The following is a 72,089-nucleotide window of genomic DNA, read 5'->3' on the forward strand; positions in this document are numbered from 1 at the left end:
TGGAATGCACCCCGCTGTTCAAGGCTAAAGGTGACAAAAGCACTAATGTAGGTTGTTAAAAAAGGAAATGACAGGTCACCTTTTTTGTCCATTAGGTTGTAAAACAAGCATTTTGTATTAGACATTTTACACCCCACATCCAGGTGGTGTGATGTCACAGGTATGCAGGGTAGTTTCAATCAAAAGCATTGAATTGATGCATGCTTTGTATATAACAGCCTTTCGTATTGCAATACAGATGTTATGTTTCATCTCTTTCGACTCCACTTCGAGTGAGAGAATTACTAACAAAGAACTGCTAACAAAGCACTTATATACTAATAAAGGACTGGCTTATCCAAAGCCAGTTGAGTAGCACTTGAAATGTTTGGCTCTATGAAACCTGATGTACTTATATGATTCTGTTTTCTTCAAGGTTGTGTCTTCCTGGTCGAATGTACTTATTGTAAGTCGCTTTGGATAAAAGCGTCAGCTAAATGCAATGTAATGTAATGTTTCAGCGTAATCAGAGTGAACACTGCTCTGTGTCAGGGTCATTTATTTTAAAACGTGAAGTCTGCATCAAAGGTATATTTCTACATTTTTTGTTCGTTTGTCATAGAATTATTATATTGTTAAAAAAATGATCTGTACAAAATGTTACCAGTCCAACAAGGCTGACAACAGCTCTTTCATGGTCATGAGAATCAAACGTGAGGGGGGGGGGGTATACATAATAGCTCTGCATGGGAAGAGTTGGGAGTAAATAACATTATCTGGCTGTGACGCAGGCGGGCACAAGGAGAGAGCGCCCCCCCCAACACCTTATCTCACCTCCTGTGAGCAGCTGTTACTGTGTTGTGGAGACAAAAGGCCAGGAACACCTTGCTGCCTGAGAAGATACTTCTCAAAGAGCTGGGCAAGTGTGAACCAGTTTACACCCAGAGCTCCACAGTCAAGTCAGGTCACAGGCTTGGACTGGCAGCAAAAGTAATCCTGCAACTCTTTCTCTAAAACCAGGGTTGGGAGGGATACTTTAAACATCCATTACAATTACTAGTTACCTGTAAAGAAAATCTAATCAGAAACCTTATGTGAGTATCACAATATGACATAAACGTACAGATGCTCCGTTTTAGTTGAATACACACAGTTAAGCTCACACACACTATTTTATGAACATATAGGTTCACCTGCTGAATTAAAAACAGAACAAATGAAGCAAAGAAAGTGAAAACCATAAAGCAGATTCAGGCAGTAGGCGTATAGATTCACACTTAAAGTATTAGCCTACAGAACAGTACAGCTCTAAGAGAAGAGATAACATCTGGGGGGCATACTACGAAGCAGGATTTTCGTTTAGCAAGATAACTTCTGGGATTTCCGGTAGGCCTACTACGAAGCTGGTTCACTTTTTAGCGGGCTAGATAACTTATTCTGAACGGCTAGCCTGCGCCGGAGCAGGCTAGGTTGCAGGCTAAGAGCTCAACTCAGTGAAAGCACTGCCTGCTGACCAATCAGAGCTCAGTGTGCGGAGTTTAAAGCGATCAAGTCATATTACAGGAGAAAGGAAATACAGAAAAGCTGCCGTCGCAGGAAAGACGGCCGGCAAAAATCACCGACTGTGTGAACGTGAACATTAATAGAATATCAGCTCCATCTTCAGAGCAATCTGACTATTATAACATTAGCGTTAAGAAAGCTTACTTAAATATCTGCCACAACATAAGTAACCGGATCAGAGTAACATTAAGTACAGTCCGCGGCATATCACATCATAATGTATCATATATATCCTTATCTGAGTCAGCTTAGCCGTATCTGGCCGTGCAACACTCAGTGTCACATACTGTATGCAGAAGTATTATTTTAAGCAACACATTAAGTTGACGAAACACTCGAGACAAATGTAATTAAAGTCAGATCGTGTTTTAGACGGGGCAGTGATATCATAAACCTGTTAATGTACGCATTCAAACACTTGTTCTTTTGCCAGCTGTATTCACCTTGCAGGTGAATGTGTGGCTTTTATCCTGGATAAAGTGTTTGAGTCATGGATGTTTAAAGTTTAACTTCTTCATATGTCTAATATTATAGTTCACTTTTCATTCAGGAAGTATGACGCGCTGCGCTGTCAGTGCGCTTCTCCATGTTTGTGATTGGTCGAATGCTCCAGATACCACCCCTTTCATGTGAACGCGCACCTAACTAGATAGGGCACGGCTGGCTTGAGCGATCCACTTGATAACCAGCGTCGTAGGACCGCTTAGTGAGAGCGCGTATGTTTTGGATTAGGCCACCCGGCTAACTCAAACATATCCAGGTTAGGTTGAACCAGCTTTGTAGTACAGGCCTCTGGTCCTTTTGCAACAAACACTATTATGATCTTTTTAGATTTGACTAACATTGTTATCCTGCTATTAATTCCCACTTTTTTGAAATAACACATTATTAACATCCCTTAAAGTACCATATTCTATTTGGTCATAATAGTGTCTCCCGCAAGAAATTCAGAAGTCTTTTTTGCAAACATTTTTGATTTTCTGGAAAAAGGGGTGGTAAAATGCATGCTTCTTGTTAACCTGACATCTCTCTCCATTCCCTAGTAGCAGAGACCATTCTCCTAGCTGTATTTTGTTTTGATGAATCCATACAGCTGTCCGTGGTGCTGACGCAGTGAACAGATTTATCTTGCAACTTTTTCTCCAAGGCCCCGGCCTTCTGTCAGTTTCAACATGGAGCTATAATATTATCTTTTCTTCGAAAGTTGCAAGTGAACATCCCGATCCCTGTAGAAAAGAGGCTGCCATAAAAGGTGCACCTGGGGGGTATACTACGAAGCAGGATTTTCGCTTAGCCGGCTAACTTCAGGGAAAACTCTGGGTTTCCGGTCCTACGAAGCTGGTTCTCTTTTTAGCAGGCTAGATCTCCATGGTAACTTATGCTTAGCGGCTAACCTGGTCGGGACCAGGTTAGGTTGCAGGCTAAGAGCTCAACTCAGTGAAAGCACTGCCTGCTGACCAATCAGAGCTCAGTGTGCGGAGTTTAAAGCGATCAAGTCATATTACAGGAGAAAGGAAATACAGAAAAGCTGCCGTTGCAGGAAAGACGGCCGGCAAAAATCACCGACTGCGTGAACGTGAACATTAATAGAATATCAGCTCCATCTTCAGAGCAATCTGACTATTATAACATTAGCGTTAAGAAAGCTTACTTAAATATCTGCCACAACATAAGTAACCGGATCAGAGTAACATTAAGTACAGTCCGCGGCATATCACTTCATAATGTATCATATATATCCTTATCTGAGTCAGCTTAGCCGTATCTGGCCGTGCAACACTCAGTGTCACATACTGTATGCAGAAGTATTATTTTAAGCAACACATTAAGTTGACGAAACACTCGAGACAAATGTAATTAAAGTCAGATCGTGTTTTAGACGGGGCAGTGATATCATAAACCTGTTAATGTACGCATTCAAACACTTTTTCTTTTGCCAGCTGTATTCACCTTGCAGGTGCAGCTATGTGGCTTTGATCCTGGATAAAGTGTTTAAGTCATGGATGTTTAAAGTTTAACTTCTTCATATTTGACTAGTATTAAAGTTCACTTTTCATTCAGGAAGTATGACGCTGCGCTGTCAGTGCGCATCTCCATGTTTGTGATTGGTCGAATGCTCCAGATACCACCCCTTTCATGTGAACGCGCACCTAACTAGATAGGACACGGCTGGCTTGAGCGATCCACTTGATAACCAGCGTCGTAGTACCGTTTAACGAGAGCGCGTATGTTTTGGATTAGGCCAACCGGCTAACTCAAACATATCCAGGTTAGGTTGAACCAGCTTCGTAGTACAGGACTCTGCTCAGAGAGACTAGCATTCATACACACAATCACACACACACCAATGGCATTCCACTGGGAGCAATTTAGTGTTAAGCATCTTGCCTAAGGGAACATTGTCATGTTCACTGCAGGACGGGGATCGAACCACAAACCATCTGATTGGACGACGACCTTCTCATCTTCTCACCACTGAGCCACAGCCTCCCCACTAAGGGGTTTTGTTCAATGCATTCTTTCAAAAGGTCACGTATAACTGTCGGTGCTGTTACTTTACCATTGTTATAAATAGGAAGTGTGTGTTAAACATGTTAATCCATACCGTTATGGTGCTGGTGCACGTAGCGGCCAAAAAGGTTTGCTTCCCTTCTTTCAAAGCATCAAATCTGGGACAAACACATTGAAACGGGCCCTATTCTGCTTTTTGGGCCTTTCCTGTAGTGTGTTCTATAGGTTTTAGTGCATGTAAATGGTCTGCAAAGGCTTTATTGTTGCTTATAAATTCATGGACTTTAACATTGCTTAACACAGGGGTCTGCAACCTTTTTGCCCAAAAGAGCCATTTTGCCCCCTTTTCCAACAATTTGTTTTGTCTGGAGCCGCAAAACATATTTGATAGCTTATAAAGTTGTATTTATTGTTATATCATACACAAAAACTACAGTTTTTTTGCATTTATTATTTATAAAACTGTATACCTCTAATAATAAACAAAGAACTCTTCTAAGGAGAATAAAAGACACAGGCCTACTTTAAAATAAATCAACACAGCACTTGGGGAGTCCTCTGCACATTTGAAGAAAATGAAAATAATTCAAATGGGCCCACTTTGAAATAAATAAAACATATAGCTGCACCCTAAAAAGAGTTAACTGATTGAATTATGACTGAAGATCGTCAGCTGTCTTCCTCTCCCGTGTTGTTCCTCCAACACGTAAAGGCTGCAGCACCTTTGACAACTTCTCTCCACATATCAAACATCCCGGTAAACCAGCATCGTTTGCTTGAAAGCAGATAACTCTGTCCACGCAGAATTAAACCCTGTGTTCCTCCCATACTTTTATTTTCTTTGATGTATCCATAGTTCGCTCATCGAGCCGGGGGTCAGGTTATTCACCTGCTGAAAAGGCGCTGGCGCGGGACCGCAGCAGGATGTGATGCATATTTTAGTTGACCTAATTTAAACCGTTTTTTACATTTTCTTGTGTCACAGTATCACCTCAAAATACAAGAACATTTTCAACCGTGCAACAAAATGTAAATAGTCCTACAAATACTTTTATTTAATTTCCTTCTTATTTATGTCTAAGGGAGCCAGAGTAGAGGGCTTAAAGAGCCGTGGGTTGCCGACCCCTGGGTTAACATTAGTGCTGTAGCGACGCGTCGACGACGTCGACTTCAAAATATCGTCGACGACATATTTCCGCGTCGACGCGTCGCTACACACACGTGGGTCACCCAAAGCAACAAGCAGTTCGCAATTGCACTTCAAACACAATGGAGACTGAAACGGCTACCACCTCCTCCTCACAGGATTGCGCACGAAGCCCCCAAACGAAAACATCTCGCCCTAGGTCTTCAAAAGCATGGGAATATTTTAAAGTTAGTCCGAAACGCAAAGATATTTATATATTTATATCTCACTGAGACTGCTGCATAGCCTAGCAGAAGCAGCAGCTAGCTGTGGTGGCTACCATTAGCAGCTAGCATTTGCTCTCCGATTTTTACATAAAATGGAATTATGGATTATAAATTCAATCATTTTTTTATACATAGACGTTAAAAAGCTATGGATTAACCGATTCAGCCGCGTTTTTTCTCATTTTATTGCCATTGAACACGTTTTTTGATCAGATTACGGAGGTGAGACGATCTCCCGAGAAGCTCTGTGAAGGTACGTGTTGTGATGACTGTATTTGCTTCCCCTGTCGTGAGTCCGGATCACTCAGTGATGATACTATATACCTACATAATCTGTGGAGTCTCAGCTTTAATCGGATATATTGTATGTGCAGCTACGATAAGTAATAAGGGTACTTTTATCTTGAGTTCTGTGCCAATGTCCGTTAGCATTTTTCGCTCAGGGGTCATTAAGATGCTTCTTATGAGACTTGTGTTTTGTTTTGGTAAACATGGTTTGTATCGTCAGTTAGCTGAGATTATTTCCGTTAATCTGGTATAACACATTAATAGGTTCTTAAATATTAAGATCCCCTGAGACACAGTATCGTGAAAAAATGTGTGTTTACATTACGTTTTTTTTACATTACGTTTTTTATGAATTGAACAACAGAAAAATAATCGTTAGATTAGTCGACTAATCGATCAAATAATCGCCCGATTAATCGTTTTCAAAATAATCGTTTCCCCCCAGCACTAGTTAACATAAAGGCATGCACTGAGTATTTTACAAACTTCGCATCTATAGACACTAATGATGGGTTAACGTTTACTATGAAAGCATTTATTATAAATGTCACCTGCTGTGCACTCTGCGGATGCACGCACAATCTGTGGACTCTGACAGAAGAACTTGCTGAATCATCTGTCTCCACACATTCTCTACAATATCCGTTCCTCAATCCCAGCCCTGCAGGCTGTAGCTGCTTGGCAGTGCTGTAACATTCCAGCTAGGAACACAAGTTCATCAGTGAATTGTAATCAGAAATTTGGATACAAACGCACTTACCATACAATCTCTGACACAGCATTGGATTTCTGTTTCTGCAATACTTTTTTTTAGTCATCTTGCATAACTTAATCTTGATGAAGACTTTAAAGTCAAAGGGCTTCAAAGAGACTGCTCTGCAGTATGCGTTACATTGGCAAAAAAAATTGAAAGGCATAGAGATTAGTAACAAAGAAAGAAAGTAAAAACGTTCCCATGAGTTGGACAATTTGTTGGATTAATTGTTCAAGGATTAAAAAACTAATGTCGCAACAGGATTTAGAAAAACTTGTCCATGCTTTTATTTTCAGTAGACTCGACTACTGAAATAGTGTATTCACAGGGCTCACTAAAAAATCTATCAGAAAGCTGCAGCTGATTCAGAACGCTGGTGCTCCAGTCCTCACTGACACTAGAAAAGTGGATCACATCACTCCGGTTCTGAGATCATTACACTGACTTCCAGTCTGCCAAAGAATTGATTTTAAAATACTACTGCTAGTTTCTAAATCACTAAATGGCTTAGGACCGAGGTATATAGACGACCTCCTCCATCACTATGAAGCATCCAGGAGTCTCAGGTCTTCTGGGTCGGGTCTGCTCTCTGTTCCGAGAATAACAACTAAACATGGAAAAGCAGCTTTTAGTTATTATGCCCCAACAATTTGGAACAAACTGCCTAAATCGTGCACGTCCGCTGAAACACTTCCTATTTTTAAATCCCGACTAAAAACGCATCTATTTGCCGCTGCTTTTAATTGAGCTGCTCATACTCACACTACAGTATGCCTTTTAGTCATGTATTCTGTACTGTAAAGGAATATTTTAGTCTTGTTAAAGTATATAGAGTTTAGTGACTTGTCCTCGGGAATCTGTTTCTGGTTAAAGTGTATTCCTGCCTGTAATGTGATCCATAGCTTCTCAGGAAGACACAGGTCAAGAGGTCATCTGATATCTTGTGGGGGGAGAAGCTTGGCTCATGTGGGTTTGCAATGCAACGAGTCTTTGTCTCGACATCTGGCATGCATTAAACGAAAACCCGCGTGTTTTAGGGCCCTCCTCTTCTTCAATGTATAGATGTGTTCCTGGCTCCTTGGTCTTCAGAGTTGGCTGGTATCTTACATGAGAACTGTAGTATACTGTGATCTCTCCGGCCGTACGAATTCTCAATAAATATCAGTGTATTGACAGGCGAATCCAGTTTCCCTCATTTCATGATTGGCTCAACATTGCTGCAAAGAAGTTTTTACTTCACATGTACCTGCTGTGTTTATTTATTTATTTTATTTCACTATCTTTGCATTTTATGCCTGTTTTTAAATGCCATTTAATAATGTATTTATGCTGTATTTGTTCTTAAATGTATTTTGTTTTTATTTTGTAAAGCACCTTGAATCGCCACGTGCTGAAAAGTGCTATATAAATAAAATTGCCTTGCCTTGTTGTAATTTTTTAAACGCAACATTTTGGGAAGAACTCGTCGAATTGTCCAAAAATCAGCTCCTATCGTCTTTTCCTATCCACTATTCCTTGACCTCTGTGTGAAACGTCACGGGGTTACGGGATAGTGGATAGGAGAATTCAAAAGGACTTAGGAGAAGAGACTGCAGTGCTTTGAGAATCCGACCGCACTTATACTATCGGACGTGTTTATGATGCGCCAGCGGACGTCATGAATATGCGTCTGCTAATGTGGGGAAACTACAGTTTTCTATACAGCGGACTACATGGATAATAACAACTGAGGACTGCTGCAGTCCCCACATGTTTAAAACACTCCACCATCGTTCCTGTCCCCAAAAAGACAAAAATCACCAGCCTCAACGACTACCACCCAGTAGCACTCACTTCCATCATAATGGAGTGCTTTGAGTGGTTAGCCAAAACCTTCATCACCTCCTCTCTCCCTGACTCTCTGGACCCCCTGCAGTTTGCCTACAGAGCAAACAGGTCCACAGACGACGCCATAGCCCACACCATCCACACTGCCCTCTCACACCAGGGGCCTGTACTACGAAGCTGGTTCAACCTAACCTGGATATGTTTGAGTTAGCCGGTTTGCCTAATCCAAAACATACGCGCTCTCGCTAAACGGTACTACGACGCGGGTTATCAAGTGGATCGCTCAAGCCAGCCGTGTCCTATCTAGTTAGGTGCGAGTTCACATGAAAGGGGTGGTATTTTGAGCATTCGACCAATCACAAACATGGAGAAGCATACTGACAGCACACCGTCATACTTCCTGAATGAAAAGTCAACTATAATATTAGACATATGAAGAAGTTAAACTTTAAACATCCATGACTTAAACACTTTATCCAGGATCAAAGCCACATAGCTGCACCTGCAAGGTGAATACAGCTGGCAAAAGAAAAAGTGTTTGAATGCGTACATTACCAGGTTTATGATATCACTGCCCCGTCTAAAACACGATCTGACTTTAATTACATTTGTCTCGAGTGTTTCGTCAACTTAATGTGTTGCTTAAAATAATACTTCTGCATACAGTATGTGACACTGTGAGTGTTGCACGGCCAGATACGGCTCAGCTGACTCAGATAAGAAAATATATGATACATTATGAAGTGATATGCCGCGGACTGTACTTAATGTTACTCTGATCCGGTTACTTATGTTGTGGCAGATATTTAAGTAAGCTTTCTTAACGCTAATGTTATAATAGTCAGATTGCTCTGAAGATGGAGGTGATATTCTATTAATGTTCACGTTCACAGTCGGTGATTTTTGCCGGCCGTCTTTCCTGCAACGGCAGCTTTTCTGTATTTCCTTTCTCCTGTAATATGACTTGATCGCTTTAAACTCCGCACACTGAGCTCTGATTTGTCAGCAGGCAGTGCTTTCACTGAGTTGAGCTCTTAGCCTGCAACCTAACCTGGTCCCGACCAGGTTAGCCGCTAAGCATAAGTTACCATGGAGATCTAGCCTGCTAAAAAGAGAACCAGCTTCGTAGGACCGGAAAGCCGGAGTTTTCCCTGAATTTAGCCGGCTAAGCGAAAATCCTGCTTCGTAGTATACCCCCCTGGACCAGAGGAACACATATGTGAGAATGCTGTTCATTGATTACAGTTCAGCATTCAATACCATTGGTACCACTGTAATTACCATAATAACACATAAATACCATTGTAATTAAGCGTCTTTGAGTTGTGAAAAGCGCTATATAAATAAAAATGCATTATTATTATTATTGTGCCCTCCAAGCTGGTAATCAAGCTCAGAGACCTCGGGCTCAACAGCGCCCTCTGTGACTGGATCCTGAACTTCCTGACGGGCAGACCCCAGGCAGTGCGGGTGGGAAACATCACATCCTCCACCCTGATCCTCAACACCGGAGCCCCTCAAGGCTGCGTGCTCAGCCCTCTCCTCTACTCCCTGTTCACTGACGACTGCGTGGCCACACACAGCTCCAACACCATCGTGAAGTTTGCTGACGACACGACCGTCATTGGCCAGATCACAGACGGCGACGAGACGGCGTACAGAGAGGTCGAAAACCTGACATCTTGGTGCCAGGATAACAACCTCCATCTCAACATCAGCAAAGCAAAGGAGCTGATTGTGGATTACAGGAAGCAGCAGAGAGAGGGACACGCCCCCATCACCATCAATGGGACTACGGTGGAGAGAGTCAGCAGCTTCAGGTTCCTCGGTGTCCACATCACTGAGGACCTGACATGGACTCTTCACACCACCACCATCACCAAAAAAGCTTGACAGCGGCTCTTCTTCCTCCGCAGGCTGAGGAGGTTCAACATGGATTCCAGGATACTCTGCAACTTCTACAGGTGCACCATAGAGAGCATCCTGACCTTCTACAGGTGCACCATAGAGAGGATCCTGACTGGCTGCATCACGGCCTGGTACGGCAGCTGCACCGCCCTTAATCGTAAGGCTTTACAGAGGGTGGTGAAAACTGCACAGAACATCACCAGGACCTTTACTCCCAGCGACTCAGGAAGAAACCCCTTAGGATTATAAAAGACCCCCATCAACCCAGCCACAAACGGTTCTGCCTGCTGCCGTCTGGCAGGCGCTACCGCAGCATCCGGACTAAAACCACCAGACTCAGGGACAGTTTCATCCCACAGGCAATAAGACTGTTAAACACCTGAACTGTTGAAAGAACATCCACAATATTCATCTGCTTCTACTTCAAAATTATTTATCTATTTACCTAATAAATCATATTTCAATGACTTGCATATAGACTCTTATTGCACTATTTCACTTTTTTAAACTATTTTCTTCTTGTATTTACTATTTACTTGCACTATATTTTTCTGTTTATCTGTGTTTTGTGTTGCACTGTTGGAGAAGCCTGTGACACAAGATTTTCATCGACATACCTACACTGCAGCTATGTTCATTTGACAAATAAAGAACCTTGAACCTTGACTGCTGTAAACTCATCTAGAGACTCTGCACCGTGCTCTGATGCTGTTGCTTTATGCTTTATGAACGTGGACAACAGAGAAACATATTCTTCATGACCAAAGTTGGAATTGAAATAAAAAAGGAAAGTGAAACTTATGCTCGTCACCCTCTCCCTCCGGTCCACATTAATACAAATGATCCCAATACGTATGATTGTATGAAAAGATCTTCAAATAAATACAAATGTATTTATTATAAACTTGCTAGTCCTTAACCTATCAATGTGTATATCACCATTAAACATGTTTTTCAAAGTTTAAGAAACCCCACACAGCTCAGTAAACACTATGAAATGTTGACTTTATTTGATCATTTCAGTAAAAACTAACGTTCATATTTCTCTTTTTGATTATAATACTGATGAACGTTCAAAACAAAGCACTTTGGCAAGTTAGCACATATGTTTTAAAATGCTTAATAAGCACCGTAACTTTCATGATATAATTTCTCGGTCATAATCGGTTGATTCCGTGAACGGCCGAATGTTGTGTCACTGTAAATGTTGCCACTGAGGTACTTCCGGGTCTTTTCACTCCATTAGGAAGGTTCCTAAGCTAAACTGACAATTCGACTGCAGCCCCAGGGTGTTTCTCAATGTCAAGGAAGCATCCTTCAGAGTCACTATTTCAAGGATGCTACGTCATCGAATCCCGCCGAAGGACATTTCCAATGTACAGGATCTTTGGAATTCTACCGAGGACTGAATCCTTCGTTGTGGGAAATTTGGAGGGTGCACATGTGTATCCTCGGAGGTCTTAAAAGCCCCACAATTCTTTGCGCACGGACCAATTTCCAAAATCTTTGGCGGAAAATGGCTGAATCCAGGCAGTACACATTTAAATCAAAGTATGTTTAAGGGCGTAGTTAATGTGCACATGACTTGTGTTTAAAGTTTATAGTCCGTTTGAGTTTTGCCCGTGTGAACGCAAATCGAACCTTCTGAAAATGAAACAATGGAACAAACTGTCGTCTGGTGCGCACCAGAGAAGCGGACTATTAGGTTTGCCCGTCCCCTTGTGTTATTACCCGTCCCCTTGTGTGTTATGAAGGTTTTTCTGCATGTAAACGGTCTGCAGAGTCACAAACCCTCAAAGTACACCCTGTAGCGAGTAAAACTCTAACACAGAAAATACCTGTCTATGCTGCCCCAGAACGCCTCGTTGGACATTTTTCTTTTTCTTCCTGGGTACAGTGACGTGACCATGCCCAGGTCCAAATGGACCAATCCGTGGAGCTCCTCACACACACACAAACACACACACACACACACACACACACACACACACACACACACACACACACACACACACACACTCACTCACTCAGCCGTATCTTTTCTCAGCCGCGATACTCCGCGGAGTTTCGCCGGCACACTCAACCTTATCTTTTCTCAGCCGCAGCTGCATAGATCTCCACTCACAGTTTGCCACACACTCACGTGTGTGTGCTCAGGCTGAGTTCATGCTGAGTTTCGCGTTGTCTCGCTATCTCACTGTCTCGCAGCAATCAGGACACGACACCAGTAATACAGCTCACACTGTCGGCTCCTCGAGTTTCAAAGGGCGGAGCAGCGAGCCCCACAACGTCCCGCCAACACGGCACCCAGACCCCACGCAGCATTCTCATCTGTTTGTCATTACTGGTGTCATTTTCTGGTTGCTAACAAACGCCATTGTAACACATAATCACACATCAGAGCACAGTGGGCTCATAGGGAGGAGGGGGGGCAGGAGCTCCAACAAGCCGTTCAACAGAGTGAATACACATATAGAGATGCTGTATGAGAAACCAATGTGATTTTGGAACATTGAACAATGTAAATCTATTCTAGTATACCTCAACAATGGAATTATGATCAGTAGAAATGGCCATGACATGGGACCTTTAAGATAAGATAAGATATACTTTATTGATCCCAAGTAATACACAGCAGCATGTAAAACATGCAATTTAGTGTTACTTTGTAATTCTACTCCACTACAATTCAGAGGTTAACCTGGTATTTGTACTCCACTACATTTATTTTAGTTACTTTGCAGATTCTGATTAATGGTGTGAAATATAAACAACCCTTAAATCAGACTTTAGTTACACCTGAGCGGCAAACTCTGGGGCAGAGTCGGGACGCCAATAAGGAAGTGCCACAAACTGCAGTTCATCTATTGGCCGATAGGCGATGACTGCAGAAAGGAGGAATTTCCATAGACCCCCATGTTAAAATGCCCAACTTTACAGCAGAAATAAACATGTTTCTACCCCTGGATGCAATAAAAATTATTCGGGATATAGTTAGATTCCACCTTAATGATTATTAATTGTTGAGTGAATTGTTTTATTACGCAACCCTTTTATTTATATTAAGTCTTAAAGTTTTTGCATAAATTAGGGCGTGGTCACTTTGATGGACAGGTACGTGCCTTGCTGTCAGCTAACAGCAACTTGTCCACTCTGCTAGGCTACAACGTTAGCTAGTTGTAGTTACTGTACTTGACACTTTAGCCGTGTTAGTGGTGATTGTGCCTTTTAGGGAATGTTGTTACAAATACCAGACAATTAAAATGTCGTGCTGTGAGGTTGAATGTACTAACAGAACTTCCATGAAGTCTTTTCGTTGAGTAAAATGATAATATTATACATGTTAGCAGGTGTTTGTGTGCTTGTTAGCTTAGCTTGTTATATAGCTTATTAGCCAGCTAAGGACGTAACCCTATTTTTCCCGGGGGAGCATGCCAACTGTTGAGAGTTTTCATAGTATGTTTAATACTTAAAACGAAAGTTAGTTATAATCAAATATAATCAATTATATTCTTGTATAACCCACAATGAAAATGCTTCATATTTTAGGTTTTTCTATAGTTACAGTATAAACAAAACCAAGTGGTTTGTTAAGTTGAGTGTAAGGCCTTTAAGAGTTATGGGTGTCTCTGATAAGAGAGTAGGCCGTTTTCTCCCTCTCCTCTGACAGCAGTTCACAGGGAGGGGGGCTCCTGGCTTAAGGAGAAACACATTAGAGGCCTCAAAAAGGTGGTTGTCATAAACGAGAATAATATTTTTCAAATCCTACAGGGGTCATGTCCTTTTTACACAAACATGGGAAGGTGTGTCTTATGCCATAAGCTATGGAACATGTCGGGTCATGTCCAGCCCTGTACATTAGAGGCCATGCCCAGTTTTCCACAAATTGGGTGTGGAGGAGGTGTTTGTTTTTTGGGGTTTCAATCCGGTTTTTTGAGCATAAAGAGACTGGTTTTTTGAGAGAGCGCGAGAGAGAGGGGGCTTTGTCCTTCAGAGCTGGGTTAATAGCTCTCGGTAAAGTTCTCTCAAACTTGGTAAATATCTCTGAAATTTGTTGGTTGAAATGCTGAGTGAATTTGGTTGAAATGCTGAGTTAATTTCTTTGAATGCTGAGTGAATTTCTTGGTTGGAATGCTGAGTGGAATGATTTGATGGGAGATGTGGTTGTGAGATGTGGTTGTGATTAGGAACCGCCACCGTGAGGATCTTCCTCCGAAATACCTGCGGGAGATAGATGTGTGTTTTTGAATGTTAGTACCCGCCGTCTGTGTCGGAAAAAAGGTATGAAACTGATGTGAATTGATTTGGTGAATGAAAAGTTGAATGCGCTTTTTATTGTCACCGGTCTTTTTATGAGGAAATACCTCTAAATTCTATCGGGAGATTTTAAAATGTCACAACTGAATTGGGCAGTTGAAATTAAACATTTTGGTAATAAATGTAAGACTGTGAATTAAAGTTTCATATTTGAACATGATCACAGCACCATTTTTTTAGTAAGATTATAATGTTGTAAAGAGAGAAGGTAAAAACCCTGTATTAGTTTGGAACTATTTTTCTTCAAATAAACTGATCCCACCTTTTTGGACTGGGATAACTTAAAAGACACCTGTGCTCTCCTCTCCTACTTAAAAGGTAAGATTGCACCCTGCCACATACACTTAGGTAGGAGCACACTCCATTTACTGATATCAAAATCCTTCGGGATCCCTTAAACAGATTAAAAAAGAGTTGTCTGAATTGAAACAGCAGTTAATTGAACCTGGTTATTCGGGAAGTTAATAGAGGTGAGATCTTGCTGACGTTGGTGGATCTGAGCAAAGCAGTAAACTTACATAGACTCAATAACTTCGGTCAGGTCAATTAGTAGGTCAGAGTAATTTACCGGAATAAATTATCAGGACCTCTCCGACTCTAAACACAACGGACCCCCCTAGAGCAGGGGTTCCCAACCTTTTTCCAAGAGAGCCCCCCCAAATGACTCCTGTTGGAAGTTGTACCCCCCCCCCCCCCACACACACACAAGGGGGGGGGGCAAATACTTGTATATTGTCTCTATCAAGTCTATTTGTCTTGCATCAGACAAGGCAACAGCGGTAATTAAAGTTTATCAGCCTCAAAATGCTACAACTACTGTCACAAACTGGATGAATGTGACGTATTTTGTTAAAGGAGGATGAAAGCGTAATTAAGGAGCACAATTGGAGTGACTTTGATGGTTGATTAATTCATTTGGATTCCCGCTGAATGAAGAAATTAAAGGACGCCGCAAGTGGAAACAATTTGCAAAGGGATTAAACTGTTTAAAACACATGTTCAAAGTAAGCCGGATTTTGCCGATGTGTTTATGTGGATTCAAAAGTCGTAAATAATCTACAAAATGGAGGAGACCGATCTGATCGGAGCAACCGTGTCGAATAATCCAACTGAAACCGGCATGGACAATGACTATATTTAAAAAAGCGCAGAATAAACATTTCTATTAAAGAAAGAATTATACATTTCTGTCTTTTTATACCTTTATTAGCTGCTAACTTGAATTTGTATTAAAAATTAATTAATCAATTATTTTGTATACGTTTATTGTAATGTATACAATCATGTATTGTGTAACAATTATATGTAAAAAAAGTCTAAATATGATATTAGGCCTCAAATCATCTGAGGCCTGGCGCACCCCCAGATTGGGAACCACTGCCCTAGAGCAGGGGTTCCCAACCCCCGGTCCGCGGACCGGTACCGGGTTACTGCCGGGCCGCGAAATAGCTGTGAGTTTATCGTAATATTTGCAGAATTATAAATATATAAAAATATTTTATCATAATGTTTTTTTCAAAAAGTGTTTCATTTTCGCACCTATACCAGTCATATTATTTAATGCAGTAGCCTAGTTAATCTTTCACCAGAAAACCGTTGAAAATGGCTTTTATGACGGTGTGTTTGTGTGTGTCCGACACCGGCATTTGTTTTCAAATGACCATGAACAGTAATTTACACACATCTGGCTAACTCCATAGGTAGCCTATATGCGGGTGTTCCCAAAATAAATTAGTTTAATCTTAATCTCGATGTAGGCTAGTGCTAAATGCTGTCGAACGTGCACCGGAACGAACGTCACTATCATAATATCTTCTGAAAACAAATGCCAGTGTCACACAGACACACAGACACAGACACACACACACACACCCTGGCGACCGGACATCTCCTTCATAATGAGCCTTCTCCTCATTTTCCCAGCATTCACTGGATTATCCGTAAATCATACAAACAACCAAAACTTTGATTTATCTGTTTTCCCGTTTTGGTTTAAAAACTGAATAACGTCGGTTTTTTGGTTTTCCGTTATTCCGAAAAACCAAAAAACTACACCGGTTCTTTTTTAAACGTTGTTAATATGTTTTGGATGCATATTGTTCTAGTATTTGTTCAGGCTGTTACATACAATTAGCCTCGGTTGCTACCTGCTGGTGGTGAGTAAATATTCAAATCAGTTAAAATTGACAACTGGTCCGCGATTTTTTTTTTTAATGTATCTGCCGGTCCTTGGCACAATAAAGGTTGGGAACCCCTGCCCTAGAGGATATTAGGTCCACTCCCCACTTATAAAACTAGCACTTTACCCCTGCTTACACCTATATGCCATGAGCTGATTATCGAGCCTTGATTGTAGCTGTCGCAGGTACACTGTGTATTTGCGTGGGGATTGTTGCAGTAGAAAATTCCACTGTAGCGACCGGTACATTAATGGGAAACCCTACATGTTTGAGCACCCTCTATGAAACGTCATGATAGGCTACCCCACAGCACCCCCAAAAGAAATCTCTGGCGCCGCCACTGAGCCTGCAACCCCGTTTTGAAGAAATGTGCAGTGCAAATCAGGCTCATTGCAGAAACACTTTTTCGCCAAATATCAGCATTTTCTTTCTTTTCATTTTTTTGCACAGATTGCAAAGTGGCAAAGTATTATAACTTATTGTTCTAGCAAAGGGATTACACAATTGTATTATGTATTTATTTTTTTGACCACACAGAATTATGGAGCATTGTTTTATTATCACTGTTCTAGCAAAGTGCTTCAACATAGTTAACATTGCAGGAAAGCAATATATTAGACGTTAAGTAGCCTACTTTGTCAGGCTTAATATTTATCTGTAGATAGCCCCAAAGCTTTTTTCTTATTTAAAAGACGACCTTAACCTAAAGTATTCTTTAACCTGTTAAGCACCGAGCCTGTTTTTCAGGTCTCAGGCTTGAAAATGACATTTCCAGAACAAATGACCATAACTACACTTCTAAAAGGGTTAAATTAATAATCTTTTTTCTCAAAGTAATGATAAACCTGTGAGTTGGATATAGAAAAGTCAGAATCAATATAGATGTTTTGTATTTTAAAGAAAATTCAGATTGAACATAAAAAACTGTAAATTATAGTGTCCGTCCAACAATTATTTTTTACTTATAGTGAAAACTACCCTTGGATGATGGTAAGGTAGACTAAAAGCTTTAGGAATCCAAAGTACAACATATAAGAAGTACCCTGTATCGAGATTGATGCAAAAACAAGTGACATTTGACCTTTTTAAAGAGATTTAGCAAAAATAACTCCACCTAGGCGATTTGGGTGGAAATTAGCGGTTTTACCGTTTCTCTGGAACCCATTGGTCGATTTTGGTGATTGACATCTCTTTCTGACCGTTAGAGCCAATAGAATCGAAGGGGAGCTTTCACATAGACACCAACGTTAACACAAAAAGGTGGGGGCTTTGCGCATGTCGTTTTGCATGAGAGTGAAGCCATGCGCGTAGGAAGCATTCTGAATGTGGGGGGGACATTTATAACGGGGCGGTGCTCCTCCCCCACGAAAAAAAAATGGATTTCCTGTATTCTGGTGCATTTTAACAGGTGGTTTGATACTTTTATGTGGCTATACTAGCATGAGGAAAATGATGGGTACATTTTGTAATTTAATCCAGTAGTAAAGAAAGGAAACATATTTGATTATTAATTCTGAGCCGTCTTTAATAAAAAAAAACACTCGTTATTTATTTAAACTCAAGCATCTCTTGCATACAGTTGCAATTTCTGTTAAATGCATTTATTTAATGTTATCAAATGATCAATCAGATTAGACCAGAGGTTCCCAAATTATTTCAGCCCGAGACCCAAAAGAGACATTTGGTGTTTCCCCAGGACCCAAACTTACAAAAATACATCACAAATTGCCATAACATCAACATTTATAAACTACCGATAAAGAACACAACAAAACATGAATTTTAAATGTATATGAAATGTATTTCATTGTAAAAAGAACATTACAAAACTCTGCCAGTTGGCAACCTCATAAAAACAGGTACGCGACCCATTTTGACCCTAACTTTTGGAAAGACTGCTCTGACTAAATGAAGGCCCCAAAAATATGCCTTCTTGTATCATTTGCAGAGATAAAGAGCTGGCAAATCTCTTCTATGTCAACTTGATCAAGTTTGTCTTGGTGGATGTGGCAGACACCCACATTGTTCAAACGACTTTGACTCATGGAGGAGCGGAGCCATGTCTTAAGCCTTCTTAAGGCACTAAAACGTTGTTCTGCTTCGGCTGAGGAGCATGGCACTACAAGAAGAAGTCTAACCAAAGACACGAACTTCTGACAGCATAGCATTGAGAGTGTTTACTGCGTCAGTGATGGTGCTGGATGGATATTGAAGCTTACACATTGCCAGCTGCACCTCCAGTGAATTGCGATTCAGTTCTGGGTAAAGACTGACAACCTCTTCAACCTTTCCAGAGACTAGCACCCTTTCCAACTTGTTAAGAGTATCAAAGCTGCTCTGGTCAAAGCGCTTGGTCAACTGTACATCAACAGCATCTAGCACTTTGAAGAATTGTATTCTATAGTGCTCTTCAGTTGATGCTGGTGTGAAAGCTGCTGCATTTCCTGTGTAGTGCTTAGGAGGTCTCTGGATGTGAGGCATCTGGATGGTCTCAATGCCCATTTCACTGATCATGTCACAGGCCCTTGCATAAATCTGATGGAAGCTTTCATCAGACATCTTCACTCTAAGTGTTTTTTTCACGCAATCAACTGCAGCCAGCATTCCTGTGACGCTTCCAGTTTTGCTCTGAAGTGAGCGGTTTGAAGCACTCTAGTTCTTTAAGGGCTTCAGAGGCAAGAAGAAGGCAGAGCAAAGTGTGCCCCTTCTGAAAGCGTTCCAGGAGTCCTCTTGCGGTTGTGCACGTGTCAGAGGAGCCAGATGCAGCCATTTCCTCCAGACTGAGCAATACCTTTTCATACTGTCCTACAACTGCCTGAATGGCCACTAGCCTCACAAGCCATCGTGTAGGGCAGAGGGGCTTTAGAGTTATGAAACTCCCTGCTTCAGATTGGGCAATCTCTTTAAATATAGTCTTATATTTTCCAGACTGGTGGTAGAGAGTGCCAAGTTTGTGGACCAAATTCAGTGCATCAGACACAACAGAGGATGAGCTACAGGCTGTCTGAGTCACAAGGTTGACACAGTGAGGACCACAATGGACATACAAAGCAAGAGGTTGCTTCTCTCTGAGAAGTGCTTGAACTCCTTTGCTTTTGCCGGACATGTTTGCAGCTCCATCGTAGGTCTTCCCTCGAAGACAGGACAAGGGCAAGTTGAACCGCAGGAGAACATCAGTTGCCACCTTAGCCAAATTCTTCCCTGTCGTTGAAGACTCCTCATATAGACCTACAAAGTCTTCATGAGGGATAAGGTCATGATCCACATAACGGATATACACTGAACAAAAATATAAACGCAACACTTTTGTTTTTGATTCCATTTTTCATGAGATGAACTCAAAGATCTAAAACATTTTCTACACAAAATAACCATTTCTCTCAAATATTGTTCACAAATCTGAAAAAATCTGTGATAGTGAGCACTTCTCCTTTGCCGAGATAATCCATCCCACCTCACAGGTGTGGCATATCAAGATGCTGATTAGACAGCATGATTATTGCACAGGTGTGCCTTAGGCTGGCCACAATAAAAGGCCACTCTGAAACGTGCATTTTTGCTTTATTGGGGGGGTCTGGGGGGGTCCGAAAACCAGTCAGTATCTGGTGTGAGGGGTAGGATTAGGGGTAGGGTTAGGGTAATGTTGTGAATCGATTGGCCTGTGTTCGTCGTCCATAACATACGCCTGCCCATACCATAACCCCACCACCACCATGGGCCACTCAATTCACAACATTACCCTAACCCTAACCCTAATCCTACCCCTCACACCAGATACTGACTGGTTTTCGGACCCCCCCAGACCCCCACACTTTTGTGTATATAGAAAATGTTTTAGATCTTTGAGTTCATCTCATGAAAAATGGGAGCAAAAACAAAAGTGTTGCGTTTATATTTTTGTTCAGTGTACATATGGCCTCTTGTTCAACTCCCGAAACATCCTGAGTTCCATCAATAATAATGGAGTACTGAAGTGCGGGCAACCCCTGTACTGTATTTGTAATCGTCCTAACAATGGAGTTGGCCATGATATTCAAAACCTCATTTTGAATTACAGCACTTGTGTAATTGTTTGAGGGCTTACTCAGCCATCTCTTCAGCACATCATCATCCCCTGATCTGAGTCGTAGAAGCTGCCATAGGTTGCCTTCATCACTGTCATGGCCACGCAGAGCTAGACCCTGACGAGCAAGAAAGCGAATTGACTGAACTACTTTGAGCAGACCTGATCTCGCCTCTCTTTGCTGCTGTTCCTTGGCTGTGGACAGCTGAGTTTCAACACTTTATTGTTAGTATGTGTGTGTTGTGATTGCAACTTTGTGTGCTTGACTCAGTTGGTGGGTTGAACATTTCTCAATTGCTTTTCTCCAGTTTCGAAAACCAGTGGACACAAAGGCTTGATCCATATTTTTTGCAAGTGTGCTACTCTGTCTTTTGAAGGCTTCCATGCAATAATAGCAGAATACGCCATTCTCCCTAGGAGAATAATGAAGCCACGGAAAGTCCCTGAACCACTTCTCCTGAAATCTTAGCGTCTTATTTGGAAGTTGCTGGGGTGGAATGACTCTTGGGTCAGGATGATTTGGCTTGCTATATATCTCAGCCTAGCTCTCACTCTTGTCCCTCTCAAACTGGCTCTCTCTCCTGGCTCTTACTCTCGTCCTTCTCAAACTGGCTCTCACTCTCCTCCCTGTCTAAATCTTGCCTTCTCTTCCTACAAACAAAAGTGAAAAATTGAATAGGCCATACATTTTTTATACTGCCAAAAACGTAAGATTTTCGTCATTTCTAAAACCAAATATTTGCATTGTGTAACATATGTTGACGCCGGGCTGTGTTTCAAAGCACTTGACAACACTCTCTGCCATTGTGTGTAAATATATTACAATGATTTGAGGGTGCATTGTGGATTTACAGTTTGAAAGTGAGCATAGCCTAGGATGTATGAAGTCAGATCAGTCTCAATATTAATAAATGCACACAAGGATTCACAAATGTATTTCGGGATTTATATATAAATGACTCTCTCCACAAAAATATTTTTCAATGCACACAAAAATATTTATTGTTGTATATAAATGTAAAAAAATCCACAGATAAAAAAGTTTCACAAATATAGGCATATTTCTGACATATAAATATTTCTTGTTTTAAGTAATGTAAAAGAAAACCACAATTAGTTATAATTTCCATAGTTTCCTGTTAAAAAATATGCATTTGTCTCAAAAAAACAAAACACAAATGCAGAGGTTCACAAGAAAAGCAGTTTAAATGCCCATTTTTTGTACATTTATATACAACAATAAATATTTGTGAGTGCATTGAGAGATATTGTTGTGGAGAGTCGTTTATATATAAATCGCAAAATACATTTGTGAATCCTTCTGTGAGCATTTATTAATATTGAGACTGATCTGACTCCATACAGATGTTAAGTTCACCTAGGAATGGTATCATTGACTTAAATGTTGCTCTTCTGTCTATATTGGTCATATGATGCCCCTTGACTGAAATGTGTCCTGTTCAATATCCCCACTGATTTCCTTAACATTCTGGGATGAGAGTCCACATCACAATTTACTCTAAACTGTAATTTCCCTTTCATCACTCATCTAAGCAACGGACCTCTCTCCACTGTCCCTGTGTTCTGCCTCTGACTCACTCTCAAGTGCCTAGATGTCAAGAGAGGTGGTGAAGTGATCATTATTTATTGAGCAGTATACTCTTTCACATTGAATCATAACAAGTCATACTGAATGTAAATACAACTGACTCTAAAGTAAGTCCCCGTCTGTGACATTGGACATTTTGAAAACTCAAAGTCCCAAGCAGTAGGTAGAATATTAGCTAGTCTATGTAATGTGCACATAAAATAAATAGTTAACTGAATACTGGGATGGAAATTGCCTATAAGCACTCAGTAAAACATAAACACACACAAAAAGCTTCTGAGTGATAAGAAGTATCATTAAAACATAATGCACATTACCATTTTGAGAGAGAGTACCGAAGTTAAAGAACTCAGAAAATAATCTCTTATCGAACTGAGGCAGTAAAACACACTGACTGCGTCTCTACAGTAGGCCTACATGGACATCATGGTGTTTACATGAGCACAGAGAGAACGAGTTATTCATGTTCCCTGTTTACATGATAAATACTAGTAACCTGGCATTTCGATGCCTTTTCTCATCTGAACTATTCAGTATTTGTATCTCTCTATCTCTATCATGACATAAAGACGAAACTCCTCTCCAGAAGTGAGACGCTTTTGCCGCCATCACTGTTAACTGATTAACTGCTACCAGCTCATTACTTACTTTACTCTTCTTCGAAAAAAATGTTCTTATATCCATGTTGTCTGGGGGAGAAACCATATCAAACCAAGAGATCGTCAGCTTTGATTTTCGCTGTATTAACAATGTCCTGAACACTTGGTGTGTGTGCCTTACCTCCGCTACCGGCATCGCTTCATACAACAGATCTGAGCTGTCCAACTATGGCAACACTCCTTGAACATGCGCGCGCTATGGGAGAATCTGCCTTGGTACAAAGTAGCAGTGAAAACATGGTACGGAGTTTCATTGATTTGGGCATTCTCTCAATAAGCAAGTGGAATGGATTTGATAGTGAAGCACTGACACAGCGCTCTTCAGAGTGCGGCGAGTGGATAGACAGATTCACGGACTTTCCACATGGTAAAAGTGGGGGGGTCTTTAACTAATCATTTGAAAAAGTGGGGGGGACTTGTCCCACCCTGATATAATGGCTGCGACGCCCGTGAGTGAAGCTATCTCTCGCTCTGACATCTGGAAATGGAAAAGCAGGGTTTATTGCTTATCAGAAATAATTTCAAAGGGACACAGACACATTGGATTAACCTATGGATTAACTTCAGCAGCGTTTTTATCGTTTTAATGCCATTGAAGACCACTTTAGTTGATTCTGTGCAGACCCGGCGCCAGAACAAATCTAAAGGAAGGGCATATGATTTTCATGGGAGGGCACACAAAACAGTCACGTGCTGCGGGCCTGTGGCACAATATATATCAAACAGCAAGGCCAATAGCATCGTGTAAAGACGCAAACTTATCGTAAATACATACACAAATAAAGGGCAACAGAGAAACCACTTTTGAAACATTGTGTGCGTGGCAGCACAAACACTGGTAAATCACGAGCAAGGCACACTGGTTAAGGATGGCAGCTTCCTCATCGCTGCACTCGGAGAGAAATAGAGACGGAGACGATGAGCTGTTTAGCCCGCCTTGGGCATGGTTTATTTTCCTATGCACTGCACTCGGACATGCTGTGGAGTGAATCGTGGTCACCTCTGAGAGGGAGTTGGTTGACAGCTAAAAAAGCTATAATATCAACAACAGCTGACACGTAATAAAGGCTCAGTGCAGCTGATCTGCACCAAAGTACTTATTTCCTTATTTGTTTCCTTGCGTATCTGTCTCTCTCCACAAACTCTCACATGAAATGTGTTCTTTTGATGCGGCATGTCTTAGCAGTCCTTTATCAGTCTGTAATGCGTGTTTCCAGTCGCAAAAACATTTGACAGTATAGCCACATCAGATGAAGACGTATTTACTTTAAACTGTCTATGGGGAAACAAAAGGCTGCGTCTGCTTAACGAATATTCAAGCCGTGGTCTGTTGTTGTACCATGCAGCGGCAAAAGTGCGCTTCTTTCCTGAAAACAATCTCCCTGATAACGATCCAGTTTCACCTGGTTGGGTTTATTAACCCCAAGATCATCTGGGGCTGTTGATCTTTGAGCGGTTGCTGGCCCAATAGTAGCCTACCTGTTGATGTGCTGCAAGGTAGCGTCTGTAGTGGAGGCACCGGCATGGAGGAGGAGGATGCTGGCGGGTGTGGTGCAGGGTGTGGCAACGCAGGTGGTGATGGTAGGGGCACAAGGAGCTGTGCCTCGGAGGACAGCGTTGGTGGCGGCCGCCTTGATGAGTCAAGGCTTGGGCTCGCTAACTCAGCCCCGGGGTTTGCCGAGGTCAAGCTTGTGACATTAAGGTGTGCTGCTGCAACGGCAGGTGCAGGGTCGCCAGCAGCTGCAGCTCTTTCATCGCTATTTCGTTTTAATAAATCCTTAGACCTTTGGAGCCAATTTCTGATGTCCATTTTGTAATTCAAACAGAAATGGGAGTCTACAGAATGCACAATAAACAAATCCAGAATAGGCGGCAGAGTGTGACGTTGTGATTGGTCTAAATGTGGACGAATCACAAATCACAACAGACACATGCCTTTATTTGACGTAGCCTGCGATTTTTAGTTTTAGTAGCCTACTATCTGACATCACATACATCGTAGCATAAAAGTTCACAGTTTATTTATAATTTAAAAAATTAAAATATTTTTTAAATTTTTATAAATAATAAAATCGTGTTTATTGGGGGAGGGCAGGAATGTCAAATGGGAGGGCCTGGCCCTCCCTGGCCCTCCCACGGCGCCGGGCATGATTCTGTGTCTTCTCACGATGCCAGTCGATATGTTGGATGTGCAGAAAAGATAAATAATAAGGGTTTTATGAGTGAGTTTCTGTGCAGTAATCTGTAAGCATTTTTTGCTCGTTGCTAATTCAGAGGCTCAGCGTTAGCATTGTGGGTTTAAAAAAAAAAAAAAAGATCAGTTAGCTGAGTTTCTTCCCGTTACATGGATATAAAACATTAATAGTTTATTAAATATTAAGATGCCCTCAGACACTGTTTCCTCAGATGACGCGTTTTCCCCCCGGTATCGGGGGGCGGTGCTTAAGAGGTTAATGTTTAAATAAAGGTGAATTCGTTTTTCTGTTTTGCACATCCTCCTATTAATATCTTTGTACATCCGGCACTAAACTGTTTGATTGTAGAGATCACTGACAGTATCTTCTTGATTTTTTATATTCTATATTTCTATCATTGACCTTCTACTTTCCCCCTATACAAATATAACATATTCAACAAAAAAATTAAATAACGTGCTTTAACCACTAGGTGGTTGCTGATATATTTATGATCCACGTCACGTAATCAGTTTCGGTGGCAGTTCTTCCAGTTTGTCCAGAAGTCTTCTAATCAGGGCTCTATAAATAAAGAACTACGGCAGATGTGTAATATGAAATGCAGCCGAACCGTGTATTGCAATGCCGTTATGTGATGACTTCCAAAGAGAAAAGAAAGTACCCTCGGAATAAAGTATTATTTTCTTTCTTTTATAAATGTTTCGGATTTCATATCGCATAAACACCATATCCCAACGTGCATTGCGGCTAAAACATCCAATCACCGAGCTTCAACCATAGCTGAGGCCCGAGATTATAGAATAGAATAGAGCCCCATTTATTTTCCTCATGGACGGCAAAAAAAGTCCAACAATATAGAATTTTAAATAAAAACAATAATCGTGGCTTGATATTGAGTAAGAAAATGTTTTTATGAACCACACAGCTACCAGTCTTCCAAGACCCGACCGGACAAAAAGACGTGGTGCAGGCATGAAACATACTACCAATATAAATACATTGCTTTTAAAATCGTTCTGTGTGACACGAAAAAAGGGTGAAATGCCGTGAGACTGGCTTGAAATACGTCGGATAGTGAAAGTGCAGTCGGATTCTCAAAGCACCGCAGTCTCTTCTCCTAAATCCTTTTGAAATTCTCCTATCCACTATTCCTAAACCCTGTGACGTTTCACACAGAGGTCAAGGAATAGACAATAGGAATAGACGATAGGATCTGATTTTTTTGACTATTCGACTGCAACCCAGAGCAGGTAGAACCAAAGTGCAGGAGACCAAAGTAACTTTAAAGAAAAGTCCTTTATTATATTATATTACTGTTCCAGGTATAAACAGCTGGGCAAGGCAAGGCAAGCAATGCAAAAAAGAACATTAAACATTCAAAACCAGAACATGCAAGACTAATCACAAGGACAAGACACAGCTGGGGAGGGAAGAGAAACACAGGGGCACCAGGTGAACACAATCAGGTAATCAAACAGGAGGGAAACACAAAGACAGGAAGTAACAACAGCCATAACTCAGGGGGGTGAATACTTTTCAAAATAAAATAGGAAAACACCCAGATGGTGACACCCAAGGAATGCAAGAGGACATAGGGTGTTGCAGGAATGAGTCCTAAAACCAGTAAATAACTTCTACCATAAGCATTAGGCGCTTTCACACCAAGTACTTTTCCCGGGAATAGTTCCCAGAACTTAGTTCCCTGGAACTCTTTCATTCCTGAACTATCTAGTAGATTGCGTTCACGCCGGAATAAATCCCTGAGGGAGGATTACGCAAATGAAGCCGCTGACGTCACTTCTTCTTCTTCTGCTTTGGGTTTACTGGCAGGCCGCAAACAACTTCGGGTGGCAGTAAATCGCCACCCGAAGTCCCGGGTAAATCACCAGAAGCTCCGACACCTCCTCATCACTCCACCGCTCCCACGTTTTATTTTGTGTTGCCATAAGTCAGTCTCTCTCCGTTGGTGGGCTAATGCTAATAATGCTAATGCAAGCAAATAAAACGTCGGCTTCACAAAACTTTTCGGAGTTTTACGGGGCGTGGTTTGCAATTCGCCCTGCCAATCAGAAATTGGAACCTTTTCCTCCCCAGGAAAGTACCACCTCTCTAGCAGGGACTGAAAATGGGTGAAACGGTTCCCGAGAACTAAGTTCTAGTTCCAGATCTTTTTGGTGTGAACGCAAAATCCCAGGAACTATCGAAACTATTCCTGGGAAAAGTACTCCGGTGTGAAAGCGCCTATTCTACCAGTTCCCCTCCTCTCTGTCGCAAAGTAAACAGTGTTTTGAACATTCTTGTAGTAAACAGATCTGCGGTTAACACAAGCTGAAGAGATGTTTCAGGTTTTATTTTACGACGGTTAGTAATTAACCCCACTGGTAAAGGTTTGAAACTTCTCTGACAGTGGAAGCAGAGATATCCAAGATAATCAAGCAGTTTCTCGGATTGTAACCTTTATTTAAAGGCATTGACAGCTATGTTCTCCAACCGGCACATTCACAGATAGACCCCAAGGGGGCTTCAGCTCCTGCTTTTTTCCCCTCCTGTTTTTTGAATGTATTTTTTATTACAAATCAATACGTTTTAGTGGACAAAATAAATGCAGCAGACAATGTTATTTAACTACAATTACAATTTGTTTTATTTTCAATTATATCATTATTGTTATTATATTTATCATAATTTTCACTCCCTTCTCTTTATTTAATAGAGTGTTCATACAATTCTATTGGTTTGCGTATGCCCCCCGTAGAACTAAGCCAACGTATTTAGCAGCTAAATATGTGCCAGCTAGCTTTCGTTAGCATTGATACCTTTAGCTAGTAATGTTGGGAACAGTGGAATATGGTCGAGCTCTTGTGTCTCATCCACTGAACTGAAAAGAACCACAGCAGTTTTATTGTTGTCCATGGAGAAGCTCCCCCTAATACTGTGAAGTGCTCAGAAAGGTATAAAATGTAATCAATTCACATTATTATTTGTCTTTAGCTCGTAAATTATTTCTCTCTTATTCTGTCTCAGTAGCATCATGTAACGTGTTTGAACCATCCTCCGTATTGGGTTTGTTTTTAATATATACATTTTAATAACCCTTTACGGCTGTCACAATCTTCATTAAGCCCCAAGGACCCCCTTGGCGGGTCCTTTTTTCTTTTTCACGACACTGTGTCTCAGGGGATCTTAATATTTAAAAACCTATTAATTAATGTGCTATACCAGATTAACGGGAATAATCTCAGCTAACTGACGATACAAACAATTTTTACCAAAACAAAACACAAATCTCATAAGAAGCATCTAAATAACCCCTGAGCGAAAAATGCTAACGCACTTTGGCACAGCACTCAAGATAAAAGATACCCTTATTACTTATCGTAGCTGCACATACAATATATCCGATTAAAGCTGAGGTTCCACATATTATTTAGGTATCATCACTAAGTGATCCGAACTCGCGACAGGGGAAGTAAACTCAGACATCACAACACGTACCTTTACGTAGCTTTTACGGGAGATCCTCTCACCGTAGCTGTCAATCTGATCAAAAGACTGGTTCAATGGCATTAAAACCAGAAAAAACACGGCTGAATCGGTTCATCCATAGGTTGATAATGTTTCTGGGTAATAATTATTTTATTTATAATCCATAATTCTATTTTTATGTACAAATCGGAGAGTACAAGTTAGCTGCTAATGGTAGCCACCAGAGTTATCGCAGCTTCCGGTCTTGGCTATGCGGCAGTCTCACACACACACATTACCAAATAAGGAGTATGTGGGAGTTCCCCTTGATTCCATTGGCTCTGAAGGTTAGAAAGAGATGTAAATCAGCAAAATCGAACAAGGGGGGCCAGAGATAGGTAAAATCCACCCAAATGACCCCAGAAGTGTTTTTTTTGTGCTAAATCTCTCTAAAAAGGTCAAATTTCACTTGCTTTGCATCAATCTTGATACAGGGTACTTATTATATGTTATAGTTTGGATTCCTAAAGCTTTTAGTCTACCATCTCATCATTCAAGGGTGGTTTTCATTATAAGTAATTTTTTTTTTTGGACGGACACAATAATTTAAATGTTGTTACTATGTTCAATCTGAATTTACTTTAAAATAAAAACATCTATATTGATTATGACACATCTACATCCAACTCAACCTTGCTTTGAGAAAAAAGATTATTAATTTAACCCTTTTAGAAGGGAAGATATGGTCATTTGTTCTGGGAATGTCATTTTCGAGCCTGAGACCTGAAAAACAGGCTCGGGCTTAACAGGTGGGGTAGGTAATTTTGGAGAAACCAGCTCGAGTGCGCTAGAATTTGAAAATACAGCCGGAAAAAATCTGCCACTTCCTTACAGAGCCCCTCCTCCAACACACACGAACGCGCACATGACCAATGAGGGCACGAGATAAGTTTGTGCACATATGGAAGGCTGACAGGCAGGTGGGCCATCCAGTTATTTTAGCTGGGCCGGCTAAAATGATTGGTCGTGCTTTTTACAGTACTACGGCTTCCAGATTACTTTTCTTTATGGATTTTTTGTCAAAGCACTTAAGATATTCATTGCTATCGGGATGTTAAGAGCATTCCATGGAATATAACAAAAAGTGTATCTCGAGCCGGTTTCTCAAACTTACCTACCCCACCTTTAAATTAGCAGCAAAAACGCACTTGAACTTGGCCCCTCACCCTCTAACATCCTCTGTGCCTGTTATACAACATATATCTGCTGTACAGACTTATGGGTGAAACGCTTACAAAGGTGAGTGAAGGTGTCTTGTTCACTTTTCGAACGCATTGTTGATCTATATAAAGAGAAGCAAGATAAGTCTCCAAGTGAGTAAGGTAGGTGAAGACATCCAGGTACCGCATTTGCTCATTAATAAACGTGACCATTTCCTCGAAAGCACACTACTTTACTTTAGAATAAAAACGGAGACTTTGTCACAGAATAATGCTTCATACTCTAACCGTAGAGGAGCCTTCGTGTAATCAGACGGCCTTCACAACTCAATCAAAGGTTTCAGAAAGGGATAATAACTTATCAAATGTAATGAGTGAACTGTTTGTGATCGCTGCTCAACGTCAAAACAAAAGGTTGACCGGAGAACTCAACATGCAAATTAAAACATTTCAAATTGAGTGATAACACCACAAAGAATTTATATGATTTTAGATTTATTATACTCTTATGTTGTGGTAGTGAAATAAATAATGAATGGGTTAAAAAGTATTTTACAGAAAACACAAAAATTAAAAACATAATACTTGTATGTTTCAGACAGAAAATAATATACAAATCAGAAAAAAATGAGTCTGCATCCAAGACACACGGTGAAGATACAGTAATTTTGTTTTAAAAGTGCTATAAAAGTATTCAAATATACACACACACTCACACTCACACACAGTGGATAATGAGAAAGATATATTTCCATCAGGCAGAGTTTGAAAGTGGACACAAACACACTCCAAATTCTAAATCATTCATATAGCATCATAATTACTAAATATATTTATCACTGTATCGATAATGAGTACGCCTAAAAAGAAAAGGTTCAGGTCATAGGACAGTTACCAAGTCTTTGCAGTAGAGAAGTGATATTGTCTCTGTAATAGTTAGCAGCCTTTAACAAACACCATTTCCCATAAGTCCATCATGGATTAACACAGACTAAACTTGGGGATCAAAGTTCAGTTTGTAGAGATTTGACTTGGGGACAAAAGGGTCATAAGTTCACTCCCGATCAGATCAAAAATATGGATGGAGATCTTTGCTTGGGAAACGAATCTCGGTATGGACCAACAAATAAAAATGGTGTGGACTGGTAGCTGGAGAGGTACCAGTCAGCCTCCTGGGAACTGCTGAGGTGTCCTAGAGCAAGGCACCAAACCCCCAACTGCTCCCGGGCGCTGGAACAGTGGCAGCCCCTTCGCTCTGACACCTCCATGAGCTGGTGTGTATTTTCGGGCCTTGGTTTGTAATTGTATAATAACACCAGCGTGAACTGAATGATTAAAGGTAGTCTTAATCTTAATAGATTGAGGCAAGAAAGCAGCTTTCAGAGGAGAGCTATTCCAGACGTGGCAGTGTGACAGCAGCTGGCCCAGAGCTGGAGTCAGGACTCTCTGAGTGTCTCCCCTGGAGCTGAGGACCTCCCGTCTGTGCCCCCCTGAAGTCTCTGTTAGTGATTATCAACCACCCCTACTTAGTAAAGAACTACTTAAAGTAGAGCATCAGGTAGCGTACCAGTACCAGTAACTTCTTCTGAGGTCATGACTTTAGCGCTGTGGTTCTTTGGGGCGGGCTCCTGGAGGTCGACGAAGGCCTGCTGGTTGTGCTGCTTGTTTTCTTCCTCCTGCGTGAAGATAAACCTTTGCTTTTCCGTCGAGGAGGAGGCGATGTTTTCTTCTTTGTTGCGCTGTTGGGGGCCCCCAGGTGCTCAGAGAGTCTCCTCTGAAACACTGCCTGGAACTGCTGAGCCTGCAGAACAAAGATAAGAATGAGGAATTGATTTGAGGACAGAACGGCTGTAGTGAGTAAACTTGGACTGTGTGGGGCTGAGTTAGGTTTTACCACAAATACTGAAATTATTATAATGGATTTTTGTTTTTGGAATTGAAGTAACATCTTGATTTATTTCGACCTTTGTGTTACACAACTTTATAACTCCACGGTATAAATGAATACTGTTGTTGCCTTGTGGAAATCGGAGGCAACCTTTTTCAGAAAGCAGAAGAGCTGGACAAAATATTCTAAACCCTAAACAGGTTAGAATGCCCCCTATGATTGCTGTGTCTCTCTTAGATCAGTTATCGCCTGGTCTTCTTTCAGATTTGGTATTCCTTTGTTTCGGATTTGGCTAGGACTTCCGTGTCTAAGAATTGGAACCCATGAGGAACCCATGAAGAACACTACATCTTAGGACTAGATCTTTCTGCACACAAGCACTGACTCCCCACTACCAAAGACCATTCGTGAACAGAGACAAGGGTAACAACCTCGCCAACCACAAGATCTCAGACTCTGCTGAGGACCATGAGATGTGTTTGAAAAGCTATGTGACCTTTACAAACGATTTCATACAGCCTTAGCTCCAAAGGTCAAGACTCAACTGTAAAGCTCAAGCAGCAGAGATCGTACCATGTCCGTCTGTGTGGTGGTCGAGGGTTCTGTGGTGGTGGTAGGGGGGGCTGTACTGGTGGCAGGGGGGGCTGTGGTGGTGGCAGGGGGAGCTGTGGTGGGCTGCTGGCCCTTTGGTTTGTTGCAGTACGTCTCCAGATACTGGAGTCCACAGCCAGGCGAGCGGCAGCACTGCTCCACGATCCCCTTCCCTCTGGGCCGACCTCCGTAACCGGACCATGACCCTCTACCTGCAGAGAGAGAAACGTTCATCGTGAGATTCTTGTCTTTCTTTAAAGCCTTCCTACTGAGGTCATTTAATTTAAACCATTCATGAAACCTTTTATCCTTTGGCATGCTTACCAAAGTCTATCCTCTCTAGCAATAGTAATTACTAGGTCTGGAAATTGGTATTCGACTTTAAGGTTTTGACTGGTATTGAAATCTTATCCAAAACGATCTAAGAAAGTTCTATTTATACGGCGGTGCGCATAGCCCAAAAGCGGACACTCTATTCTGCTTTGGTGTTTTCTCTCTCCTGTAGTGTGTTATATAGGTTATCAAAGTTTCCCTCCAGTGGGAGAGCCGTCCAGCTAACCAATCAGAGCAGACTGGGCTCTGGTTTCAGACAGAGGGTGAAAAGAGGTGCCCCACAGATAGTATGAGAAAAATAAAGAGCTTTTTGAACATTAAATCATTGAGACACGTCACAGTAGAGACACTACTGAACTACATCGTCTTGGTCCAGGAGAGCATGTTGTCAATATGGTAGCAATAAAGTTTAAAATGCATTAGGGCACATGTCTACTTTGGTTTAGTACCACATTTCTGCAGAACATGACTTATCCTGGGTAAGTAGCAAATGCTAGCATACACGGTACAGAGGAGGCTAGCATTAGCTAATTACCCAGGATAAGTCATGTTCTGCAGAAATGTGGTTTGAGAGGCGCTCTGCTCTGTCTACACCTTCTCTGTTTGAAGTGGTTGGAGCGGTGCAGCTCTCAGATAGCAAGTGTTTAACAATGTAGCTATCACACAGAGGCACGGTGTTCTGTGAGTACGCTGCCATTTTGGTGGATTGCCACCCCTCTGATAGCAGGAGGAAGAAGAAGTTGGCCTTGGTCAGAATTGAGATAAAGGTAATCAGGTGAAAGGGCCTGTGGGTATGTATCTGTGTCCAATGGGAGAGATTTTATTCTAGTAATAATAATACATTTTATTTGAAATAAAAGCTGCTTCACGGTAAAAGGTCCACTGTGGTGTGGCCTACATGAAACACTAATGTACAGAACAATGCAATCAGACCAAGAAATAGATCCAACATTAGATATGAAATTGCATAAAAAGTAAGAGTGTGTCTTGTTTGCAGCTACAGCCTGCAGCACGGAGGAGCAGTGTTGTGACTATCATTATGCAGGATGTGTTTTTTATTGTTGTTTAGCTGATAACTTGCAGTGTTTTCACATGGACTGATGACCATGGCCTTATCCGTGTTAGAATAACCTTCATAGCATTTTGGTCCTAATATCTTTTTGTATCTCTATTAAAATCTTGGGAAGAAAAAATATAAGCAAACTGCATTTGTGTTATGTCAACATCAAATGTATAGTTAAATGTAGAGCTTATGTTTTTTATGTATTTCCCTCCATGTGGTTGCAGTGTGAACACAATACCAGCGACATTGCTTATTGGACCATGATGCATTATTGCTTGTTTTGTGAATGCAATGGAAAGAGGGAAAGACAACAAAAAGTTGGTATGATAAAGTATTCATAGCTCAAATAAAAATCTGAGATTATTCCTATGCATGCACTTTATAGAGGGTCCCTAACATCAGTTTAAGGTTAGAGATCAATTTTGGACCATGCAAAACATTATCTGTTAACAACCAGTTTGCAGAGGAATAATCCTAATCATTTTGGTGACCTCCTGACCTTTAATGCCACATTAACACAGTTTAGACAGGAATTATGGAACATTCTATACTAAAGACATGAGTCCTTATGTGAAACAGGTATATTACATGAATATAAATGTACCTAAATAGATTCCACGATCCCCGCAGACAAACATTAGGTCCTTGAGCAGATCAGAGCCACAGCGCAGTCGGCCTGCCTCTGAGGCCAGGGGCCAGCCTGCCAGACAGATACACAACACCTGAGGAGGAGGAGGAGGAGGAGGAGGAGGAGGAGGAGGAGGAGGAGGAGGAGGAGGAGGAGGAGGAGGAGGAGGAGGAGGAGGAGGAGGAGGAGGAGGAGGAGGAGGAGGAGGAGGAGGAGGAGGAGGAGGAGGAGGAGGAACACCTTTAAACACCTTTAAACACCTACACACAAAGCGTATAACACAACATTAAGATTCATGTGCTGGTGTCCGGGGGGGTTGAAGGGAAAGCCAGCACACATGCCTTTGCATCTTGACTGACGGATGAATACATGTAGGCAAAAACACTTTTAACTCTACATTTGATAATAATAACTTCTAAATGCTTTCCTGCACCCCAAAGGAGATGGAAGATCATGCGTAATGCACAAGTAAAATGTATGACTAACTTATTGCGGCCAAAATATGATAATATTTTGCTCAGTATGCAGATGTCTCAGTGCGGAACATGTCCTTTGTATCGTTACGCAGAATTTGAAACTGCCAATTAATTTTCCAGATATTTATATTTTCTACTGATGCTTTTATAATAGATCTATATAATATATCCCCCACCCCCCTCATCATAGGAGACAGGTGTGCCAGACCTGGATTCATTTTGTCCAAAAGCTGAAGTCCTTACAATGTTTTGTAAACAATGTTTTTGAATTACCCGTTTTGTCAGACAAACTGTCCAAAAAGTTTACGAAGAGATGAAGAAATGCTTTACTTTACGGCTGCATTAATTTCTGATTATTAACACATTTGATGGGAATGCCCCTTGGTAGGGCAACAATAAAAGCACAATTCTGAGACTTTTCTTTGTGTTAATCAGCATTTTTGGATTTGCAGGCAATGGTTTACCGTTGCTTGATTCATAATGCACATTTCATACACAAAGGCAACTCATAGTGCTTTACATAAGCATTTACACACAATACAAATCAAAAACCAAGATCTGAAAATCGAAATGAAGGCAAAGAACCTCGAAAGTCTTGTTCGGTTTAATTCCCATAGATATATATTCATCATTTGTATATTGTTGGAAACTGTTTTGCCTGTATACCTTGATTTATGGAAAAGTTACATTTTCTGACTTTCTAGTAGTAAACAATACAACAAAAACAATAAAGACTCCCCTCCATAATCATTTTGGCCAGTGAAAACAAAAAAATGGTTTAGTTTAATTCAATACAGCAGGATTTACAATGCACTTTATGGTTTAATGAACTTATTAATTGCTTTTGATAACAGCTAAATTAATTGTAATTTAATGCCATATTCCCTCTTATCAAAACCTAATTAATTTACAATACAAATCAGATAATTTTTAGGGATTTACATCTCCTGGTTCCATTAAAGGAACGGTATGCAGAGAGCTGGAACACACTGCTTACATTTCTAACAACAAATCGAATCGACTACTAGACGGCACTACAACCTGTCAGACACAGCTCAGGGAACAGAGTAGAAGTGGGTCTTACCTTCAGTGTGTTTGCTGTGGGAGAGGAGAAGCTTGAGGAGTGCATACTGTCTGTGTGGACTGACTGAAGGAGACCTTCAGTCTTATAGCAGCAGGCGGGGGGGGGCGGGTCACAGCTGGTTCCTCCCTCACCTCCCTCACCTCCATGCACTCCACAGTGATTCACACTCAATCTCATCTGCAGCCTCTATCAGATGATTTAACACGCAGTCTCTGATTATCTACTCTGTGTTCCTTACGTGTGTAACAGGATATTCATCAGTGGCACAAACATTATGTTCAATTCTAACTGCTGGAACCAGAGGTGGAAGATGTACTCAGAACTTTTACTTGAGTAAAAGTAGAAACACCAGTGTATGAATACTTTTACAAGTATTCCTGTAATCAATATTTGATTCAAGTAAGAGTTCAAATGAATAGGATCAAAACCCACTTAAGTACCAGAAGTAATAATTATGTGTCGGCATTCCAGAATGATATAAATGATATCACTGGATTATAAATAGGTATAATCAACTTTAAACGTTTTACACTGCAGAGTATCTTCATCCATAATATTGCTTCATATTTAGTTTATGTCGTCTTAATAATGTAAACCTGCAAAGAAAACTAGTGACTAATGTTGTCAAATAAAAGTACGAGGACTAAAAGTACAATATTTGCGTGAAAGTTTAAATAGCATACCATGGAAACACTCAGGTAAAGTAAGTACATTTACTTGAGTTATTGTACTTTAAGAGGACATTTTATTCTTATTCTCAGGTTCATATCAGTATGTCTCTACTGTGACATGTCTCCATGCTTTAATGTCCAAAAAGCTCTTTATTTTTCTCATACTGTGCTGCAGCACCTCTTTTCACCCTCTGTCTGAAACCAGAGCCCAGTCTGCTCTGATTGGTTAGCTGGCTGGCTCTGTTGTGATTGGTCAACCGCTTAGAGATTTCATCCTGCCCCTTAGCCTATAACGTACAATGTGTTGTAGCACTAGCAAATACAGTGTTACATAGTGATTTCACTATGTTATGAAAGAAAATAAAGGCTTTTGTTAGGAGTGGGGGGGGTGGGGATCTCCCTCTGGAGGCATTTTAGCCTTTGCAGACCATTAACATGCTCTAAAACCTATAAAACACTCTGCAGAAAAGGGTAAACCCCAAAAAGCGTTTTGGGCCTCTCTCAACAAATAATGCTTATAAACTCCATCCAGCAATGAATCTTAATTATGAGACTGTTTCGTGCTTCATTTGGAGGCTTCTTTTGAATATGTGGCCCTTCAGCTGAAATGCTCCTCTCGAGCTCTGTTCCTAAATATCTATAGACCACCCAAATACTGTGCAAGCTTTTTTGATGACTTTACTGAACTGCTGTCTATAGTGTGTATTGACTTTGACCGTCTAGTCATTGTTGGTGATTTTAACATCCATGTTGACAACCCCCAGGACAGAGGGGCTAAAGAACTGTTGTGTGTTCTTGATTACTATGGACTGACTCAGCATGTGACGGAGCCCACACACAATAAGGGGCACACTCTGGACTTAATGATCTCAAAGGGTCTGAATATCTCTAAGGTTGTGGTGACTGATGTTGCACTCTCTGATCATTCCTGTGTTTTCTTTGAGAGCTCTATTTCTGTTCACAAAAATGTTCAAAAAGAGGTAACCACAAAACTGTATTCATCAGAAAACACAAAGGAAATGTTCTTACACGCTTGCCCTCTCTAACTTCTGGAAGTGCCCGGAAGAAAATATCTCCATGAAGAAAGGCCATGACCGTGAGAACATAAAAAAGAGTGTCGAAAAGCTGAACGCAGGTGGCAAAAAACAAATCTCCAGGTTCATATTGACATCTATAAAGAGATTAATTGCCAAAAACAACGCACGTGCCTTGTTTGCTACCGTCGACAGACTAACTAACCCCCCAGTGTCAGTAGCCTCTAAACTTCTATCCACCAGGGCCTGCAATGAATTTGCCTCCTTCTTCACTGCAAAATTCAGAAAATCAGACAAGCAGTGGTGTCCCTGTGTCCACTTAAAATCAATTCAAACACCATCACACAATTCCATCTGATTAACGATAAAGACTTGGAGGATATTATGCAACATCTGAAATCCTCCTCCTGCTCTCTAATATTATTCCAACAGGCTTTTTCAAAAAAAATGTTCATTGCATGGCCTCAGATCTACTTCATAAACACGTCCATTCACTCAGGTGTTTTTCCACAGGCCCTGAAAACTGAGTCATTTCTTAGGATTTGAATAACGGTTTTGATGTGTTGCAGTCAGGCTTTCGAACACACCACAGCTCTGAGACTGCTCTTGGTCTTCACTGACATCCACTTAAACACAGACAGTGGCAGACAGACAGACAGTGACAGAACTTCAATGTTAGTATTATTAGATCTTAGTGCTGAATTTGACACTGTTGACCACAACATATTACTAGACCGACTAGTCCGACCTTTGGCAACAGTTCTAAATTGGTTTGAATCCTAATTTAAGGACAGGAAAAAATGCGTGTCTATAGGTAACTAAACATCAGAGTTGACACATATGACATGTGGGGTTCCTCAAGGCTCCATCCTGGAGCCTCTTGTCTTTAACATCTACATGCTACCACTGGCTCAGATCAGGAAAAACAACTACATCAGTTACCATAGCTATGCAGATGACACACATTTACCATTTCACCACCAATTCAAGGTTCAAGGTTCTTTATTTCTCATACGAACATATCTACTAGTAGTTATGCGGATGAAATTCTTAGGTCACAGGCTTCTCCAACAGTACAACACAATAACACAGATAAACAGGAAAATATAGTGCAAGTAATAGTAAATAGTAAATACAAAAAGAAAAATTGTTTAAAAAAGTGAAATAGTGCAATAAGAGTCTATATGCAAGTTATTGGAATGATATATTAGATAAATAGATAAATAATTGCTAAGTAGCAGATGAATGTTATGGATGTTGTTTCAACAGTTCAGGTGTTTAATAGTCTTATGCCTGTGGTATGAAACTGTCTCTGAATCTGGTGGTTTTAGTCCGGATGCTGCGGTAGCGCCTGCCAGACGGCAGCAGACAGAACAGTTTGTGGCTGGGGTGATGGGGGTCTTTTATAATGAGCTGCTGGGAGTAAAGGTCCTCCATGGAGGGCAGCTCCGTCCTGGTGATGTTCTCTGCAGTTTTCACCACCCTCTGTAAAGCCTTACGATTAAGGGCGGTGCAGCTGCCGTACCAGGCCGTGATGCAGCCAGTCAGGATCCTCTCTATGGTGCACCTGTAGAAGTTGCAGAGTATCCTGGAATCCATGTTGAACCTCCTCAGCCTGCGGAGGAAGAAGAGCCGCTGTCGAGCTTTCTTGGTGATGGTGGTGGTGTGAAGAGTCCATGTCAGGTCCTCAGTGATGTGGACACCAAGGAACCTGAAGCTGCTGACTCTCTCCACCGTAGTTCCATTGATGGTGATGGGGGCGTGTCCCTCTCTCTGCTGCTTCTTGTAATCCACAATCAGCTCCTTTGCTTTGCTGATGTTGAGATGGAGGTTGTTATCCTGGCACCAAGATGTCAGGTTTTCGACCTCCTCTCTGTACGCCGTCTCGTCGCCGTCTGTGATCTGGCCGATGATGGTCGTGTTGTCAGCAAACTTCACGATGGTGTTGGAGCTGTGTATGGCCACACAGTCGTCAGTGAACAGGGAGTAGAGGAGAGGGCTGAGCACGCAGCTTTGAGGGGCTCCGGTGTTGAGGATCAGGGTGGAGGATGTGATGTTTCCCACCCGCACTGCCTGGGGTCTGCCCGTCAGGATGTTCAGGATCCAGTCACAGAGGGCGCTGTTGAGCCCGAGGTCTCTGAGCTTGATGACCAGCTTGGAGGGCACAATGGTATTGAATGCTGAACTGTAATCAATGAACAGCATTCTCACATATGTGTTCCTCTGGTCCAGGTGTGAGAGGGCAGTGTGGATGGTGAGGGCTATGGTGTCGTCGGTGGACCTGTTTGCTCTGTAGGCAAACTGCAGGGGGTCCAGAGAGTCAGGGAGGGAGGAGGTGATGAAGGTTTTGACTAACCGCTCAAAGCACTTCATAATGATGGAGGTGAGTGCTACTGGGCGGAAGTCGTTGAGGCTGGTGATTTTTGTCTTTTTGGGGACAGGAACGATGGTGGAGTGTTTTAAACATGTGGGGACTACAGACTGCAGCAGGGACCTGCCAGCTGAACTGCACAAACCCTGAGAACATGGCCAGGGATGCCATCAGGTCCAGGAGCCTTGTGTGGGTTAACCCTTTTAAAGGATTTACACACACAGGGCTCCTGGTCCTTCTGTGCATGGCTCTCGAAGCGAGCAAAAAAATTGTTCAGCTCATCTGGGAGAGATGCGCACGCAGACACTCCCGCAGCACCCCCCGCTGCTCCTTTGTAGCCTGTCATTGTTCTTAGTCCAGCCCACATGTTTCGGGTGTTACAGCCTTTGAAGTCAGATTCCACCTTGTCTTTGTACTGTCTCTTTGCACACAATTCAAACCCTGAGTAAGTGCATTGAACAAATCAATGTGTCAGAACTTTCTCCAATTAACCAAAGATAAAACGAAGGTAATGGTTTTTGGAGCCAAGGCAGAACGTATAAAAGTTAGCGCTGAGATTCAGTCTGCAATGTTCAAAACAACAGATAAATCCAGAAATCTAGGTGTAGTCATGGACTCTGACCTGAGTTTCAACAGTCACATTAAAACAGTTACTAAATCAGCCTACTATCACCTAAAGAACATATCTAGGATTGAAAGACTAATGTCACAGCAGGATTTGGAAAAACTTGTCCATGCTTTTATCTTCAGTAGACTGGACTACTGTAATGGTGTCTTCACAGGTCTCACTAAAAAATCTATTAGAAAGCTGCAGCTGATTCAGAACGCCGCTGCTCAAGTCCTCACTCACAGTTGTCATTTCAGGTGACTCGACGCAGCCCTCCTCCACCCCTTCCACCTCCCGTTCCTCCAAATCCAAGGTCAAGCTAAACCACTCCTCTTCAGACTGATCTCCATCAATCCCCTTCATGCTCCACCACCACCGGACCCCGGCGGGGTTTTATCGGCTCGGTTTCCCCGGGGTCTAATCGCCAAACACCATTACATTCATCTGTGTATTTCTGGCAATAAATATATATTGTTACAAAACTAGTCTTTCCTGATTGAAATAAAGCATTCAATGGTTTAGGGCCAAAATACATGTATAATCTCCTGCTAAATGATGAACGATCCAGAACTCTCTCAGGTCTTCTGGGATGGGTCTGCTTATATCTGTACATTTCTTTTCAGTTTGCTTCAAGAAGTGGCTTCAACAGACAGAAATGCAGGCCAGATTGGGAAAGGCTGGACGCTACACAACGGGAAACATTATGGACACGAACAAGGAAAAACTTAAAACACTTTCTTTGTTGCCTTTTTCTTATCATACATAGTGTTACTGTTTTTGGTACCATTTAAATATTGAATTATATGTATTACTTTTAATACTTTCAAATGCACCTGTTTTAGATAATATATTTATTTTGATGTGTAGGTTGATTTGCAGGTTGGTTGTTATTTGTATAATTATGGTATTGTTACTGTGTATTTTATTATATTAACTAGCTATTTATTGCTATTTATTCAATTAAAATACTGTTATGAACACTATACAATGTCTTTATTTTGGTAGATACCAGAATACATGACACAATGAATCTTTGTAATATATTTATTTATATTCTCTGGTTAAAATAATCATACCAGTATTTAAACAATGTATGCTTGTCACCTGGAATCCTGGTAAGCTTCCAGCATGATATATTTAATACTATTATTAAACATAAACTGGTGATAGATGGATGCTGCTGACCAGCCCAGCATAGACCAGCATACTATGCTGGTCTATGCTGTTTTAGCTGGTGGCTGGTTTAGCTGGTGCCAGCTAAACCAGCTAAACCAGCCACCAGCTAAACCAGCTAAACCAGCCACCAGCTAATCCAGCCACCAGCTAACCCAGCTGAACCAGCCACCAGCTGAACCAGCCACCAGCTAAACCAGCCACCAGCTAACCCAGCTAAACCCCCTCTAAACAAGCCAACCTATCTACTAGCTGGTCAGGCTTTTAAATGCCAGTTTATAATATGTTTCTGCTGCACTATTATTTCTTAATGCGCTTAAGGTCTTTCATTTTTAAAAAGCACTTTGAATAGTCTTGTGTTGAAAGGTGCTACAGTGGAGGAAATAAGTATTTTACCCCCTGCTGATTTTCTAAGTTTACCCACTTAGTCTGTAATTGTAATGGTATGTTTATATAAACAGTGAGAGTAAGAATATCAAAAAGACAATCCAGAAATGGACATTATATAAAAGATAAACATTTATTTGCATTTAACTGTGGGAAATAAGTATTTGATCCCCTTGCAGAACACGTGTTAGTACTTGGTGGAGAAACCCTTGTTGGACACACAGAGGTCAGACGCTTCTTGTAGTTGGTCTCCAGGTCTGTGCACATCTCAGGAAGGATGTTGGTCCACTCCTCTCTGAAGATCCTCTCAAAATCCTTCAGGTTTTGAGGCTGATGCTTGGCATCTTGAAGCTTCAGCTCCCTCCACAGATTTTCTATGGGATTAAAGTCCGGAGACTGGCTAGGCCCCTCCATCACCTAAATGTGCTTCTTTTTTGGCCACTCCTGTGTTGCCTTGGCCATATGTTCAGGGTCATTGTCCTGTTGGAAGACCCATCCATGACCCATCTTCAGTGTCCTGGCTGAGGAAAGGAGGCTATCGGCCAAGATTTTACAGTGCATGGCCCCTTCCATCCTCTCCTCGATGCAGTGAAGTCGTCCTGTCCCCTTAGCAGAGAAACACCCCCAAAGCATAATGTTTCCACCTCCATGCTTGACGGTGGGGATGGTGTTCTTGGAGTTATATTCAGCATTTCATTTCCTCCAAAAACAGCGTCTCAAGTTGATGCCAAAGATCAACATTTCGGTCTCATCTGACCACATTCTCTTCTCTAAATCACTCAGATGTTCATTGTCAAACTTCAGACGGGCCTTTCATGTTCTTCTTGAGCAGGGGGATATTGTGGCGCTGCAGGATTTGATCCATTATGGTGTTGTGTGGCGTGCTACGAATAATTTTCTTGGTGACTGTGTTCCCAGCTGTCTTGAGATCATTAACAAGTTGTGTAGCCCCAGACCGAGGGCGATTGATGCTCATTTTGTGTTACTTCCATTTAGAAACACACACATTATTCTTCTGAATAATCGCATCAAGCTGCTTTCTGATGGTCTTGTAGCCAATCCCAGCCTGGTGCAGGTCTACAGTCTTGTCCCTGAGGTCCTTATGGCGCATTTCCACTGCAGCGGGTAGCCCCGTTTAAGCGTCCTTAATTGTCCTCAAGCGGCCAGGCCAGTTTTTGGTGGCCTTTCCATATAGCATAGCACCGGCTAGCGGGTACTTTTTCCCGGCGCCATAAAATCGTGGTTCTATCAGGCCAGGGCCAGGGCTGAACTAGTGACGTCAACACTTACGACTGCTGATTGGTCAGAGAGAATCGTCACAAGATCGCACGCGAGATCATCCCTAGCATTGCATATATATCTAGAAGCAAGCTTGCAGCATTTCTATACACAGCATTTTTGTAAACGGAGGAACTACAAAAATGGCAACGTCAAAGAAAAGCACACCGTGGTCGACCGAGGAGGTGACGACGTTCCTACATCTCATTGGGGATGATAAAATCCAGCGGGAGCTCGACGGAACAACAAAGCCGATCGCCCCGCCTACCAATACCCCAGGTCCTAAACTGTAATGGAAATGCGCCACGGACGGCCAGCGAGGCAGCCCGAGGCCTGAGCGAGGACGCTTAAACGGGGCTACCCCGCTGCAGTGGAAATGTGCCATTAGAGAGCTCTTTAGTCTGGCCCCTGGTGGAGAGGTTGGAATCTGATTGATTGATTGATTGATTCTGTGGACAGGTGTCTGTTATTCAGGTAACAAGTTGATATTTTTAAGGAAGATTACTTATTTAACCGGTCTGTGGGAGCCAGAATCCTTGTTTGTTGCAAGGGGATCAAATACTTATTTCCCAATTTATCTTTTATATAATGTCAATTTCTTGATTTTCTTTTTGATATTCTTTCTCTCATTGTTTATATAAACCTACCATTACAATGATAGACTATTCATTTATTTGTAAGTGGGCAAACTTACCAAATCTGCAGGGGATCAAATACTTATTTCCTCCACTGTATATAAATAAACTTGCCTTGAAGTTATACTGTAAGTATTTCAATTTTTTTGTTCACCTCATTTCTATCAATGAGTTGAAATGTTTGGTCCTATCCATTCTGAATAGGATACAACAAGTGAAGTATGTATGGTGGTCCTGAGAGCATGACACAAACATGCAAATAGACAAAACAAAGAAACAAATGTGTCCAAACTTCCATTCTCTGCCGGGCCACTACACTCTGGCCGGTGTGTTGATCAGTATTACATTACATTGCATTTAGCTGACGCTTTTATCCAAAGCGACTTACAATAAGTACATTCGACCAGGAAGACACAACCTTGAAGAAAACAGAATCATAAAGTACATCAGGTTTCATAGAGCCAAAACATTTCAAGTGCTACTCAACTGGCTTTAGATAAGCCAGTCCTTTATTAGTATATAAGTGCTCTGTTAGCAGTTCTTTGTTACTAATTCTATCGCTCGAAGTGGAGTCGAAAGAGATGAGTTTTCAGTCTGCGCCGGAAGATGTGCAGGCTTTCTGCTGTCCTGATGTCAATGGGGAGCTCATTCCACCATTTTGGAGCCAGGATAGCAAACCCACGTGTTTTTGCTGATGGGAACTTGGGTCCCCCTCGCAGCGAGGGTGGAGCGAGTCGTTTGGCTGATGCAGAGCGTAGTGCACGCGCTGGGGTGTACAGTTTAACCATGTCCTGGATGTAGGAAGGGCCAGATCCATTCGCAGCATGGTACGCAAGTACCAGTGTCTTGAAGTGGATTCTAGCAGTTACCGGAAGCCAGTGAAGGGAGCGGAGGAGCGGAGTGGTGTGGGAGAATTTAGGAAGGTTGAAGACCAGACGAGCCGCTGCATTCTGGATGAGCTGCAGAGGTCGGATGGCACATGCAGGTAGACCAGCCAGGAGGGAGTTGCAGTAGTCTAGGCGTGAGGTGACGAGAACCTGGACCAGAACCTGTGTGGCTTTCCGAGTCAGCTGGGGACGTATCTTCCTGATGTTGTAAAGCGTGTATCTGCAGCAACGGGTTGTAGCAGCGATGTTTGCAGTGAAGGACAGGTTGTTATCTAGGATCACACCCAGATTCCTTGCAGTCTGAGTCGGGGAAACAACTGAGGTGCCGATGTTGATTGTCAGGTCAAGAGTTGGACAATCTTTTCCCGGGAGGAAGAGCAGCTCAGTCTTGTCAAGGTTGAGCTTGAGGTGATGATCAGACATCCACTGAGAGATGTCAGCTAGACAAGCAGAGATGCGTGCGACGACCTGGGTCTCTGAGCGGGGAAAGAACAGAATTAATTGGGTGTCGTCAGCGTAGCAGTGGTATGAAAAACCATGCGGGCTAATGACTGATCCGAGCGAGTTTGTGTACAGGGAGAAGAGGAGGGGACAAAGAACAGAGCCCTGAGGGACCCCTGTAGTTAATTGACAAGGGTCGGACTCGGACCCTCTCCAAGTTACCCTGTAGGTACGGTCTTTGAGGTATGAGGTGAGGAGGGAAAGTGCAGAGCCTGAAACTCCAAGTTCTTGGAGAGTGTGAAGGAGGATCTGATGGTTCACCGTGTCAAATGCAGCAGACAGGTCCAACAGGATGATGACAGAGGAGAGGGATGCAGTTTTGGCAGTGTGCAGTTCCTCAGTGACAGCAATGAGAGCAGTTTTTGTTGGGTGACCTGCCTTGAAACCAGACTGGTGCGGATCCAGAAGGTTGTTCTGATGGAGATAACAGGAGAGTTGTTTAAAGACAGCGCGTTCAAGTGATTTAGACAGGAACGGGAGGAGAGAGACAGGCCTGTAGTTTATAACATCAGACGGGTTGAGAGTGGGTTTCTTTAGGAGAGGGTTTACTCTTGCCTCCTTGAGACTGTTTGGTAAGTGACCAGAAGTTAGAGAAGTGTTGATGAAATGGGTGAGAAACGGTAGAATATCAGGAGCGATAGTCTGAAGGAGGTTTGAAGGGATAGGGTCCAGAGGACAGGTGGTAGACAGAGGGTTAGGGTTTACATATGAATTAATAGGCTAGCAATCAGACTGCGGCTAATGCTAGGCCAACAGCAGCTACATCTGAATTCATAAGTCAAAAACATCAACAGGACTGTGCCAGTGGAGACCTGTTAAGCCCATATTAGGGATGTTATTGTGACTATTTATTTTTTGAATCACATTTTCCGTGTTATACTTTGTTACTGTGTCATAAAAACAGTATTGATGCAGTTATGGCAGAAATACAACATATTTCATATTGTTGCAAACTGGAGATCCGCCATCATGGGCGAGAAGTTCTTCAAATGCAATGTAAAGCTCCAAAACAGCTACCAAATGCAGTCTGTGGTGAGCTCATTATGTCAACCAAGACTGATCAAATAATAAAGTCATGTGAGTTTACGATTACAGTTATTACGCAAAAATAAAACTGAAACTGTTTTATAAAAAGATGCAATCTCATTTAAAGGCACCAGAGACAGTCAAATGTATTTGCGAGATCATCTGGGAGAGAATCTGCAGAATGCTTCTCTAAATAAAGTACACAGCTCTATAAACGCAGCTTTAAAAAATAAACAGAAACATTTTGCATTAGTTTTCATTTCAGTCACTCACACAACTTCAAAAGTCAAACACATTTCAAATTAAATAACATTCCATCAGAGGAACATGAGCCAAATGTAAGAGATTGATTTAAGCCAACTCAACAACAGGTTCAATACAATATGACTTTTTTTATAGACATTTATATAAGGTTTCTAAGGACATGGAGTCTCTTGGTTGAGATACACCAGATCGCTCACCAGATGATAAACTATATCCAGGCTTTTGGAAAAAAAAGGTCCATGAATAGTGAAAATAAAAATGGGGTTGAGAAAAAGATGCGTCCCAGTACAAAATAGTGGGTTTGTCTAAAAGACAGTCATATAATGGATCAAATCAAATCAAAATAGTTATACACATTGGCCTTAAGAAGCAAAAGATCCCCAAAAACCTCTTTCAAAACATCTTGCCATCAAGTATGTTTACATGCACACTAGAATCCTGGTTTAATCATATTATTGATTTCCCTGTTACTAATGCACATTTACTGTTGAGAGTAAATACCGTTCATTCATCACTCAGAAAGGGGAGGGCTGGTTTTTGAGAGCCGTCTGAGTTTAGCCTGCAACAGAGAGATCTCTTCCTCTTTAGCCAACAGATCAAACTCCCTACTTTGCTCTTCAGTAGCAGCCATGTTGTTAGCGTTGCTGTCCAATTGTAAACAGTGGGATTCTTCATTGCCCAGGTCCTGTGTCTCACACTCAGGCTGAAGCCAGGACGGCCCTGGGTCTGCTGCAGTGTCCCCATGAGAAGGATTGTCCACTTTGTGCACAACGGCAGAGGACTGAAGGACTGAATGTGCAGTTTTGGATGAAGATACATCACTGTTCTTCTTGTTTTTACTCTGTGTTACTTTACATGTGGTGCTTTTCTTCTTCTCTTCGTGGAGCAGCTCCTGAAGGAAATACAAAGTGGAATCACATAAGGTTTGTGTGCACTTGTCAGGTTTCTTAGTACAGGTACTTGAAACCAAAAATCCACAGTTGATACAGAGGACTATAACATAAGGTACAACTGCCAAACTGTAGACGTACGACACATTTCAATGAGGTCGTTGTTGATTGAGAGCCAAGTCCTTTTTGTTATGTTTCTATCAGTGACGTGCGGTGAGGTTCGTGGCTGGTGAGGCACTGACTCTTTCAGTCAGTGCCAGATTTACAAATATTATATTTTCACCTTAATCGAAATATTCGGTTATTTTCAAAAGCTTTTTTGGTCCGATGTTTCGATTCATTTTAAACAGACCTTTCAACAAAAGGATACCCAAAATCTAAATATTGGATTGTTCTTTCTTAGTAAATATGGAGGAAACTTCTGTGTAGCAATGCAGTGGGGGTCACCGACTCATGAAGGAGACACGGGACGAGCAGGAGTTCTGATGTCAAACACTGATATTTAATACAAGCATCGGCTGGAGAAATTCACATCACAAGTCACACAGTCAAAGGTTCTGACTGCACGAGTGGTTTGCCATGTCAAATCTGATCAGCCTCGCATCTTGGTAGACCTTTTAACTAGTTTACAGAGAGTCAAATCCACATATTGGGGATGGGCGTAAACCATGGCGTAAACACATCTGCAGATACAGGAGATGTCTCTCCCATCTCTGGAGCTTAGAAGCTAGCGTTCTCACACTCGCAAAACCTCCCTATGCCCTGTAGGTCAAACTGTAAAACCTAGTATCAACATACGACTGCATCAACAGATTCCTTACGGGAGATTAGAAGCAGGGATGGTCGTACATGTGAACACACAAAATAAGGTTAAATGTCTAAGGAGTAAAGACAAAATTAATCCCTAACAGTAAGATCCCATTTTTATTACAATGGTGGTCTTACCTTGACTTGAAGATGAAGTCCATGCTATCCTTCTGGACAACAATCTCTATTACTTTTTTGTAAAAGTCCTTCTTATCTTCCTCTAGTTTCAAAAGTCTAGTTTGTTGTTTGCGTCTACCGTCTATGCGTAGAATAACCGTAACAACAAGAACCTGTGGGCTCACGTGCGCCCCCTTCAGTACGGCAGAGGTTATGGCTGCCTCCCCTGGTGCTTTTTTCATTGCTGTTGTATGATGAGACCAGCGAGCCTAAATATCTATACGTGAAATAAGTTATTTAGAGACTATGGATGGCAAGGATAAATGTAATAAAGGGATCTACAAACATTACATTGGTGACATACAGTGAGATGGTGCAGGCATGCGCTTAGGGCCTGCTTTCCAGCCAGTTTCTGTGGGGTGACGCATTCTGAGGTGAGGTAGAGGGAGCTCCACAAATCATGTGAAACCCAGATTTGGCACAAAAAAAGGGGAATACACGTTTCGCAATTATGCCACATCAAGGTGGAACGCTCTTCCCACAACTGTAAAGGAAAGTAAAACTATACTTACCTTCAAAACCTCTCTTAAAGAGCACCTTCAGGGGAGAGCATTGCAAAACTGGCCCCGGTAATGGTACAAATCTCAACCTGTCGTTCAATGGACAGCTTCCCCCCCCCCCCCATCTATGTATATACTCGCATTTTAGACTCTGTTACTAACTGTATATCTGTAGACTTGGTATGTCTTAAATGTCCGGTTAGGATGTATTAGAACAAAATCTAAAATGAAAATTGTAAATAAGCAATCTGTATGTAAAAAACCATCTGTATGTAAATTGTAAATAAGCCATCTGTATGTCAAATATGTCTTATATGTCTTAAATGATATGATGAATTGGAAATGGGGGACCCTGATGTAAACAAGACGAAAGTCTTTCTCTGGTCTGCATCCCCTTAACAATTGTATGTTTTGAGCTGTACTGTACTGTACCCAATATACAAGCTGTTAATAAACTTTGCAATCAATCAATCAATCAAGGCAGAGCTCATCTGTGCCTCACCTCACCCCACAGTAACTGGCTTGAGCGCGCTCAAAAAATAAGTGCCCGCATTAAATTAGTGCCCGCGCTCCAGCCAGTTACTGTGGGCTTACGTGAGGCAGAGCTCGTCCCTGCCTCACTTCTCATTGCTCCCCGTAGTTGTAGCGGAGCTCGGCAAATTTGCTGATTTTGACTATAAAAAGTGATTGGAATCAAACAGAAATCACACTTACAAAACAGATCAGTGGAGACATTTTATTATTATTACTATTTAGTTTTTCTTTAGTTGTTTTTCCGTTACATTGGAGTATGACAGGTGAGGCTCTGCCTCCCCTGACTGCACGTCGCTGGTTTCTATATTGTCAGTGAGTAGATTAAGTTTACACATATCAACATTTTACTCACAGTGGTTCTAACCCTGTTTCTCTGGCAGAGATCTATCTGAGGAACAAGGCAGCTCAATGTCCTTTTCTACAAAATGGCTAATGGTGTACCCCATGTGCGAAAAACTATATCCGGTTTTTGGCTTTTGGTTTAAACGAAAATTCAAACTGATAAAAAGTACACGGACCCTGATGTTATTGCAGCATCTAGGCCAGGGGTGCCCAACCAGTCGATCGCGATCGACGTCTAAAAATAGAACAACAATATTCTGTTTTATCGTTAATGTCCTATAACATAATCTTCCTGTGCCAGAATAATGCACTTGAACGCATCAAAGCTTTGTGATTGGCCGGCGTGACCCCATGTGTCTGGGCGTGGCTGTTGGGCAGTGGGCACTATTTCGCTGAGGTTGTCCGTGTGAACAGGAGTGACAGTCCGCACACACACAAGACCGCAATTATGGCAGAAGCAAAAAAGCCCAAAATATATAATTTTCACTCCGAGTGGGAGGATGATTATGTTTGTATCTATTCCAATTCAAAGTCCATCTGTCTCATCTGCAATGCGAGCGTGGCTTTATCGAAGAAGGGTAATTTAGGAGCGGCATTTCAAAACAGTGCACAAACGCTACGAGACGGATTTCCCTCCTAATTCTGCCCTACGCTCCCAAAAGGGGAGGGGCCTGAAAGGACAGCTAAATGCACAGCAGTCCATTTTCACCAGGCCCAACAACAAGAGCAAGGCTGCTACCATAGCATCTTATCGTGTCAGTCACGTTCTTGCGAAACACATGAAGTCTTTCAAAGACGGCGAAGTTGTGAAAGAAGCATTCCTGGACGCGTTTTGACGCGCTTTTGGGGGACAGTAAAAATAACAGCAGCATTTCAACAGGTTTTTGATACTGTATAATAAAAACTCAAGCTAGATACCGTTATTAATCAGCTGTAAGTTTTAATTTGTTTGAACTCATTCATTATAATTATTGTACAAAATGGTATAAGAATGCAAACTTAAATGTATTATAGTCTATTTTCAATTCAGGTTAAGAAACTAGTGTTGCTTGCATCCTATTTTAAAGGCATTTATTTTTATAATCTACTAAAATGCAACAAAAAAAGGGTTTGATTCTATTAATTTTATCTTTTTTTAAATTGCACTTTGGCAGCAGATTCCTGTGTAGCTTCAGATCTGAGTTGTCTTATTAGTAAGCCTAATTTATACTTTTGTAGCAACACTATTTTTATATAATGGCAAAGAAAGGGTTCAGAGTATTTTCTTTTTGTCCTGTGTCATATGTGGCAGCACTGTTCAATGTTTCTTGAAAACATTACCCACTGTAGTGACGTTTGAATAAACTCCAACTCTGTATCAACAACAATTGTGTAACTTCAGTTGAATACTTGTATGTGTGTAGATTAGAAAGAGGTAAGATAAAGGATCTACAGTATTTTATGAAGTATTAATCGTACAAAGGTCAGTTTTATACAAGTAGACGTGTGTATTTACCTGGAAGTAATGGCTACGCCTCTCTATTTGGACTGGTAGATCTCAGCAGACTGGCAACTTTAAAAGTAGCTCTCGGTTAAAAAAAGGTTGGGCACCCCTGATCTAGGCCATGGCTCAAAGCTTGGGCCATTTTCTTTCCTCTTTTGACATGCTCCACCTTGGTTACATAGTTACTAGACATACTGTGAACCCTCAAATATTTATATAAAGTGTATTTTCTTCAACAAGCTTTATTTCCCTGAGAACCTCTGAAATTGCTCGTTTATTTTTCATTTTGTGCGTTTCTTTCTGTATTTCCTTGCATACATTTCAATCTGATCCACCTAAAATCTTGCGAAGTAATAATGCAAGTTAAAATTCAGTTGAAATGAAAGCTCAGCAGCCAATCGCTGCACATGCTAAATTCCTTAAATGCCTGCTCTTCCTCCCTGTCAGTTGTCATTGCAGATGATCACACGCCTCCACCCCTCACGCCTCCCGTCTCCTTCAGGACAAAGCTAAACCTTCCTTCTTCAGACCGGTCTCACCTACTCATCACCCCCACCAGTGTCTAGACCCCGGGGATTTCATCGGAGCGGTTCTTTCCCTCCTGAATGATTATCCTGCAAACCGGGGCCTAATCTTCAAACACCATTACATTCTCCTGTTGTATTATCGTGGCAATCATTTCATTCATATGACGTGTAAACAATAAATATGTAATTCTTACATCACGTCTCTCCGGTTTGAACTGTAATGGAAGGGTTTGCAGAGAGCTGGCACGATTTGCCATTAACATGAAGGCATTTTTCATTCACTTTATTTAACCTTATTGTTGAATAGCTCATACTTTTTGTTTCATTGTAAATAACTATACCAATAAAAGTACTTTTTTGATGGTTTGATTATTATATTACTCACCTGGTCTGTGGTGGGATGATTATCTGTATTTGTGAGAACATCCTCCTGCTGTTTTGGAGATTTTTGTGGCCGAATGAAACAGGATGTATTTCCCTGTAGTTCTTTATTAGCCTGTTCAAGAGAAGCCTGGGGAGACCGGCGCTGCAGGAGGACATACAACATCTTAGATCAATATTACTGCAACTAAATGTTCCGCTTTAAAACTTTATACAGACAAAAATATGCCTTCTATCATCTTTATAAGCAAGTTCAAAGATAGGCATCATTAATGTAGAAGGTTCCTCTAGTATAGGTTAAGGTCGAAACATGAATTGCAAATACATTTGTTTTAGAACGGAACGAGCAACATACTGATGATTCAGCTTTTCGGAGAGCCTAAATAAGAGGAGATACAAATACAAAAATGGTCCTGCGGAGGGAGCTAGAGGAGTAATTGAAATCCTCTGTGGTAAATGAACAAACAAAGTGATTTGAAACTCTCAAATACATTTTGATGTTTTCTTGTGTACGAGGGAAACTTAATTCTGATTGTGGTACTCAGAGTTATAGTGACGTGACAAATTTGCACCAGTTTCTTAGATGGGTCTAGGGGCCATAACCAGGTGCTCTAAAACCTAAATTGTGTCAAATAACCTGCCATGTAATTAATTGTTGTTATGTGTTTGTCGGTGTGAATTGAATGTCATCACTAACTGATGTCAAGTTACCTTATTTTTAGGAATGGAAGCCTGGGAGGCTGGCTGTGGTTCATGTTTCCCTTGACGTCTCCGTTTTCGACTGTGATTCCTGCTGGAGAGGTAAACGCGTCCGTGGAAGATGACAACAGCATCCTTGTACATCTGTGGAGCTGAGCCCTGAGGTAATGGGTGGGCGTGTGCTGTGTCTGCGGAGATGCTTTCCCCAGGCATGTTGTCCCTCAGCAGCCGGTAAGCTGTGAGGTTGGCGGAGACAAAGGACATTTCGAACGGACCCGGATCACCCCGGATCTCTTTGCCCAGCAGTGAAGTCATGTTTTCACCGTTTCCTGTGGCGGTGGTGAGTTTCTGGCCTTTCCTCCGTATGACTGCTGGATGGATCCATATGCCTTCTGGAGAGTCTGAGAGAGGCCTGGGGTCTGAGGGGAGGCCCATTCGTCTAATCACGCTGTTTGGTAAGCTTGACAGAGGGATGCTTTTCACCTCAGCTTCCAATGGGATGTAGATTTCCAGTTTTTTAAGGTGATCCATGCTCTGTATTTCCCTGTGTCAAAATAACAGTGGCATGGGTTTGAAATCTTGCTTTTTTTCTAAGAAAAACTATGCGTCTTGAGAACCATGCTTTTCTACAGCTTTGCAACCTGTTTCCAACATTTACATTACAATTTCCGACCCATAATTCAGCGTTTGGTCTTTTTTTTTTTTTTTAATCAATACCAGACAGAAACCCTGTAGGCCTCAGAAGTTACATGTAGCACTCAGTATTTAAGAAATGATTGACTTACACTGTAGCAATCTCCACAGAAACAGCAGTATACAATCAAAACTTTCTCAAACAAGATAAATGGTACGTTGCAACAGATAACCCACAAGTAGCCTACCGGTTTTCCCTTTCTTCTAAATGTGCACAAGTTAATGTATTTATATAACATTACAAAGCTAACAAACATGGCTGTTTGTTGGAGAAGTCGATGTTAGGTTTTACATGGTAGACTAACCATAACTTGCAGCTTTGATCAGAATCAGAATCCCTTTATTAGTCCCACAGAGGGGAAATGTGCATCGTTACAGCAGGAAAGAGCCACAGACAGCTTAATGTTACATATGTTAAAAAAAAGTACTAAGTTATGATATAATAAATTAAAAAAATACTTTTCAAAATACAAATCCTGTAACAGTTCTTAGGATTTAGCAGCCAGGCCTTGACAGGTTATTTTCCGAATTAAATAATACATTTTAGTTTCATAATATACAGTATTATACATGTGGCTTGTGAAGAGTTTGTTCAATATTAGCTTTTTTTTAACCAAAAGGTCAAATAATGGGTCAATATCTGGAACTTTTCACTTTGACATGCCGACGGATTTTTTAAAGGAACAATGGAAAAAACAACATAAATACAGGAAACTGTCAGCGCGGCGTCTACTTTAACCTTTTACATTCATGACTTTAACTAGTACACTTGCATGTAATTCGGTATACAAGTTGGTCATCCTGTCTTGTAAACTGGCACACCTGAAAAGAACCACGTCCTTATTAAACTGGAGCTCGCCAAATGGTTTATATGGCTTCCGGTTTTGAATTAAAACAGTTAGCCTAATTGTTTTTCTCTATCTAGAAAATAATGAAGTGAACGACTGAAGGCTAACAAAGCCCTGGTCGTTGTATACGTTTATAACCTTTAACAGCTCAGACTTTCAAACAGAAGGTTCGTGAAAAGCTAGAGGGGTTTGGAGTTTCGACATGCGTTGAATACAGGTTAACGCCATTGGAGTTATCGCCATTGTTACCGAAGATTACCACGTCAGTTTAACAAACAATATCTTCGACAGTGAACAAATTAATGCAACACATCAATTGTTACGGTATCTGAATAGGAAAGGTCCTATATTTTTGCTCATACCTTTATGGGTGAGCGGATCCAGCTTGAGAGACGTTCAGTTGCAGTTTTACTTTCTGGAAAAAACTACAACTTCCGGGTCGTGATCTTCAGAACAAAAGCGTCACATAAACGAACCGTCTAAAAAAACTTGTTCGGAGCACACAAATATGCAAAAATATAGGCCTATAGCCTAATGTACTAAAACAAACAATGTTGTCCTTCACATTGGCCCATATATAAAGTCAGCAACAATTAAACAGATGTAAAGACCTAATTATATAAACTACTCATTCTACAGTTGATGTTATGATAGCCAGGTGATGTGACCACACCAAATATTCAGCCAAGTACCCCCTGATCAGCGCAAAGACTATTTGTTAGGGGAAATATGCCATATAAAGAGGTACAGTACAGCGCTGCACCATCGGTGTCTGATTTATTAAAACAACATTGTAACTGAGAAACACTTAAATGCTACATTTAAAATGTTTACAATCCATCACTAAATTCATGGCAAACCAATTTTAACATGCAATAAAACTAAGACGACATTAGTTGCATTGAACTGATCTTTTTAATAAGTTGTACTTACAATTTAGTGAGAACCATGGGCTTGTGCTTCCTTTGTCATTCTGACAGGGAGGCAAACTGCAGGTACGCGTTTTGAAATATGTGTAACTCTGTTAATATAAAACCCACACTGCTCAAACTTCCTTACTTTTCCTAAAATTGGTATATTTATTTATTTATCTATTTTGGGGCGTGGGGAATGAAGAGAAACAAATATATAAGCACGCATCTCTGCATGATCACAGCTCTCCCGCTGTGACGGACCGTTGAGTGGAGCAAAGTTAAATACACTAAGAGTTAGAACTAACACACTTAGCTAGTTCATCTACTCTGGAACTAGCTAAACTAGTTATACATATATTTATTCTTTACTGTCGGGTCACTTATTACAGGTTCAGCGAGCTGCACGAGACTGACGGGCTGTCAGGAGAGGGAGAGGAAAAGACGTTTATTTTCCCCATTTTATTATCCAGAATTACTGTAAACTGAATAAAGTAGTTAATCTACTATTAGTAGTTTGTGTAAATGCATTAATGTTTGCCATTAACATAAAATAAATCTCACGTACCCCCTGCAGTACTCCAACGTACCCCTGGGGTTCCACGTACCCCCATTTGAGAACCACTGGTCTATGGTATTGACTTAGTGGCTGTCCAATAACAAAGAGGAAATACCGTTAAATTACACACAGCTCCGACTGCCTAGTTGTTTGCAGCAATTACAGCTAACAAGAGACATGTGGCATAACATTTTCATATTTTCTTTGGAACCAGTTACACAATCCATTACTGGGTATGTCATTATGAAATAATTGAAGTACTGAAGCTATAGTACTTCAATTATATATTTTTTATTCTGGAGGTCTTTAAAGCTTTAAGTCTTACTTCTGGTTTGGAAAGAGTATTCTCAAGTAATCTCATAATATTGCAAAAGGCTGCGAAGGAGCATTTGATTTTGTTTTCACTTTGAGTTGAAGAACAATTCATTGTATTTTGATAACCATTGCTGGAATGTAACAAAGTGCATTTACTCATTTAATGCTACATATTCTTATATTCCATTACACTTTTGAGACAATTGTACTTTTACTCTACATTTGTTTTCTACAAATGGCTCAACATTTACACACTACAACTTCCAAATAATTGGACATGTTTTTGCTACTGCTTATAAACAAATATTCTGAAATATTGTTTTAAAAAAAGAAAAGAAAAAAGAGCCATTCTGAGTACTTTTATTACACAAAGTATACATTGAGTATATTTCAAGAACATAGTATTTCTACTTTTACACAATTAAAGGAGTACTTTTCCACCACTTGAAATGTTAACAGTAGATTGATAGATACAATGCTTGCCTTGTTACTCCAAATTAAATTAGTCTTATATAGTTTCTATTTCCTTTAATCTTATATATTTCCAATAAATGTCCCTTCTCTTTCAGTGATTACTTTGGTCCTCGTGCTGCTGCAACACCTGAATCCTGCTGACCAGGATAACCTCACCCCAAATGCTGCTAAAAACACAAGTCAAACTGTAACTCCATCCAAACATTCATGGATTAAGTGTTCACATGAGTCACTTCAACAAGGTCATTTATTTGTACAAGTTCCCTTATAACATATTAATAATGTATTAGTCCATTTAGGAAATATTACATTTAAGCATTTTTTTTTTTACTTAATGAGTAAGCAAATAGCTTTTTAGTTACCAACTATAAAGTCCATACTGACAGTGTTTACTAAAGCATTTCTTATTCATTTATCAATTTCTCACATTAGATGTGCTTTTACAGTTGCTAACTCCAACAAACATAAATGGGAGAACAACATATTCTATTCTAATAATAAAAAACGTTTCCTAGAATATTAGAGTTCAAATTGTTGGATCCCCGCCCACGCTGCTTGTCATCAGTTTTAAAGCGTCCTCTTTCTCGTGCAGAAGCTCTTTGAGTCTTTGGATCTGTTCGTGTAGTTTGACTACTTCAGTGACAGTGGTCTCACTGTCACTCACTAGACCCTCAGCAGCCTTACACTCCTTCACTTTTTGACAGTTGATCTTTCCAGATGTTTTCCCAACTTTTTTAGCAAATTTGGTTCTTCCCCCTTTTCTACTCGTCTGCGCCGTCTCCCATGCCCACTTCTTGGGCTCTTCTTGGGACCTTGCACCGTGCCCCCCCGCAGGGACGCAACAAGGACACATCGTGCGCTTCCTTTTTCTTCCCATTCTCCCCGTGTTTGTGTTTGGATCCACACAAGTCGGAGTCTGTGGCCGGCCAGCGATGTCCCGTGAGTTGGGGATGTTGCTTTCATCTGTGCTGAGGAAATCTTCATCTATGGGTTCCACATATCCACATTCTGGCTCACTTTTAATATGACATGATGTTCCCTTGTCCAGAGTGCTACCTGAATAGTAAAACGCATAGAGAGGAGTTGGACTGTCAGAATCCTCTGGTTCAGTTTTCAGTACTTTCCCTGTTGGGACATTGACGGTGCCATTGCAGCTGTTACTGTCTTGTAGACTGTAAAGGTCCTGTAAAGAAACATCTTCCTGTTGCAACCCGCTCGCTTGTTCCTGATTATCCTCCACCGACTTTATGGACTCACTCAGTAGAAGTTTTGCAGACGAGTCTTTGTCAATTCTCGGCAGGCTAATTTTCACATCGGCTGTTATTCCAAACATGTGTCTCAGCAGAGGATCGGCCATTTTACAGGATTCCGCTGCCAGCGTAGATGTCCAACTTGTAGCAGGACTCACAGAGCACTGTGAGAAGAAAAATAAACTCTTTCAATTCAAACAATACATAAAAGAAGAATACAAGTTATATTAGCGTCTCTACAACAGCGGTTCTTGGGCATAGACGCTTTGTCAGCATGCTCAAAATAAAAAATGCGGATGTTTAGCAATAATGTTAAAGGATCAGCATCTTTTTGTAATGAGATATTTCTTACTTAGCACCAAACACAAGGTACAGATGAGGTTGATGGGAATGTCACAGTGTTTGAGGACCTTTTGGTTCCAAACCTAATCAAATGAGTCGGCGGATCAACAAGTTATTCTTCACAAAACATCTGCATAATAATCCATCCAATATTTGTTGAGATATTAGTCTGGACCAATCAGATGACAGCTGTATTTAGCATCAGAACCAGTGGACGTGACCATGGTAACAAAACATAACTTTTACCGTAAGGCCCACCGTGAGCAAAAAGCAAAAGGCGTATGATGTGGATGCAGCTGAAGTTACACAGCTGGAGTCAGGACGTTATTAGGCTGGCATACAGACTGGGAGCAGGGGGAAACCGTTAGCCTGGTTCTGTCTAAAACATTAAATACAACTACCAAGACTTCTCAAACTAACTGATTCACCTTTTGTATCAGACTGCTCAATCTGTACACAAACAGAAATGTAAAAAACATGCATTTGTGGTTTTGAGATTACTTAGTGGAGTTGTTTCTTGTCGGTTCTATTGTAAAGCCCCTTAAATGCAAATGTGTTATTTGTGATATCTCTGCCTATAATATTTCTTGGTCTTTTAATTGTTACACTTTTTCTAAATGAACTCAAACCTTGTTTGTCATTTCTTTACTGTACTGCAATTGAATGTAATACAATGAACACACATGACAACATGTTAGGCATTGGTATGTTTTTAAGTAGTTGTCAGCCAATCGCAGGTTTCCACGTGTAACACCTGAAGGTATTCTCACATTACGTTTCTGGTAAACAAAATGTCCCTGCAGTTAGCCATGAAAAAAATACATGTCACTTTTTGGTTGCAGGTACTCAATAAACATTGATCAGAGGAATCATAGACTTTAAACAGTTCAGTCTGTATTCAGCCTATTGATCAAGTAGCAACCTTAGGGTATTCAAAGTGAAGCGCAAGTCTTAATCCTGCGTTCTTTCTCATAATCAGCGAAAAGAAGTCTGCTTCTATAAAGGTCTATTATAAAATGACACTTCTTATTACCTTTATTATTTATAACATATTCCTAATGAGCTTATGGTCTTGATGGTTAGTTTGAAGTTGTTTTGAATTAGCTAAAAATCGCAACTTCTCCATTTGTGCTTTGAGTCTTTCTGTTTGTAGATTGAGCACATTCTCTAAGTTAAAAAGGTGAACCCTGAACTGCAAGTCCTCAGGAATAGAACATGTCGTATTAATAGGAAATGTTCCCTTGTTCATCAACATAAATGAATGTGGGGCACCGTATTTGTTTACCTTATTGAAAAATATAGCGTGTACAGAGGTAAATATCTTGGAGGAGATGAGGCATTGAAAACTACAGGTCTTTTGGCCGACTGGCTTTTCATATGCATAAGCCTGCTCCATTGTAACTGTGCAGTCAAATGTGATGGAATCCTGTTGTAACACTATGGGGTATAAAATGTAATGTAGCAATAGAATTGTCCTCACCTCAATTTTGTCGGTATCCTTTTCTATTTGACAGCATATTCCACTGCTGCTGTCGGAGGTGAATGGATGAGTGACTCCTGGCGTATGAACTGATGGCTGAGACGAGTCCTTGTGAGCGCCATCATCACACAGGTCAATCACTTCGCATGACTCATCTTGAGGGATTATTTGGAGGCCCCCCCTTTTCTGAAGAGCAGATGCCTTCACTGATTGTTGGCAAGAAGGTCCGATAGTTTTGTTGAATTCATATGCTTTGCTTTCTGCCAAGGGCGAGTTACTTTTCCCAGTTTCAAATTGTAAGCTGCAATGTTTTGGCACTAAAAACACTTTACCATCACAAACGATTACGGTTTCCGGTCCTTGAACATTTTTGCCCTGACTTGACCCAGATTCTGGTTTTGGGATGACGTCGCAGTGCTTTCCAAGGTTTTCTCTCTCCGCAACAACTCGGAAAATCTCTGAAGCAACGGAAGAATCAATGGGATCAAGAGTTGGAGCTGTTGGGCCGCCGCCATCATCATCATCATCATCATCATCAACAACCCACTTCATGGGGCTGTTGGGCCTTTTTGAAACCCTTTGAATCAATCTTAAGTGTGGTTTTGAAACTTTTGATGGAGGTCCAGATGATTTTTTTGGGGAATTGTTGCAAATAAACTTGCGTATTTCAAGTGTAGAATCACTTTGTGAATTAACTCCTTGGTTGACACTTGTGGTAGGGGACAAATTGACAACATTGGGTAAGCCTGAACTTGGACGGGAGTTGGCTGATGAAGTAGGAACATGTTTCTTGATAGCCGGTGGTACTACAGATACTAGGACTGGTCCGACTTCTGTATCAGGGGGACTCCGAAGGCCATGTCCTCTGGGTAGTGCTGTAGATTTCACTGTGATTGGGTGCTGACTGGGGGTTTTCCCTAACTTCTCACCGTTTCTCGCGGTTGTTCCCAGTGCTGGAAATGTCACTGTGACTGGAATCTGACTCGGATTTCTCCCTACTTCCCCACTGTTTCTTGTAGGCACTGCCATACGAGGAATGTTAAATATATCTACCTTCTTTTGCTGTGGTGCATCCTCTCTGTTTTTGATGACCAAGTTGTGATTCTGTCTGTGTACGCTTGTGCCTGGACTCGACCCAGAAAGTGGTTTTGAAATGACATCACATTGCTTGCTTGCCTTTTCTTTTTCTGCAGCAACTCGAAGAATCTCTGAAGAAACAAAATATGGCACAGGCTCGAGAGTTGGACCCGGTTTGGTCATGACTTGGCAGAGTTTTTCAGCATTTTCTCTCTCTGCAGCAACTCGAATAATCTCTGATGCAACAAGAGAAGGAACAGGCTCAAGAGTATGACTGGGTTTGGTAATGCCGTCACAGAGCTTTTTAGCATTTTCTCTCTCTGCAACAATTCGAAGGACCTCTGAAGTTACAGAATTAATTGGATCAGGAGTTGGAACTATTGAGCCATCCTCTTCACCAACTACCCACTTCATGGGGCTGTTGGGCTTTTGTGAACCCTTTGGAATTAATGTTAAATGTGGTGAATCTTTTAATCGAGGTCTTAATGAATGTTTACCTGCCACCTTGCAAATAAACTGGAGCGTGTTAAATGCAGAATCCATCTTTTGATCAAACTCTTGATTGAAACAGCTTAAAGTTAACCCGTTGAACAAGCCTGTACTCGGAGAGGAGTTGGCAGACAAAGTCAAAATCTGTTTCTTAGGTAGTTCAGGTGCTGGGACTGTTTGGACTTGTGTGTTAGAGGGAGTCTGTGGGCACTGTCCTCTAGGGAGTTCTAGAGATTTCACTGTGACTGGGAGATGACTCGGAACTCTTCCGGACATCCCAATGTTAGCTGCAGGTGTTGCACTTGGAGCTATGGTCCTTAACCTTGTATTCTGTTGCTGGGATAAATACTTGTTCACTGAGTTAGTAGGTTCCACATTTGTTTTAAACATCTGGACAGGTTCTGATGAAATGTTCATGGCTTCAGCTCTCTGTGGTGTAGGATCTGTTTCAGGTTGGCTTGTTGGAGATTGGAAAAACTGTCTGTTGACCGTTTGTACAGGAATCAGTTTCATGATGTTGGTTCCATCGGCTCCCACAGCAGGTACTGCCTCGTAGGAAATGGTGGTGTTGCTGAGAGAAAAAAGGCACAGAAACATGTCAATGAAAAACAGTTAAGATTCAAAGTTAAAAAACACATTTAGATTTGACAAATTCCATTGATGAAAGCTTTTGTCCAACGCAGCACCATTTTGTATACAATTTGCAAAACAACACAGGTTTAGATCCAAACAATGTTGCATTTCAGAGTACTTCAAGAAATAGTTGCTTTTAAAATTTGTATTTCTTTCTTTGATTGAAACGAGAAGATTGATATCCACAAGCCTCCTTCACAGGAGACATTTCAACTTGTCATGGTACGTAACACAGAGGTAAAGCATTAAATGAATAGACTTAACTCCATAGAGGTTTTTTAATTTTCGAATCATAAACCTATCGATCATAAATCTATCGATTTGATTTATGATTCAAAAATGATAAAAGTAGGGTAGACATGTGGAGATTATCCGACTGAACAAAGCGTGGTCTGTCTCTTAAATGTGTGTCAACCACAGACCTTATTTCAAGCTATTTTCCAAAATCCTATGGAGAAATTGCATTGCTTTTTTGTCGAGGGAACCCATGCGCAGCTTACTTCCGGGTTTTAGGATGCGTCACTGTGGCGCTCTATTCAGCGGCAAGTCAAGATGTCTGCAGTGTAAAATGTCTAGCTTGTGTGTGTGTTAGTTACAGAGCTAAGCTCCGGACAGGGTTAACCTAGCTTAGTATAAAGGCTGTTAGCAGGGTGAAACATATAACCTGCTAAGCTAGCCTAACACTGTCTGACTCCTGACTCCATCATGAATACGTTTTCCCCCAGAAATTCCCCATTTAAGGCATAACAATTTGATGATATATTGTATTTTTCATATTATCACAGTTTCATTATGTGTCATCTGATCAGAGACTTTACTTATAGGAAAACCTGCCTAAAGCAAATGCAGGCTTTTGTTCAACAATGAAACACATGAGCACATACTACAGTGGAACAAGCACAAATACCATCTAAGCAAACTGTTTTAGTTGAATAAATACAGTTAAGCCCCCAAACACTATTTTATATCGTGTGGGGTCACATACTGAATTAATCCAAAAATAACAAATTAACCAAAGAAAGTGTAAACCATGAAGAACATTCAGGCAGTAGGTGTATAGTTTCCAACCTAAAGAATAAGCCTACAACACAATAGAGTTCACAAAGCAGAAATAAAATCAGCTCCTTTTACAACAAACTGATGTTTTGTTTACTACAGTATATATGGATTAAGAGCACACACAACATAGGCGTTGTAATATTTTGATCTAATTTTATTTAATGTATTGCAACTAGGGTTGCAAAATTCCGGGAATTTTCAAAGATGGAAACTTTCCATGAGAATTAACGGGAATAAACTGGGAATTTTCAAAATTGAAGGTTGGCTCTTCACAGGGAACTTAAATATAGTTGGGGAAAGTACATTTTAATAATCTTGACTAAAATAAACAGATGCCATTCAAGTACACTTGAAAATCCATCCCATAGCACACTGCTTACTGCATGGCTATTGAGACCACACCCCCTACAGGCACTGTGCATTCCTCCATCACATGCACAGATGATTTCAAGAAGACTGGATCACACTTTTGAGCCCAAAGCACAAGGCAAATGAAGCCACATCTTTTCATTTAACATTTTGAATGGGACTTTGTGGGGATTTTTGGATGGGGGTGCAACATTCCTGTTTTCTTTCTTCAATGAAACAAATAATTGTTCAATAAAATAATTAAAACGGGTTCTGTTCTACCTACATTTTCTTTTTTTAAAGAATCTGTCGAAATGTCATGTTTTCTTTAATTTTGCATCTAATATTTCCAAAATTCTCCAGCTTAACTTCCCATGGAAACGTCCCAGAAATGTACCAGAAATGCTCCGCCCCTTTGCAACCCTAATTGCAACATACACTTTACAGATGTAACAGTAATCTGATAACATATTTGTTGTAAATGTAAGGGATAACAGTTGCCTTTTTTGCATCCTGATGACATAGTCTCATTACATGTAATCCGTTACTCCCTAAATCTGCTCCTACTAGACTGCATTTGTATCTATCAAACCAAAGTAAAAAGTGATTATTATTTATTTTTATTTTATGTAATCTTTTATTTGGCAGGGACAATGCACAATAATGAACACTTAAAACATTCAAATGTGTCAAGCGTAACGGTGCCAGATTTAGCTTTGAGCTCATTTCCATCCGCAGTCCCTCACATAAAACATTTAAGAAAATTACATTTTACAAACATAGCAAAAACAAAATACATGATATGCAAAAAGTGCAAAAGAGCAAGAGCAGCATACACAAGTATTTACCACATGGGAGTACAATATAGCAGCAACGACATATAAAGTGCAAGAGAAGATAAAAGTGCTACATAAAGTGCAAGAGGAGATACCCCTGTGTTAAAGTGCATTTAGCGGTGATTGCACATCTGGTTGTTTCTTAACCATTTATTGGATATCCTCTATAGAGTGGCGAAGTCCCGCCCATCTACTTCCGCCCCATGGGACCTTATTTCTAAAAAATTATGCATTGAAGTCAATGGTGAGAGAAAGATTATCTTTTGATCCCGTTTGAATTGTGCCACGAATTACATATGATGTTTGTCAATCTTAAATAATAATTTCCATGACAAAAAAGTCACAGTTTGTTGTAAAACTGTTGAAATATAAGACTATGACAAATACGCAACTGGAAAGACTACAAATCCCAGAATCCCAGTCCCGCATGCTGGCTCTTAGGAACCGACTCACTCCCCTTGTACAGCTCTCAACGTGCCCAGACTTGGAGTGATTTTCACCTCTTTTAATACTTTCCACCTCATTCTGAAAGAAAGAAGTGAAATGTTACAACGTGACGGCCGTCTTGGTGTGTGGTGCGAAACGGGAGATGTAGTTCATTGAGCGATTTCACACAAAAAAGTGTTACTTCACAGTTTTACGACACATTTTTATTTTTTTTACTTTAAATGATCTTTTAAATTGACAAACATCCAGTGGCGACTGGTCATTAGGGGCAGGAGGGGCACAGCCCCACCTAGTGTCAGCAGAAAGTAAAAATAATGATTAAAAGAAATGCAAAAAAATATATTTTAAGATCACGTTTAATCATCTGATTCGTCTGTACATTGCTGTTTTAGTCTGTGTTCTTCTAATTAGTGTCTACAGTGTGCCTATTGAGCTGTTTAGAGCCATGTGGGACAAAACCCGATCATGCCCCTCCCTCTCACTGTCTAAGTCAGAGGTGCCCATTACGTCGACCGCGGGGGCAATGCTGGTAGATCGCGAGTCATTCATAAAAAAAAATCCAGCTCCGTTAAAATAGACAAAACAGGTTTTGATCCCTCCTCCCTTGGTCTCCCTGCCACTTAATTCAGGAGTTTACTTGATTGACAGAAAAAGCGACCTATCGCTTTCCAGTCTGTTAACCCAGAATGCAAAGCGATACCAAATCAGTCAAGTGCCGGGAAAACTCAAATTAAGTTAAAGAGACAAACAACAAAATGAGTGCGGGACCGAGCAAGAAGCTAAAGACAAACCACTTCCACCCAGAATGGGAGGAAGAATATTTTGTTGTGATGTCACATTCAAAGGTTATTTGCCTTATTTGTAAAGCAAGCGTCGCTCTGCCAAAGAAAGGTAACGTGGAGAGGCATTATCGGAGTGTTCACAAGGCATGTGACAGCGACTTCCCTCCGAGTAGCGAGTTGAGAAAGAGAAAGGTCATGTATTATTGCTACACAAACATGATCTCGCAGTCTTAGTGTCGCCAACTCGTTTCTAACATGCAAAAAGACAAACAAATGCGTATATGGTCGGTGTATTTTCGATCTTTCCGATCCAGACTAGATCTCTCTCCCCCGTGTGCGAGGGGGCGGGGCAGTTTACACACACGGAGCTGCTCCATGCAGCAACACACGGAGGAGATGGCGGAGAGAAGCGCTCCAAGGTGTGGTTAAATGTTACCCGTCTCGATGTGGACAATGCTCGTTGCCAAGAGTGTTTAGCATGTAAGGGCGGTAACACGAGCAATGTGTCTAAACATTTAGTAAAGTGCTCCACATCCAGACGGAGGAATGCACCGGGTTCCACTGTCTTTCTAGTAGCTCTGTAGCCCCATCCACGAGTAACGTTTCCACGTCAGGTGTTATGTATGCTAGCAGCAACACACGGAGTTAACTCAATGATACAAACATGGGTTAATGATTAGAGGAAACTGAGTTACTCTTTATTTTGTTAAAGTTTCAGCTATTCTGTTTACAGTTCTGTCATCAGATTATTTAATATGATTTGTTAAAACATTGTTGTTTCTTTTGATGTGAAATATTATTTAATTTAAATAAAAAGCAAAGTTAATTTTGTAAACAATTTGTAAGTTAATTTAATAATATATGTATTTTGTAATCAAGTATTCATCTTTATTGTCTTCATTGTTAGTTTCCACATGCCTAAAACAACCTCAAGCTAAATCTAAAAGTTGATGGCTAAATAAGAGCGTTTGAGAAATTGTGCAAGGCATACAGTAATAGTCCGAATAGTCGATTAATCGTTTCATTAATCGATAGATTAATCGATTATCAAATGAGTCGTTTGTTGCAGCCCTATTGTAGTTATCCCATGTATAAATAAAACGTGTTATTCAGCAACCCTTGCAATTTGGGATTTTATTTTTGGTTGGTAGACCTCGGTGAGCTGGTCATTTCAAAAGTAGCTCACCAGCCAAAAAAGTGTGAGCATCTAAGTCAATGGTGACTGTAAAAACTACACTGCGCATGCTCAGAGTATCGTCCCATTTAATGTGTGTGGCAAAAAAATAATGACCATAGGGGCATAGTGCTGCCATCCCCACCATACGTCATCTCACATCATTCAGAGCTGATTGGCTGTAAGTACCTGTGCCGCGAAGTGTGGTGTGTGAAGAGGAGACGAGAGAGCTGCAGTGAGGCGTCCTACAACCCGGAAATAAACTGCGCATGGCTTCCCTCCACAAAAAAGCAATGATATTTCTCCATAGGATTTTAGAAAATAGCTCCAAATAAGATCTGTGGGAAACAAACCTGTTAGATAAATGCACGTTTTGTTCAGTCGGATAATATCCACATGTCTACCCTACTTTTATAATTTTCGAATCATAAATCTATTGATTAGATTAGATTTTTGATAGACTTTTGAAACTACATAAGGAGGACTTTTACAAAAAAGTAATAGAGATTTTTGTCCAGAAGGATAGGCAAATGGACTTCATCTTCAAATCAAGGTAAGACTGCAATTGTATTGAAAATGGGATCTTACTAAGAGAGAACAATTCAATATTTAAATGATCAAATTACATTTTGTGGGTATCCTTTTGTTGAACTGTCTGTTTAAAATTAATTGAAGCATCAGACAAAAAAAGCTTTTGAAAATAATATTATATTTTGATTTAGGTCAAAATATAATATTTGTAAACCTGAAGAGTCAGAGCCAGTGCCTCACCAGCCATGAACCTCACTGCAGAAGCTTATAGACATCTAAGTTGTTTGTGCCCCACCACTTTTGTACATATAAAAACGCCACTGCAAACATCATATGTGTAATTCGTGGCACAATTCAAACGGGATCGAAAGATAATCTTTCTCTCTCCATTGACTTCAATACCTTCTTTTTTCGAAATAAGGTCCCATGGAGGTCCCCCGGAAAGGGAGGGACTTCGCCACTCTATGATGACTATTGATAGGCAATGTATTTTATAATCCGTTTTCTATTGAATTGTAAAACAGACTTCAGCAAATCAAGACAAGCATTAAATCCAAATGTCAGATTATTTTTCTAAGTGTTACCACTTTGGACTAAGTCTAATTTGAAAGAATGTCCCTGAATTCCATATGCAATTAAACACCTTAATTCATAATAATAATAATAATAATAGTATTTTCAAATATTAATTTATGCTGTATCCCAGTGATTTATAAAGCTTATTTTAGAGCCAGCTTGGGCAAATGTCCGGACAAACTTTAATATTCAATAGTTCAGTAAAAGCATCAATCAATACATTTGCATATAACATAAAACAGGCAGGAAGAACGTCTTCCGCGAACGTCAATCAGTTTTCGACTCCTTTCAATGCTAGCCATACAGGTTCACTAAATTACCGTCGCGACTTAGCAAAGACAAAAGACTCACACTTGTGTGACATTGTAAACTCCTCCCTTTAGGATCAGCATCAACCATGAATCCCCTCGCAGATCACAGGGAACCTAACAATAAAAGGGCAGTGGTGGTTGCGCACGGTTCATCACAGTTTGTTTTTTATCTTTCCTTGCAGTAAATGATATTGTTACGGTATGACATCAGATGGATTTAACTTTTATAACGTACCTGTGAACCGGATCAATTTCTTTAATGACGGGATTCATGACTCATGAAGGAGGTGAGACATCACAGCCCGTTTCTCCCAGGCAGCAGTTCAGCGTGCTGAAGCAGCTAGACTCTCGCGACAGAACAGTATGCTATCGGTCACGTTAGGTATGTTTACATGGAAGCCAAAAAGGGTTACAGGAAACTAACGTCAAAGCAAGTTACTTATATCCGTCGTTACTTCCGTCCATAAAGTATACGAAGAGGCTGCTTAAACCCACGCAGTGGTCATTTATAGCCTACAAAACACCGTTGTATTAGTATTTATAACTCGACGTTTCTCCTCCAGCTGATCAGCTGGTCTTCCGTTTCCGCATCCGTTACATCAAACTTCCGGTTTCTTCTTCTTCTTCTTCTTCTTTGCTTTAATGGCGAGTCGCAACCACAACTTCCGGTTTATTGAATTAGTTAGGCTCGTCTCAATTGAATATTTCACCTCCTCCTTTCCCTCACTCGCGTCCCTTCTTTGCGTCTTAGCTCCGTCTCCGGAGACATGAGGAGGAGACGCGAGGACAGAGGAGTCCTCAGGTATTAATTGGGACGTCCTCGTTCACTCAAACGTCACTCTTAAACGACGTCTGTTAATGATGACATGTGCACAGCTGTATCCCCTCTCATCGGGCTTAACTGAATAACCCCTTAGAAGTTAGAACCGGCCCATTTCTGGTTAAATATGTATTTAAATGAATGAATCTTTCTCTTGTTAGTCAAGGAATTCAATGTATGATGGTTGGTCCTGCTTTTCTGTTCCGTTGTGGTGTAAAATCTACATTTCAATAAAAATATAATTATAATAATGTGAAAGCCTTTACTCTGAAAATGTGTGTCCTGTAGATCCCCACATTCATCACAAACCCACATTCAGGACTGTGCATTTCAAATGATTTAACTCCTGAATATTTTAACACAAAACTATAAAAATAATTGCTATCAAGATCTAGCCATTTATGAAATAGCTTTCTTAATAGCTATGTTTTAGTGACGTTCAAGATCATTAAACATGACTTAAATTGTATAACCTTAAGAAATGAATTGCACATAATAATTCCCACGGAGCTGTGGGCACTAAGATTTATGTGACGCTTTTCCACTCATCTTCCAGTTCTCCATTTTCCTGTGTTGAAATCATAGACTGTATATATAAAGGTTGTAATGCAAACCCGCAGGAAGGAAGGAAGGCGTTTAAGCCTAGCAGGGGTATTCAACAAAAATGCAACGAGGTCCAGTTAGAGAAAATCGCCCCGCATGCAAAGGTCCGGAACATCAAAATGTCTAAGTTGCTTTATGAATTAATGTGATATATATTGAAGTAGCCTGTAGCTGTATCAACGTCTGCATGTAATCAACAACTGACTGCCAATCAAATAAAGAAAGTACAATTCAAAAACAACAATATTTATTGTCAATTAACATTGAACTACAGATATACAGTAAATACTGTGGATATGTGTAATGTTCCTCTCGGGCTGCATTTAAAAATAAAATAGAGAAAATAAATAAAATAGCTTTTGAAAATATGTGCATCTCAAAAGTGCTTAATTTTAGATAAATAAAATAAAGTGCAGCAGCAGCTTGAGTTTCCCTTTTTCTTTGTTAACCGTTTCACATCATGACTTAACAGTTTCAGCCGATTATAGAACAATATCAGTCTTTACATCATAACAATTGAACAGTTTTAAAGTTTCTCTTTCTTTCCCTCTTATATTGCAGTCCCTCACTCACTTTTTTTTCAAATTCAGTGTGAGAATTGAGCTCTAGCTTGTCCTGCCAGGAGTTTGTAAATCTGGGCTGACATTGAGTCAGTGCCTTTCTCATACACATGCAGGTGCTCATTGGTTACAGTGATGCAAACACAGACCAAAAGAGAGAACTATTCGAAGCAGAAAAAAAACAGCGTAATATACCATCTGACAAAGGCCTGTGCTATAATGCTTCAATGAACTGCTATTCTTTATAATATACTCAGATCAATAGGAGACAGAGATGTTAAGTTATAAATCAAGGGTTTTTATTATTATTTACAGCAGGGGTGGGGAACCTTTTTCCTTTCAATTGTTACAACATCCTCCGAGGGTCGTACAAATGATTGAACTCAACCTCTGCTTAAAAAAACTAAAATCACAGCCCATTCATTTGGCCTTTCTTTCATGCTGTGCAAAGAAAAAGCAACCTCTTAATCCAGATATCTCACCATGACTCACGTATGCATGCACGTGCACGGTTGTGGCATGACCACCAAAACAGAAAGATATATGGACACAAAATGTGTGCAAATGTATTTAGTATCCTATCCATGTGACCATGATTTAAGTGTGGGGGGGACCTAACCTCCTCTAGGGGGGTCCAGGGTCATGCTCCCCCGGGAAGATTATTTTAAAAAATATTGAAGTTAAAAGCATCAATCTGGTGCACTTTGAGAGCAAAATTAAGAGATCTATGGATACATCTTTCAACACCCATATGAAACAGAACAGCAGTAACTCCCCTTTTAAACTCTATTCTTGTTATTTTTAACAACTTTTGTGTTACTGTCATATAGTATTGTATACCTGTTTTTCATTTAGTCTCATTAATAACTATAATGATCATATCAAGGTGTGCCTTAACCTCACTGAGCTGAGGTTATGTGAGCTCTCTTCCACCTGGTTGTAGAAAAGCTCTTTAAATTCGTTAGCATAGCTAGCTAACCAGATGCTAATAACAACAGATCGCCACTGTGCTTACAACTAAAGACACAGCCATGCAAACACTGCGGCATGTGTACGGCTCCTTATGGGTACTGCAATATTTGAAGAGCTGGAGCGGCGTTCTGGTGCTCTCCGTCAGCACTCCTTTCAGACGAGAGAAGACACGTTACGCTCGTGTTGTGTTCATGGAACCTGTCCTTGGTCAGGAAAAACAGGATCGCTTGTTTAATTATTTTTGCGGTCTAGATTTCTTCTTCTTTTTTGAAGTGAGAAGTTGTCCGTCAGTCGGACCGACGGACGGACGGACGGACGGACTCCCCCCCCCCCCCCCCCAAAAAAACGAAAACTCTTCGGTTCTCCACGAATTACACAACTCACCCAAATCAGCGTAATTCTAGCCATTTGTTTATAACATTAGGTCACTTTGCATTAGGTAAAATCAGTGCTTGAATTGGAATGAAAAAGGTGCCAGTACTCTAAAATCAGCAACTTTTTCAAGTCAATTTTATATATACAGCCCACAAACAAGAATTTGGCTACTATAATGCTGGTGGGTTTGTCTCTTTACTACTGTATATTTTAGAAAGGTTCACTGTACTTAACATTTTTTATGATAGGCAGCGGATATGGCTAAAGCTCAGTAAGGTATTAACTGAAAATATAGCAATCAAAGTCTAGATCTTCTGCTGAAGACACATGAAGCAGAGACCTTTCAGGTGAGAGCCCCTCTGGTGGTGTTCAACATTAATGACAAGGAAACAAAGCTCTGGTCAGAAGCATTTTTTATAAAAAGCTTTAACAAAAT

At 40.9% G+C, this 72,089-nt stretch overlaps 3 protein-coding genes across 6 annotated transcripts; all 3 read right to left on the reverse strand.

Moving 5' to 3' along the window:
- Positions 1-30,458: 30,458 nt before the first annotated feature.
- Positions 30,459-37,356, reverse strand: LOC117547681 (insulin-like growth factor I). Of its 2 annotated transcripts, none has more exons than XM_034218443.1 (4): positions 36,015-37,356; positions 34,431-34,548; positions 32,413-32,642; positions 30,459-31,752 (listed from the first exon to the last, which is right to left on the reverse strand). In XM_034218443.1, the coding sequence occupies exons 1-4, from the start codon at positions 36,189-36,191 to the stop codon at positions 31,543-31,545; spliced, it is 735 nt and encodes a 244-aa protein (XP_034074334.1). In that variant the 5' UTR covers positions 36,192-37,356; the 3' UTR covers positions 30,459-31,542. The 2 variants fall into 2 exon arrangements, with proteins under 2 accessions (XP_034074334.1, XP_034074335.1); XM_034218444.1 differs by having other exon boundaries at positions 32,385-32,642.
- A 9,017-nt stretch (positions 37,357-46,373) lies between these two features.
- si:dkeyp-110g5.4 (uncharacterized protein LOC561637 homolog) lies at positions 46,374-55,194 on the reverse strand. Its single transcript, XM_034218433.1, has 4 exons — positions 55,092-55,194; positions 53,201-53,732; positions 52,494-52,634; positions 46,374-47,740 (listed from the first exon to the last, which is right to left on the reverse strand). Exons 2-4 carry the CDS (start codon positions 53,717-53,719, stop codon positions 47,360-47,362), a joined length of 1,041 nt encoding a protein of 346 aa, XP_034074324.1. The 5' UTR covers positions 53,720-53,732; positions 55,092-55,194; the 3' UTR covers positions 46,374-47,359.
- A 1,664-nt stretch (positions 55,195-56,858) lies between these two features.
- Positions 56,859-68,932, reverse strand: LOC117547735. 3 transcript variants are annotated; one of them, XM_034218535.1, is made up of 5 exons: positions 68,559-68,932; positions 68,364-68,437; positions 67,095-67,243; positions 60,061-62,197; positions 56,859-58,402 (listed from the first exon to the last, which is right to left on the reverse strand). In XM_034218535.1, the coding sequence occupies exons 4-5, from the start codon at positions 62,137-62,139 to the stop codon at positions 57,515-57,517; spliced, it is 2,967 nt and encodes a 988-aa protein (XP_034074426.1). In that variant the 5' UTR covers positions 62,140-62,197; positions 67,095-67,243; positions 68,364-68,437; positions 68,559-68,932; the 3' UTR covers positions 56,859-57,514. The 3 variants fall into 3 exon arrangements, with proteins under 3 accessions (XP_034074426.1, XP_034074424.1, XP_034074425.1); XM_034218533.1 differs by lacking the exon at positions 67,095-67,243; XM_034218534.1 differs by lacking the exons at positions 67,095-67,243; positions 68,364-68,437.
- Positions 68,933-72,089: the final 3,157 nt, after the last annotated feature.

The sequence above is a fragment of the Gymnodraco acuticeps genome, unplaced genomic scaffold (genome assembly GCF_902827175.1).
Source record: "Gymnodraco acuticeps unplaced genomic scaffold, fGymAcu1.1, whole genome shotgun sequence".
In the NCBI taxonomy this organism is placed as follows: domain Eukaryota; kingdom Metazoa; phylum Chordata; class Actinopteri; order Perciformes; family Bathydraconidae; genus Gymnodraco; species Gymnodraco acuticeps.

Coding starts and splice junctions, on each gene's coding strand:
- LOC117547681 (XM_034218443.1), bottom strand. CDS start 36,191: ATGAGATTGAGTGTGAATCACTGTGGAGTGCATGGAGGTGAGGGAGGT. Junction 34,549..36,014: donor CCACAGCAAACACACTGAAG/GTAAGACCCACT, acceptor CCTCCTCCTCAG/GTGTTGTGTATCTGTCTGGC. Junction 32,643..34,430: donor GGATCGTGGAATCTATTTAG/GTACATTTATAT, acceptor CTCTCTCTGCAG/GTAGAGGGTCATGGTCCGGT.
- si:dkeyp-110g5.4 (XM_034218433.1), bottom strand. CDS start 53,719: ATGGATCACCTTAAAAAACTGGAAATCTACATCCCATTGGAAGCTGAG. Junction 52,635..53,200: donor CTTCCATTCCTAAAAATAAG/GTAACTTGACAT, acceptor GTCCTCCTGCAG/CGCCGGTCTCCCCAGGCTTC. Junction 47,741..52,493: donor ATCATCCCACCACAGACCAG/GTGAGTAATATA, acceptor TATTTCCTTCAG/GAGCTGCTCCACGAAGAGAA.
- LOC117547735 (XM_034218533.1), bottom strand. CDS start 68,404: ATGCTGATCCTAAAGGGAGGAGTTTACAATGTCACACAAGT. Junction 62,198..68,363: donor GTTTACAATGTCACACAAGT/GTGAGTCTTTTG, acceptor TTTTTCTCTCAG/CAACACCACCATTTCCTACG. Junction 58,403..60,060: donor AGGATACCGACAAAATTGAG/GTGAGGACAATT, acceptor TTCTTCTCACAG/TGCTCTGTGAGTCCTGCTAC.